Source organism: Theobroma cacao, chromosome 3 (genome assembly GCF_000208745.1).
Source record: "Theobroma cacao cultivar B97-61/B2 chromosome 3, Criollo_cocoa_genome_V2, whole genome shotgun sequence".
Taxonomy (NCBI): Eukaryota; Viridiplantae; Streptophyta; class Magnoliopsida; order Malvales; family Malvaceae; genus Theobroma; species Theobroma cacao.
Genome location: NC_030852.1, coordinates 21,165,175 through 21,235,881, shown reverse-complemented (window position 1 = coordinate 21,235,881; position 70,707 = coordinate 21,165,175). Strand labels below are relative to the sequence as shown.

At 33.9% G+C, this 70,707-nt stretch overlaps 8 protein-coding genes across 16 annotated transcripts; 7 read left to right on the top strand and 1 right to left on the bottom strand.

Moving 5' to 3' along the window:
- LOC18604657 (transcription factor TCP14) lies at positions 2,781–4,883 on the top strand. Its single transcript, XM_007037249.2, has one exon. The coding sequence runs from the start codon at positions 3,235–3,237 to the stop codon at positions 4,432–4,434; it is 1,200 nt and encodes a 399-aa protein (XP_007037311.2). The 5' UTR covers positions 2,781–3,234; the 3' UTR covers positions 4,435–4,883.
- Positions 10,725–16,161, top strand: LOC18604656. Of its 4 annotated transcripts, none has more exons than XM_007037246.2 (10): positions 10,725–10,803; positions 11,804–11,970; positions 12,054–12,118; positions 12,570–12,610; positions 12,809–12,897; positions 12,987–13,100; positions 13,201–13,278; positions 13,505–13,570; positions 14,408–14,488; positions 15,843–16,161. In XM_007037246.2, exons 2-10 carry the CDS (start codon positions 11,839–11,841, stop codon positions 15,942–15,944), a joined length of 768 nt encoding a protein of 255 aa, XP_007037308.2. In that variant the 5' UTR covers positions 10,725–10,803; positions 11,804–11,838; the 3' UTR covers positions 15,945–16,161. The 4 variants fall into 4 exon arrangements, with proteins under 4 accessions (XP_007037308.2, XP_007037307.2, XP_007037306.2 ...); XM_007037244.2 differs by having other exon boundaries at positions 10,732–11,158; XM_007037245.2 differs by lacking the exon at positions 14,408–14,488 and having other exon boundaries at positions 10,728–11,158.
- On the top strand, positions 20,035–22,614 carry LOC18604655 (transcription factor bHLH47). 2 transcript variants are annotated; one of them, XM_007037242.2, is made up of 5 exons: positions 20,035–20,186; positions 20,800–20,902; positions 21,500–21,615; positions 21,810–21,937; positions 22,049–22,614. In XM_007037242.2, the coding sequence occupies exons 2-5, from the start codon at positions 20,835–20,837 to the stop codon at positions 22,487–22,489; spliced, it is 753 nt and encodes a 250-aa protein (XP_007037304.1). In that variant the 5' UTR covers positions 20,035–20,186; positions 20,800–20,834; the 3' UTR covers positions 22,490–22,614. The 2 variants fall into 2 exon arrangements, with proteins under 2 accessions (XP_007037304.1, XP_007037305.1); XM_007037243.2 differs by having other exon boundaries at positions 20,785–20,902.
- On the top strand, positions 22,798–25,572 carry LOC18604654 (HVA22-like protein a). Its single transcript, XM_007037241.2, has 5 exons — positions 22,798–23,313; positions 23,658–23,684; positions 23,811–23,933; positions 24,713–24,956; positions 25,171–25,572. Exons 1-5 carry the CDS (start codon positions 23,252–23,254, stop codon positions 25,225–25,227), a joined length of 513 nt encoding a protein of 170 aa, XP_007037303.1. The 5' UTR covers positions 22,798–23,251; the 3' UTR covers positions 25,228–25,572.
- On the top strand, positions 26,245–36,679 carry LOC18604653. Of its 5 annotated transcripts, none has more exons than XR_001927287.1 (10): positions 26,245–26,361; positions 26,574–26,899; positions 27,458–27,544; positions 28,820–28,909; positions 30,240–30,320; positions 31,118–31,306; positions 31,388–33,454; positions 34,179–34,325; positions 35,580–35,786; positions 36,355–36,679. XR_001927287.1 is itself a non-coding variant. In XM_018118507.1 (9 exons), the coding sequence occupies exons 2-9, from the start codon at positions 26,852–26,854 to the stop codon at positions 35,606–35,608; spliced, it is 2,823 nt and encodes a 940-aa protein (XP_017973996.1). In that variant the 5' UTR covers positions 26,245–26,361; positions 26,574–26,851; the 3' UTR covers positions 35,609–35,914. The 5 variants fall into 5 exon arrangements, 2 of the variants coding, with proteins under 2 accessions (XP_017973996.1, XP_017973998.1); XR_001927286.1 differs by having other exon boundaries at positions 35,495–35,786; positions 36,362–36,679; XR_001927285.1 differs by having other exon boundaries at positions 35,495–35,786.
- LOC18604651 (microtubule-associated protein RP/EB family member 1A) lies at positions 43,797–48,017 on the bottom strand. The gene is made up of 8 exons (XM_007037234.2): positions 47,560–48,017; positions 46,718–46,786; positions 46,531–46,617; positions 45,777–45,883; positions 45,510–45,652; positions 45,337–45,401; positions 44,855–44,968; positions 43,797–44,234 (listed from the first exon to the last, which is right to left on the bottom strand). The coding sequence occupies exons 1-8, from the start codon at positions 47,665–47,667 to the stop codon at positions 44,121–44,123; spliced, it is 807 nt and encodes a 268-aa protein (XP_007037296.2). The 5' UTR covers positions 47,668–48,017; the 3' UTR covers positions 43,797–44,120.
- LOC18604650 (40S ribosomal protein S9-2) lies at positions 63,874–65,937 on the top strand. Its single transcript, XM_007037233.2, has 3 exons — positions 63,874–64,076; positions 64,543–64,924; positions 65,530–65,937. The coding sequence occupies exons 1-3, from the start codon at positions 64,049–64,051 to the stop codon at positions 65,711–65,713; spliced, it is 594 nt and encodes a 197-aa protein (XP_007037295.1). The 5' UTR covers positions 63,874–64,048; the 3' UTR covers positions 65,714–65,937.
- On the top strand, positions 66,035–67,384 carry LOC18604649 (pectinesterase 3). The gene has a single exon (XM_007037232.2). It carries the CDS (start codon positions 66,210–66,212, stop codon positions 67,155–67,157), a length of 948 nt encoding a protein of 315 aa, XP_007037294.2. The 5' UTR covers positions 66,035–66,209; the 3' UTR covers positions 67,158–67,384.

Below are 70,707 nucleotides of genomic sequence, written 5' to 3'. Positions count from 1 at the left end.
TATTCATGAACTTAAGCTTGGCATGTGTCTATTACAATTTATCAATGTTAAACCTATCTACTAATTTATATATATATATATATATATATATATGATAAAGTCTATAGAGAAAGAAAAGCTATGATTTGTTTGTATTTAGAATGTTAATTTCTAGTAAATCCCATGCACTTATGTAAGATTAATCAAAATATACCCACTAGCATAATTAAGGGCAAAGTTATTTACTAATTGTACCTAGGGTCGAATTCGTATTTCATTACACATATAAGGATTGAGAGAATTATCTCATATTATATGTAACCAAATTATCAGGAGAGATTAGAAGAAAAGATTCATTAAAGATTAGGCAATTAAAACACAAATTCTTTATATCCTCAAGTAAAATTTAATTGAAGGACTATGCTCTAAGTTATATATATATATATATAGCATTTTACTATAATGGCAGTGTTGTTGGTAAAAGCAACAAAACAAAACTGGCTTTGGCACTCCTTTTGGGAAAATTGGATTATCCGACCAACAAACCAAAAGGCGAGAATTAGTCGAATTTTATTGAAAGAAGATGTGTGCTTTTGGAATTACCAAAAGAAAGAAAATAAAAGAATGAATTAATTTCAATGCACAACCAGAAACGAGAAAATGTAAAGCAGAGGTTGATCCCTTGAGCTTGAGCACACAAAGAGAAAGAGGCCTTTTGAGTTGATTCCGCACAATGACAGGAGCAAAAACTTTTGGTCTGGTTTTGCAGCCAGGCATTGGCATAGGCATAGGCTCGGCTAAACGCTTTGCTTTTCTTCACTTAAAATAAAGCTGCAATCCAAAACTCTCTTGGAAGTCGAAAAAACAACTAACAAAAGGAAGAGGCCCCCCCTTTTTGTAAAGCATAATCTCAACTGTATTGTATATGTCCAATCTGCTATCTTGTACTAGAGCAAACCCCTAGTGTTACATCAAATTATTTTTATTTATACTAAAGCGAGGTATCTAATATGGACACTAAATGGGGCAAAGACATTGCCTGGTGAAAATCTTATTACCTACAAATTGTCCGGCTTGCTAAATGAAGTAGAGGAGAAGACAACTTTCAACCACAAATAGGGTCGTGCAGGTAACGGCTTTGGAAATAATGGCAAGGGACAGGCCTACATTTAAAGAAATAAAACCAGTCCACTCTCGAGACGACCACGCTAGTACCGGGTTTCGGGTACTCAGTATATATCCAATGTATATGTATTTTACAGCATATATGCTACGTACGTTCAGTCTCCATGTGGATGGTCTAATAATTAATTAAGAATTGAAAGAACAGAAGCATGCTAGCTAGCTAGGTCCTTGTACGTTTTTTATATCAAGTTATATGTCCAAGTGTTGAATATCTGTAGAGTATGTAGATAGAAAAAATGAACAAAACCTAACGAATTAAAAGTAGCGATGTTGAAATTAAATAGTTTACCTGGGTTCTCTACCTGCAGCAATAATGATCATGCAAAAGCCAAGTTTTAACCTGCCAACAAGTACAGAAAGGAAAGGGATAAAAACCAAAAAGGAGGGCTTTTTCTTATCGATCTTGTTTCAAATGAATGAAAGAGAGGAGCAGAGAGGGGCTTAAAGGAGTTCCAACTAATTAAAATGATTTAGCTAGATTTAGGCTCCAGAAAAAGCCTAGCTGCCTGCTTACATGCATGCAGCAGGATCATCATTGCATATTTATTTATCTCAGGTTTAATTTTCTGGAAAAAAGAAAACACAAGATTGAATCCATTGCCATGTATCAGCTTCGATGTTTATGGGAATAACACCAATGTTTACACAGGCCTTTTACATTTGGGGTTGAGAGTAAATCCAAACTCTCAATTCCCTCAATGTGTTAATTAAGATAAAAAAAATTAAACTAAATATATATATATATATATATATATATATATATATANAAAATAATATATATATATATATATATATATATATATAGTAATGTTTCTTTTTCAGAGGCTTCTGCTTAATTCTGGTTGTGCCAGCTCCGTGTATGGGTTGCTGCAAGTTTTTAAGTTGGTTACTGTGCGGGAGCAGTAGTTGATCCAAATGATGAACAAGAGAAATTTCGAGGGTGGAATTTTATTGTTTGGTAATTGTATATTTTTCTTTCATATATATATATATATACCTATATATGTGAATAATAAATATTTTGGACGTGTGCTCCTGTCCTCGAGAAAAGCACTATGTAAGTCAAGGAAATAGGAATTGGCAATGATTAAAGGGGGAAGATTGATATTCCCTCCATTAGAGTCCAAGTTAATCAATGTTGTTAATATAAAAAGCCCTAGTCTCCACAATAAAACTTGTTCACATGGATCAGATAAATCCAAGGATTAATAATCCAAAGTAAAAATAATGTGAATCCAAGAATTAATGGAAGTTGTTTGGAAATCCTAAACCCTAACTGAGACGACCGAACCCTAAGCAAAAGGAGAAGGCCCAACAAGGGGAAGGGGAAGGGGAAGGCAGGGGAACTTGAGGAATCCCAAAGTTCCCCAGCAAAGGTGCAGAACAAAGGCAAAGGCCAAAGGCAAAATGAAATGATTACTTGAATGAGATGGGTCCCATCTGATAATCTTTCCTTTCTAAGTCCCTCAATTTTTTGACTTGGGATCGGGGCCCACCTCGGCCACCATTGTCTTTATGGATTGAATGATAAAAAGAGCACCTCACGTGGAGTCTGAACCAAAGGGGCTGTCCAACCACAATAAAAAGGAGCCCCAGATTCACATAATATTAAAATGAAAATGAAATCAAATTTTTCAAAATTAAATATTTATTTATTTTCGAAAAATAAGAAATGAACACCCTCCCAAGACTTCAACAAAGCCTCTTCTTTTCTAAAAAATTTTGCTTTTTAACGCTCACCCATATAATTCCCACTCATTATCTTTGTTGCTTAAAGCTTGCCCTCTTCCCTTATCCTCTCTCCCAAAGCACATCAATTCTCAAAGGAATTCCAGGCAATCCCAACCCCAACCCAAAAAAAAGAGATTTTCATGAAAGAAAGCATAATCAAAAGACTCCCTTCCCCTCTCAACATTTAGTCTACACACTCACACAAAGAAAAAGATCAAAAGACCCACCAAAAGATTAAATTAAAAGACTCCCCATCACTCATCTCCACCGCTACTACTCCCTCCTCAACAAAAACAAAAGCAAGCCATTAGAGAAACAACCTACTACTTTCATGCCATCATGGAAGGAGGAGGTAGTGATGATCATCACCTCCACCACCACCACCACCTCCATCATCACCACCGCCCTAATTTCCCATTCCAATTACTCGAAAAGAAAGAAGAAGATAACCAACCTTGTTCCTCCTCTTCCTCCCCCCCTTTCCCTTCCCTCCCAGCCTCTTCCTCCAACGATCAACCCAACACAACTCGTCCCATTTCAAGCCTCCAAATCTCCCCTGAACCTTCCAAAAAACCACCCCCTAAACGGACTTCAACCAAAGACCGACACACCAAGGTCGATGGACGTGGTCGTAGAATCCGCATGCCAGCTCTTTGCGCAGCTAGGGTTTTTCAACTCACTCGTGAACTAGGCCACAAATCCGATGGTGAAACAATCGAGTGGCTGCTCCAACAAGCTGAACCAGCGGTGATCGCCGCCACGGGTACTGGCACTATCCCCGCAAACTTCACTTCCCTCAACATCTCCCTCCGTAGCTCAGGCTCAAGCATGTCAGTTCCTTCTCAGTTACGATCCTCAGGTTTCAACTCCAACTTCTCTATGCAACAACGTAGAAGTTTGTTCCCCGGAATTGGACTAGAAACAACCCCAGCATTCCTTAACTTCCAATCTAGTAGTAACTTGAATTCCATGTTCCAAGCTAAGCAAGAGTTGCGTGACAATAGTACTTCGTTGGAAATATCAGAAACTGAAGAAGGTACGCTAGGAAGGAAAAGAAGACCCGAACCAGATTTATCTTCACAACATCAAATGGGGAGTTACTTGTTGCAGTCAAGCACAGGAGCAATCCCAGCAAGTCACGGTCAGATTCCAGCTAATTTTTGGATGGTAACTAATTCTAATAACCAAGTTATGAGTGGTGACCCGATATGGACATTTCCTTCGGTTAATAACAGTGCTTTATATAGGGGCACTATGTCTAGTGGGTTACATTTCATGAACTTTCCAGCTCCAATGGCCTTGTTGCCAGGCCAGCAATTGGGTTCAAGCAGTGTTACTAGTGGTGGTGGGAGCGGTGGAAGTAGTGGTATAAGTGAAGGACATTTAAACATGTTAGCCGGATTGAATCCTTATCGGCAAGTCTCCGGCATCGGCGTATCGGAATCACAAGCGAGTGGGTCTCATTCACACCACGGCGGGGGTGGTGGTGGTGGAGGCTGCGGTGATGACCGACATGATACAACTAGTCATCACTCATAGGAGATGATCATCACCATGCATCATCCTTGCTTCTTTTGATCCGTTGTGTAGTTTGATGTGTAACACACGTGAGGTTTGATTGCTCTTTCTTTTAAAAAGAAAAAAGAAAAAAAAAGAAGGAAGAATTGAGTTTTTATTATTCCCAAAAAGAAGAAGGAATTTTTTTTAGTGTGATTAATATGGGGTTCTTTTAGGGTTTGAGAGAGTAAGAGACAGAGAAGAAGACACTATTTTTAACATTGGTATTGGCTGGTTTGGCAGAAAAAAGTCTCAATTTTTTTTGGGCTTCTTTCTTATTATTATTATATTTATTATTTCACTATACAATATCAATTGCATTGCATCACTTGTTTGTGCAATTTTTTTTGTGGGGAGAGGCCAAAAATGCACTGTTTATGTAATTTCTATGGAGAAAGAAAATGGAGTAGTTATATGCTCTATGGTAAGTCTCCTACCTAACCAGCAATTGAATTTTCTTCTCTTTCCCTTTTCCCATCTCTCACTTTATTTCTTTTCTCCCTGTGGCGGTGAAAAGGCCACAAAGTTTGTGTAGGAGTTGCATAGGCAGTGAAAGTGATGAAACAGTGTTTACGGGCCTTTCTAGCAACTCTATTATCATTTTCACAACAACAGCAACTTTTCCTTTTGTTTTTTCCCTCTGGTCTCGTATCTCTCCCATGAATCTCAAGGTTTTACTGCATCAATGATTAAGATTTTCGGAGGAACGGGGAGGAAAGAAAAAAGAGTGGAGGGAAGGGAAGGGAAGGGAAGCGGGGGTAATAGGACCGTGGGGCCCACACCTTATCAGTTCCAGGTGTTGGCTCAGGTGGTGGGTCCCAGCTGCTGCTCATTGCCCGAACCAATGTACATTGTCACTGACAAACAGGTGGATCATTCCCCCCCCTCTTTTTTATGAGAGAAAAGAGAAAAAAGGAAAGGAAAGGAAAGGAAAGGAAAGGAAAAATAAAAGAAGAGAGGTTTTTTGCTGGCACCATAGAGATCGGTGGTGGGTGTTACTGACCCTACCGGGGACAGTGGAAGGGGGTCCCATCAGAGAAAACTCATTACTCTCGACCGTTCGATTTTGGTCTTGGTTGTGGGGCATTCCCATTTTGATGGGCAGCGTTGAATGATTGGGTCTGATGAGTAATAGTTTGAAGATAAAAATGTGGAATCTGGAGTTTCTCCCATCTGCCTAAGACTATTCCCTCTTCTCCCCCATCTTGTTGCTGTCTTCTAAATTGCTTCAAAACACTTTCTCTTCCCAGTTGCCAAATGGAGCATTCTTTCTCAGAGTATATACACTAACAGTGTCTTAGATGCCATTGCCCCCCACACTGGCCCCAACCCCATCAGCCTCTTAGTCTTCAGATTAGGAAAAGGAGAAGAAGAAGAAAAAAAACCTTTCCTTCAATTCTTTCAAATTATTACTACTTTTTAGTTACATATATTTTTTTTTCCCTTTTGACAGCAACAAACAACAATCTGTATGTGTGTTGATGTCATGATATGAGATGAGGTGTGGAGTGGGAGTGAGAGTGAGAGCAATCAGATTATGAAAAGATGGGAGCACCTCTCTCTCTATAATATATCTTCATAGACGACCGACACCCATCATACAAACAAAATATCTCATGCTAATGCCATGATCATTTGGAAACTAAGGAAAAAAAAAAGGAGAAAAAGTAGACATAAGAAATATATGGTATTTATCAATTATTGAAAGCAAATGTAAGGTTTGAATTTGGTCCTTGATGAGTTGAGTAAAGCCAAACTTCTACTTGACATGGTTTTAATTTTTACTGGTTTTGTCGTGATGCATTAATGCATAGGCTCAACAAACTCAAATCCAAAATCAATAAAGCTACTGCTATAATCAACCCACCACTTTGTGAAGAGATTAATCAAATCATTAGGCCTTTGGGTTATTATTAGGGAAGAAAAAGGAAAAGATAAAGAAAGTTATAACATATATATCTATCTATCTATCTCTTTATATATATATCTCCATCAAGTCTACAGGTAAGATAGAAAAAGAGAGGGAGAAAGCATATAGGTCAAGTTGCGAATAATCTGTGCTATTTCAATCATTGCATGCAATACAAAGAAATAATTAAGATTACATCACTTCCGAAAGTCATCAAAAATAATATTTTCCATGTATACCACTGCCATAGCCCTATCTATTTGTTCCAATGCTCGGGCCAAAATAACTAATAAACTAATCTCGTGAATAATGTAATTACACAGTACTGAGAAATGAATACCAATTTGTTCAAATCTGAGATTAAATGTTTGTTTTTATATTAGTTTGTACTATTTACACTAACACACTTATTACATTACTATACTTTTAATTAATACTAAATGCATCGACATCTTTGTTTATTCTAAAAAAAAACACGAAATTTAGCTAACCCTAATTAAAGAACATTAAACAAAGCTTGTATAAGTGGTTTAGACTTAATGTAAGTGGAGAATTGTTGAGATGAGATTTGAGTAAAAATTATTATAAGGTGAAATTGCAACTTGCCTCCTTATTAAGATGAGATATGGATCATGCATGACTGATTTTGTCATAACACCTCAAAGCAAAGACCTCATAATTAACTTCAACTTCAACATTATAATATTATTCAGTATCAATTGCATCAGATAGATACAATATATAGCAGAGTGTGCAAAGAAATTTTCGATTTTATTAGGATTTGATGTGTGGTTGCTTGAGCAATTGGGGTTGGATAACCAAATCAAAAGAGAAATGAAACAAAAAATATTACTTGTATGTATGTATATACATACATTAGGTATGGGGTTACTCTACATTTACTAGATGATGATGCATGCATGGTAAAAGTAAAGGGCTTAGAGGGGAGCATTGAAAATGTTGATCCAATTTAATACAAGCACATGTTTTGGCATTTATTAAGCAATGGGTGTAGGGAAATGGTGTCAAAAACCATGATCGAGTAATGGAAGCGGTCTGGATCGTACGCAAATGGAGCACATGGAGATGAACCCCATTTGGTACAATCACAAGAAGAATGGCCCCGCCACCAAAATCTTGTATCCCCAAAATGGTATGATTAGACCATCTCAACCCCTCTTGGAGGTCTCAATAACAGCTAGTCGGCAAGCATTTTGGCATTGCAAATTTCTCTCTAGTGTTGCTTAGCAGTTGATAACAATCATCAGAGATTATGCTTTTAAATTTTGGCCCAGGATATCCCTTAATGCCAGTTTTTGAATGCCTTAGTTGGCCCCAGCAGATCTCTTCCTCCCTCCTCCATCATTTGGTGATGATGCTGATTTTTTCTGCATACCTTACTGCTTGGATCACCTCTACCTACTGCCAATTTGGCCTGCAGCAGGTTTGTGGTTAGCACGTAGAGGCAAATTTGTCGAGACCCACCCACCAACAAATTAATCAACCAAACTTAATTGTTGTGTGAGTTTGAGACCCCTTTTTTTTTATTTTTTTTCCCCATCAGCTACAGGTTCGGTAAAACCAAAACAAAAAGATTTAAGACATTAATTTGAACAGAAAGAAATTAAAAATTTAAAGGAATATAATTCGACCTGACAGCATTCAAAACACAGCAAGAGCTAGCAGCTTTAATTCATCTGCTGTTTTGTTGTCTGACAATATAATAGATGGCCTTGACAGTGGTCTCATGGTAGGGACGTTGGCTTTAGCTCCTACATTTGGCACTTTAGAAATTGGAGCTCCAAAAAACACTGGTTGATAGCACTGTTTCATCATACAACTTGTTAATGACTGCATCTTTTTAACCCCAAACATCATACCCTGACAATAATTAAATTTTTGAGAAACCACAAAACCAAAGGGTACAAGAATTGAATAAGTTTCACTGCTTTTTGCAATACAATGGTTGGCAAGTGAAATCTGATCCTTTGTAACTTTGCCAAATTTACGTGTGTGAATCATGAAGTCTTTACTAACTGAAAACAAGTAGATCCAAGACAAAAGTTATTGCTGTAAATCTTAGTGTAGAGTCTATATATAAAATCTCCAAACAAAAAGAAAGGAGAAGACATTTCACGTGATATAAAGTAGTAGTAATGAAAAGGGGAAGCTGGCAAAAAGTGAAGCCTAGCTAATTTGAGTTTGCATGTGTTATGTTCGCATGGTGATGCCCTGTTGCCCCCCTAACCCAATATTGAAGATCTGATCATGGTACCCTTGTTTTGCCAGAGAATACGTGCGGAAGGATGTTTTAATGTGTTTATAAAATTCTGTGTGTAAAAACAGGTATGTGGTTGATAGGTCTTAATTAAAGAGGTGGCTGCAACCATTTTCTGCGCAATCTCTACTGCTAACTAGCACCTACATGTAATTAACAACCAATAAGTAGTTCTAACAGTAGCACGGAGGATTTTAAGAAGCCGGAGGTTTTCATACTTTTTGGATCTGTGCCTTCCAACACATTCTACTTTGCCAAAATTTCATGTGCACGTTTTACATTAATAAGAGATGAGATAAATTTTGAATTTATAAATAAAGATACAAATTCCATATCAGTAAATCCTGAGCATATAAATATGAACTTTTTATCACTTATCTTTTAAGTTGGAAACACACCCGTGACAAGTGATATCAAAATAAATTCAAACTTTCACTAATGTCAAAAGCCTTGATTTTATAAATATGGGTTTCTTACTATTTATCAAGTCATGAAAATCATGAGAAATACAATGAAAAATACAAAGAATCGAAAGTAAATCTAAACTAGTGTAAAGATCCCTCCTACGCTTTTTTTGCGTGTAATTGGCAATAAAGGGTGTAACTCTATGCTTTTCTTGGGTTGCAGGCCAAACGCAAAAACACAGGGACATATGCTTCTATGTATGTTTGGGCCATAGCCTGAAAAGCACGTATTTGGTTTTACACAGCAACTTAAAACTTAAATCAATTTAACACAATTCTTTTAACTTAAAAAAAAAACAATTGAGGGATATTATTTAATTAAACTTTAATTGTAAACATAATATTTGTTTAATTAATGAAATCATATTATGTGTTAATATTAATGTTAGGGTAAACAAATGGCATGATTTTGATAGAAAAATTTACTTAAAATGTCATCACAACAAATACAATTATTTACCAATTTTAATTAAAAATTCATTTCAAATTTGATGAAAGTGCTCATGCAATCTCCTTGTCCCCTCGTCAACACTAAAAGCTTAAGGTAATTTTTGTATCACAAATCTCACATTGATAAGTAAAAACTTTCCTCTACTTAATAAATATATCTTTTGGATCGAAAATGTGAATTTATAACAAGTGATATTCGAGTCCACTCCTAACTCTTCACTAATGTAGAGTCGTTTATGAAAGATATTAGGTTAAGGTAGATCAAAGCGAGTCTTGCTTTTCTTATAGATTTTTTTATGGGTGAAAGAATCAGTGCAACAAAAATATGTTATAGTTAATTGAATGAAATAGAATGTCATGGATCTCATTTTAGCAAGAAATGAGATAATCTTAGTCTTATGAGTAAAAATTTTCTTATATTTTTTTTTATTGAAAGGGAGAAATTCTAATAATTTAAACAGATTCTCAACATGTCATTGGACAAAATAAGAAATACGAGTGTGTAACAATTGCACATTGATTTCCAATAATAAGTAAACTCTTGGAGTATTTAAATTGTGAGATAAGAAAGATTACAAACATTATTATAATCGAATTTTTCTTCAAAAAATAAAAACATTGTAATTTAAATTGTAAAATGTTTGACCTTTTTATTTATTTGTCATGTGGCATAGTAACGATTAGACAGAATGAAAGAGAAGGAAAAAACAAAAGTAAAGTAGAATCCGATGACACCAGACATGGTTAAACGTACAGACTTGGATTTTCCACAGTCCTATTTATGTCTCAACCATGAACCAAATTATGACACAAAAATATTTTTTGTTTTATATAAATCCCATTTTGATATAATAATACACTTACTGAAAAGATTATTAATTTTTTTATTTTTAATTTCCAACCACCATTTGTTTCTGGTACAAAGCAGGTCAGTGAGCCATGGTATTGTTAAGACCTTTGAAAAAGATTATTCATTATTCAATCATTTTGTGTTCTATTTCTATAGACTATTATTTTAAGCATTTTTAGACTTAACTAGCATTGTGTGTGTGTGTGTGTGTGTGTTTTTTCTTCTTCGGAGACTCAAGTGAAAAGTGAAAAAGTGCCACAAAATTAATCCACTTCCTTATTACAGAGAGACGTACTTGTTTTATGGGATGTTGTGACAATTAACCAACCAACAAATGCTCTACAGGGAGAATGAACAGTTTGTGAGTCCCTGCGACCAAGACAAGACAAGGGAAAGAAATGTAAGTGTAGCCCGTAGGCATCCTAGTGAAAAGCTAAGTTAAGGGCTCAAAAGTCCATGTGAAAGACCTGGCCTTGTTTCGTGATTCTTTTTCAGTTTTTTTTGTTCACCCCTTACTAGAACTTCAACATAGAAATAGTCAAAAAGTACCCAGGTTCTGGTCCCTTCTCCAGTAATGGCATCATCCATTCATTGGGTGCAAATTTAAGAAACAAAAGGAAAAGAAATGGTGATGGGTAGAGTTAGAAATTGGTGGAACCATTCAAAAACTGTTGCTTTTATCTGGTTCTTCTCTCTCGCTTTGTTTTACTCTCTCTTCCAAATGGCCCTCCAGAATTCCACTTCCCCTTCTTCAGGTATTCTCTGCCACTTCTTTCTGTCTCTGGGAAGTTATTAATTTCTTATTGCATATTCATTTCTATGATTTCTCAGTAGTTAAAGGTGATGAAAAGAAAAATTGACAACTTTTGAGATCTTGTAGCGACCAGTGATTGTTATTGGCAGTTTAGTTTACTATAATCGATGAAAAGCTTCATTCTTTATCATGAGATCCTCATTATATTTTCCATATAAGCTACTAATTTATCCTTGTTGCTGCTGGGTTTGATGAAAACTGTAAATGTTGTGTTTTTAATTGATTGAGAAGGGAAACACAAGATCTTTTTTCCCTCGTTCCTTGTACTTCTCGACAGTGCTTTTATACTTTGCACTGAACTTTTAGAATGTGTATTTCAGTAACCTTGATGCCACGTTCTTTTGACGATTTTAAGTCTGAAATCCATTGAACATCATTGCCAATTGATGGGATCAATTCATCATGTTAGCCCATAGCTCAAAGAACCCTAATTTTATAAGATTTCTATCAGACTCCTGATCGAAAATTATTACCACTATGTTTTCTAACCAGAGCTTTGCATGATTTAGGCAAGAGTATTTCTAAGAGTTACTTGAAACATATTCTAGACTCGAATATGCTAACTTTATTAGGGATAATGTATCAGATTCTGGTATTTCAAATAACCAACGAAGATCAATCATGTATGATAAAATGGCAAGGGATTTGGATGAGCGTGGAGCAGCTTTTCTGAAACACGGTGAAACTTCTCAATCATTGTCACTTTCAGATCTCTTTACTTTGAAAGATGGATCTGTAAGACCTGTACTTAAGGTGATATATGCATCAACTGAGCTGTAGTCAATCATATTGTTGATGATTTGAGCTGTGAATAATGGCTTTTCTCCTTGTTGCAGGCAGTAAATCCTCCTGTACGAGCCAACGTTTTGTATATGAGCACAGAATACTCAGTGCCCATCTCGTAAGAATTTTGTTTCCTTTTGGAAAGTGTTCTTAATTTGGTATTTTATTAAATTTGTGGTCTAGTTGTTTCTTGAGAAAACATAGAGCTCAGAACTGAAATTCCCATACAAATAATTTTTATCTGATCTTGCTTCTGTGTGATTGCCCATCATGCCACATTAGCATAAGATAAACTAAAACACCTACAATTAGTAGGCCCATGGAAGAGGTCAGTTTAATGGCTTGATGAGCTCAGCTTTCTTATATGGATACCTTTTAAGACATGCTGAAAGGCTTTCTATAAAATATAGGCCTTCAAGATAATTGACGGGAACTTCTGTTTAGCATCTATCTTTTATGCTTACCTTTTTTGGTTGGGTTGGGAAAGAAGGGGAAGGGGGCGTGGGGGGGTTTAGTCCTTCTTTAGAGTTTGATGCTTATGTCATACATGCATGCTTTGCTTGTCTCAGGGAGGCTGTAAAACAAGTATTTGATCCATACTTTGATAAAGGTAAGATGTTGTGAAGAAATATATATCTACACAGATATTTCTTCCTTAATTTTCTGTTATCTTTTTAATTTATTTGATTTTTTCTTAATAACAAGAACACTTAAGGTCCATTTATCTGCTTATTCCTTTAGTTATTTGACAATTTTTTGTTTTCTGTTTATTCTCATGTGTTTGCATGCTTACATATATTTTGGTTAGCGATCTGGTTTCAGAACTCTAGTTTGTACCATTTCAGCATGTTCCATGCCTCGCATCATATTGCACCTGTCCCTGCCTCTGAAGTTGAGGTAAATTGCCTGTTGGAGTTATTTTCTGCCTCTTTGTACTGCTTGTTAGATGTGGGGTTTACATTTTGAACCCTCGTATCTTTTGTCAGATTGAAGCTGAAGCAGCTGCTGTTAGAGCTGTTGCAGAGGGGCTATGCCCTTTAGAAATTGTCTTAGACAGGGTAATTTTAACTTCAACTGGTGTGCTTCTTGGTTGCTGGCAGGTTCTCCTTCAACTTATACCCTCCTTTTCTCCTTCAAGATCCCTCCAAAAAAAAGATGTTGTAGTGCACAAATTAACACTTATTTATTCTTTTTCTGTAGGTAATCTCTGGAACAGATCCCATAAGCATTCGTGCTATGTTGAGAACTGCACTTCCACGAGCACCAGGGAAGCAACTGGTAAGATCCTTGTGAAGATCTTAATTTCTGTTAAACTAGCGAATATAAATGGCAATATTGTGGATTTCAGGGCTATACATTTTATGGAAATATCTTGGTTTCCTAATCTTAATTGATGGTTTTGGCATCATTGCTAAGTTCTGTCAATGAGAAGAAAATAATGAACATGTGGTTGCCTATAAAAAAGATGGCTTTTATTTTAACACTTATCTGCTAATTGTTGCAGTATGATGCTGCTATTCTTCACACATCTTTTGCACGGCTTCTGGGTCATCCTAAAGCTTCACTCATGGTATTGTTTTGGAAGTTACATTTTGTTACATTAATACATCTTCTTTGTTTCATCTTTTGGTTGTTTTCTTGAGTTTAACAGCTGACTTTAAAATAAGCCTGCTGAATAACATAACAATTTATGCTTCAGAGAATTAAATGCCTTTCTTTTTTTTTTTTTTTTTGCATGAATATTAAAAGTTCCTCAAGGTCCCTGTATTGCAAGTCTTATATAGGATCTTTTGTTATAATTACTTATATTGCACCAAAATTTCTTGACTCCTAAGTTATTGTTTCTATTCTTGGGATAGCTGTCAATGTCCATTTTGAGAGTTTCTCTGTGTTGTAGTTTGATTCTTGTCCAGAAGTCACTATCTTCTGAGCCATGCAATCATGCTCTGCAGTTTCTTTTTTTTTTTTTTTTTTGACGGATTTTGCAACTTGTCTGTAATCTGCCAATTTTATTCAACAACAGCTAGGTAAACATGGGTATTTTCATGCCTTTTCAAAATGCCATGATAGTTGAACCATGAAATGATGAAATGGTAACTTATTTAATTATTTGGGGGAAAGCCATTTGTATTGGTATGGCACAATGCAGTTTGGTGGATGGATGATTGCCTCTTCGGAAAATATGCTGTGACTTAATGGACTTGAGCATCATAAGGTTCTTGTTGACTCTTCTATGAGTAAACTGTGACTTTATGCCACATTACCCGGCACGTAAATTTCTGGCAAAACTGGTTATATTTAATGTCCTTGGTCTAGATCAAATGGCAAATAGAAGTTTTCATGAATCATCTGATGGATTTCAAGTACCTATTCTTACATATATGTATACCATTCATGTTTTATGCAGGACCCTGATAATACTTCAAAGCAGCTTGAACTCTTCCATAAACTAGTCACTCAACTAAACAATAAAATCCATGGATTTAAGGCAAGTTGGTATACTTTGTATCATTACTTGTCATGTGCATTTTCATGTGTTTGACTAGCTGCATGTGCAGGAAATCATCACATGCTACTGTTCATGATCCAACACATTTAGAGGCACCTTTAACTTGACCGTCATGGTGGTTCTTCTGAGTGTTGACAATCAACCCTACTGGCTTTCTCAAAATCTCAGTTTTACCTTTCAAGTTTTCCCCATTTTGTAGTTAATTCGACCCCACTAATTTCTTAGAAATCACAATTTGACACTTAAAAGTTTTTTACTTTTGTTTATTGCTATAATTGCTCCCCATAACTTTTGCATTAATTGTAATTAGTATCGAAGCTTTTCAAATTTTTCACTAAATTCTTGAATATTCCTAAATCCAAAAGGCAAAAAAAAAAAAAATCTTGAGTACTTTCAATTTTTTCCATGTATAAATATTTTACTTTTCCCAAAATTCTTTTTCCTAATTAGTCTAATTGATTTCTCAAATATAAGTTTTTCAAAATTAATTATTTCCATGGTTTGCCCGTTATTATTTTAATACAAATTTTTGCTTCTTAGTTACAACTTTTGCAATGAGGAAATAGAATCCAAATTTCCATGTTGAGAAAATCGTGTGCTAACCATTGTGTCAAACACCCCAAAGCAGCAACTTTCGTACTTTTCATATTAAGGCTCATTGTTGAGTTTTTAACTGAGTAGGGTGAGAATATAAATGGATTTTAATTCTTGGTTTTCTCCAAAAGTCAATTGGAGCTCCTTGGTGGTATTTGGATGTTTTGGTAGGAAAGTAATCTAATGGTAACTAAAATTGTTTAGAAGTCAATATAAAGCATATATATGATGGAAACACAGCATGATTTGTTTCTTCCTCTGGAACATGATGTAAATTTGTTTGTAAAACTGAAGACGAAATTGTTTTTATCGGGAATGCGAGGTCCTTGTTCCATGGCACTTGGCTGCCTTGGGAATGAACCTTTTTAACTTTTCCCAAAGTGAGGCAATGCCTGCTTTGTCAAGGACATTCAAATAAATTGTGTTCTGTTCCTGCATGTCTAAGCACTTAGATATTAAGCTGTGGCAACTGGACGGCACAGTAGGCCTTTTACAGTTAATTTCTGGAAGAATGCAAAGAGAATTCTTTTCCCCTCTTTTGTTTAGTCAGCATGTGATTCATTTCTCTTAGGAACTAGCTGTGAAATATATTGTGGAGGAACATAAATGAAGCATGCACAAATCATGATGTTGTAAGCATAGCAGTAGGGTACCTGGATTGTATGCAAACACATGCTTGTGTTTCTGTGCACATGTACATATATGATGTGTATGCGTTTGACGTGGCGATATGATTCAGGCGGTGGTGTCTCAACTGTGGTATGTGGAGGAATACGATGTATTGGCCCTTGCCTTGAATGGAAGGATGAAGGTGCGTAGGTTCCAGCTGGGTTGCTCATGAGCCTCAGCCCTGAGGTTCCAAGTTCAGATGCACATTTCTTCTTTGACAGTAATTTAATTTGCGCTATACTTACTATGTATAAACTTGAAAGGCAACCCTCCCTATAGTTGTAGTGTCTATAGATATTGGCAGATACCAGACTCCATTTGTACAATTCATGGTTTTGAGTGATGTTGCACTCTGCCACAAGATTTAATCATAATTTCAAATCTCTCAACGTCTGAAATCTGGTCTTCTACAAACGGGTTCACAATATTTTCATTCGTCTATTTTATTATAATTATTTAAATAAAACTATTAATAAATTAACACGATTATTAAGTGAAAACAAATTTTCTTTTGTGAAGCTTAAAAACTTTTGTTTTATTTTATTTTTATCTTCTCTAGGGATGAGTATTCCAACAGTTTGATATTAAAATTTCAAAAATTGAATTAACCAAACTCTCTTAAAAATAATAAGAACCGTTCAAATTATAATAAAAAATATTATCTCGATTGGTTTGATTAACTTGGTTGGTCCGTTCAATTTTATTATCTATATTTTAAAATATTAATATGACATAATGTTTAAAAAAGCTTATGAATTATTCAAGAAAATTTTTAATTTTTTATTTTATTCAATTAAGTCTTTATATTTTTATTTTTGATCAAATAAACTTTTATAATTAATAGTTGAGTAATTGCAATTAATCAAAAGGTGAAAAATGTCACATTATCATTTCAAATTAGCATATTATCAATTACGATATATCAACATAACATATTATTAGCAATTAGGATATATTAGTAATATGTTATGTGATATAAAATGACAAATGATATTTTGATTAAGTAAATCATTAATCATAACAGTTTATTTGGTTCAAAACAAAAGCACAAGGGTTTATTTGAATTTTTTTAAATAATTTAAAGACTTTTTTAGATATTATGCTTTATTAATAAAATATATGGTAATAATATTTATGTATGTAATGTAAAAGATGAGTTTTTGGATTTATTAAATCAGAAATTTTGAATATAAAAAATGAATTGAAATAAGAGAATGAATCACACACATCTGAATCAATTAATATCGATATCAAAATAAAAAGATCAAAATTGAATTGATTTTGATGATTATTTGGATTTGAATTCATGATTAGTCACTCTTAATGTTGTGTACAAGTATATATTTTTCCCAACTGAGGAATGAAATCACATCCGGGCGAATGGAAGACTTTGTCAAATTCCATGAACCAAAGATTTGTGGTCAACATTAAAGAAAGGTGAAGCTAGCTCGTGGAGGCACACGCCTCTTCACTAAAACAGACCTAGTCTTTTTCAATCCTTCACCCACGTCTACTTTCTTATGCCCGCCACGCGCTTCTCCATTTCCAAACTTAGAAACCCTTACTGTATCACAATTTCTCATTTTTATTAATACTCTATTTAATACATTAATATAATAATATAATAATATATATATATATATTAAATTATACGGATAGTCATATTTGTAGAGTTTATAAACTCTATCAACCATTCATAAAATATTAGTCCTTTACTTTTTATCATACAATTATATTTTAGATTTTGTCAAAATTCTTTCCCATTTTTCACAACATTAAATCAAAAATGCTTTTTCTTTGTTTTCTTTTAGCAATTTATGCTTTATGTTTATGAGACGAGATCACTCTTTTGTGTATAAAAGGTAAAATTGGTCATCACAAGCTATTTGTCTAATGTAAGTTAATTATTATCTTTTACAATTTGAATAAAAAGATTGAGATTGAATTTTGAGTTAATTATCTTGTATACTTCCATGAAAAATGAATAAATTAAGTGATTTTATAAGAATAAAAAATATATATAAAATAAATGAAGTGTTTTCGTAAGTGAATGTGCCACACCAAACACTTCAAAGGAAATACACCACATGTTTCAATCCCCCGATGAATAAGTAAAAAGATCTTCAAAAATCTGTTAGCGTGAATGCCATATACCCCAACAAGTTAGCCTTTTGAGGAGAGCTAATGGCTCCATGACAAATGATTTTAGAACGGACTTGACCTAAACCTACGCCAAGCACCTCCGCATGCAGACAAGTAGGTGACTATTGTTGACAGGAGCACCATTGAATTGGGGTGGGAAAGATTGTTGTTCTGTCAAGTGTTTCACAAGAACTAGAAAAGGTGTTTCAATTCTATATCAAGCGGGGAAGAGATCTTGAATCAAGAAAAGGTAATAATTTCATGACATATGCACCTAATTTAAAAAGATAGAAACAATCTAATCCATAATTATTTGAATCGGACTAGACAACAATTCATTGACTACTTTAAGTCATCAGGTTAATAGTTCAATCATTGGATTATTCAGGTCAATATTGGATTAATAAGAATATTTTAAAATATTATGAATAATATTATATATTATGCAAATATTCTACATCACTATATAAATGATAATTTTGATATAAAAATTAAAAATATTGATTATCATTAAAAAATTACAAAGAAAGTTAAGCTTATAAATATTATTTTTACTTCTTTAGTTTTGTATAATACATTTTCATTTTTTTAATGAAAATGATGAAAAAATAATAATTAATATACAAAAATTAAGTTAAGAATAATTTTTAAAAGTTATTTTAAAAAGTCAATTTTAATTTATCTGAATTTATAAAATCTTATAAGATTACTTATTTTTTCATAAACTTGTCGAGTTAGTGTGAACTCTTTTGAGTCAATTGCACAAATATTCCAATTACAAATTGACCTACATCAAGGATCAAATCATCGGATTGATCGATCGAGTCAAATTGGTTTCTGATAACATTATCTAATCATTTTTACTAACTTTAAAATCCTACAATACAAAAAGAATTTATTTCATTAAAAACATTGAAAAAAAAGAAGAAAATGATAAAAGTCATCAATTAGTAAAAAGTATTAATGTAGTAATTGTATGCCACACTTCAAAGGAAGTTTTTGTATGTTTGTTGAATTGAATTGAATTCTAGTGAAATGAAATAGAAATTGTTTTCCTTTTCCTTATGAGAAAAACAAATTCTTTCTTTGCAATAAATTATTAGATTAGTGTATTCTAACGCATAAATGGTAGTAAGTTTGGTTGGATGGAGAATATAACATGTGTTTCCACAACATGCATAAGTAGCGTAGCACTTCTCATTAATTTAACGAAGTTATTATGTAATCAAACATACTAATATGGACAAAATTTTATTATATAATCTATAATTAACGTTATAATCGGACTTTATATCACAACTCATCCTTCTAATAATATTTTTATATGCATAATAATATAAGAAATATAAAAAATATATATGGGTAAAATACCCTTATTTTTTAAGTTTTGATCGAAATTAAATGGAGATCCATTAGTTTTCAAAATAAATACTTCGCTCAAAAAAATATTTTTTATTAGACATATAAGTTTAGCTGTTAATCAATTGTTAATATTTCTGTCAACTTGCTGATGTGATAAAAATAAAAAATAATTTTACCCTTAATTATTGTTTATAATTACTATTATATTTTTTTTATTTTTTATTAATTAAAAAAAAAGCTCTCCATGTGGGAGCACCGGAGTTCCCCTGGGAAGCCCGATCGGGGCTCCCAAGTGCTCCCAGATGAGGATCTTGATGTTCCCCTTTCTTGATGAGTTAGGGAGTACTGATTGATGCTCCCTATTTTTTTATTTTTTTAAAAATATAATAATAATTTTTTAAATTAATAAAAAAATATTTTAATTTTTTGATAATTTTTGATAATGGTATTTATATTCTTGAAATAAAATGTTTATTTTAAAAATTAGTATATTTTTATGTAATTTTATTCAAAACTTAAAAAGTAAAAGCATTTTAACATATATATATATATATATATATATTACTAAATTGCATTTATTTTTCTTAAATCTCCTCTAAAATAGGAAGCTGAGGTGTGAAGACTGTGATAAGTAAATGGCATGGCACACAGCATAAAGGAACAAGACAAAAGTGAAAGGGAGAAGGGCACGTGTCAAGCCCACGTGTCTTGGTTTAATGCATCATTTGTCAGTTGCTGGCCACGCGTTTCCCTGTGTACTCTTTTCTCCCGCCACACACTCTCTCTCCCCTAAGAAATACTTTTACAAGAGCTTTCCTCATTAACCCCAAAATTTCCTCTCTTTTACACCTTGTCTTAGCAGCTATGTCTCTTTTGGGTCTCTAACAAGTTGCTCTTGAAGTGGGTTTTGGTGGGTCTTTATACTTCTTCTGTTTTTTTTTTTGGTCTTAAATCTTTTATGGCTTTGGTTTTGATCTGGGGTCATTGTTGTTCTTGTTTTATTATTTACTGAGATGGATGATTTTGTGATTCTAAAGTTGCCCTTTTTGATTGATAACAAAATGTTGAAACTCTGTATGAAGCTTATCTGTTTGCTTGATCAAGCTTTTTCCGGTAAATTAGATGGAATTTGAGCCTTTTTATTCTCTTTTTTTTTTTGGGGGGGGGTGGGGGGCGTAAATCAACTTGACTTATGAAGAAAACGGTTTAATTGGGCTGCAAATCAAATGTGTTTGGGTGGGAAAATGCTTCAAGTGGTTAGTTGTGATGTTCTAGGAAACACTTTTTTCGAAAGAGAAGGCAAAATAAAAAAAGAAAAGCAAAGAAATTGTATGGTTTCTGCTAAAAGTTAACTCTTTGATTTGACTACTATTCAAACTCAACTTGCTTGGTTGCAAAGTAATACCCAATTTCTGTAATGCAAACATTTTTTTCCCCTTTCTAATCGGTGGTTGATTTGGTTTCATAAATCATCAATAAAGGGATAAAGAACTTATGAATTGTTATAGTCTTGGTGTTTTTAGGGAATTTCTGGTGGTGTTCAATTTATTGAAATAACATGGGTTCTGAGGCTCCAGCTCCGTTGGTTGAGAAGACAATTGCAGCAGTGGAGACATCTGTAGGCAGGTTAGTCTTTGAAGATCTTAGGAGCTTTGCTTACCTGTCTTCTGTAATTGCTGGATTGTGTCTAAATTTATGGCTTACATTTTCAAACCATATGCTTCAATGTTGTGAGCCCTAACTCATAATGATCATATGCTTAGTCAGTTTAAAAGGGGACAATAGAGAAATGACTGATCGTAGTTTTGAGGCTTTGAACTTATTTAGCAAATTAATACATCAGTGTCTGATATGATTTTCCAGCTGATTTCTGAGTTATTAATCTTTATTTATATTTTAGTTTCAAACCTTTTGATGCTTTTTAGTTGTGCAACTTGCTGCTTGCCCATGCGCCATTCTCTGATGTATGGGATGCGTCAATTCCTTCGCTAAGTGAGCCTTGTGTAGCTAATCTTCCATAATTGTTCTGCATAACTGCATATTTTATTTGGAATAATATTAGATTATCTTGATTTTCTAAGTTTATAGTTTGTTGATGACATATTTATTTAAGCATTTCCAGAAGCATCTGCTTCTGGCTGCAATTAAAATGTGCATATTGAGTGCCTGAATTGTCGAAGAGAGCAGCAAGTTTTTCTTGTCTGAAAACTGTTTTTGATGCAGGTCTTGTGCTCCAAAGACCAAGGGAAAGGTTCCCAGAAGAATTCACAAGGCTGAGAGGGAGAAGCTCAAGCGTGAGCATTTGAATGAGCTCTTCCTTGACCTTGCAAATGCTCTTGGTAACTTAATTTATGCTCCTATTAATTTCCTGTTTCAGCTTATCCGTCTTTAAGACTTAATAGAACTTTGCTTCGATGCTATCAAAGAAGTGATTATCATTAATGATTAGCATTGGTTTTGATTTGTAGGATCAGTCCTTTTTTGAGGTGTTCAGAGATTGTATTATTTCTAACTTAAGGAAATTTCTGTGCAGATCCAAACCAGCCGAACAATGGGAAGGCCTCTATTCTGTGTGAAGCAACTCGACTATTAAAGGACTTGTTTGGTCAAATTGAGACCCTCAAAAAGGAGAATGCTTGTCTATTATCGGAATCTCACTATGTAACACCCCTAAACTTGTCATCGATAATTTTGCTGAATGTAGAAAAAGGGTCCCCTATCTTACTGATGCATGTTTTTGTACAACCACCTGGTCATTGGAAATGTGGACAGGTGAGCATTGAGAAGAATGAGCTGAAGGAGGAGAATTCCACCCTGGAAACTCAAATTCAGAAACTGCAAAGTGAGATAGGGACAAGGGTGGCGCAATCTAAACCTGACTTGAACGAACCTCCTCTTGGCTTTCAGCAATCAGAATTGTCATCGCATTTTCGTGGAGATCGTCCTGGTTTGCCTGCTGTGGAACCTGCTTTGCAACAAGCATCTGCTCTCCTTGTTGTTCCCATTCATCCAGATATCCAGGCCTATCCTGTGCCTGATTCCATGCAACCTACGGCTAACACTAACTCCATTGTTAGCAAACCACATGCTCGGTATCCCACTCCGGCAGATTCATGGCCTTCTCAACTTCTTGGGAAGCAGTCGGCAATTAGGAATGAGTTTGGACTTGATGACATTAGCAGAAGTGGGGATAGAGGCGCAGCTAACTTGTAAATTTTACTTGATGCAAAATTTCCACACCTTTGCGTTGGGTTAAACTAGGATTGCGCCCCTTTGGAAAGCTTGTACATGTGAATGAATTTTGATCAGTCAAATAGTATTTTATCTATGCCATGCGACCCCATAAACTTACAAAAGTAACATTTTCAAGGCATTGAAATAACTGAACATGAAAGAGTTAATGTGACAAATGCTGACTCAAATGTGAAAGTGAGAGTAGTTAATCTGACAACAAAATCAATTACTACCTTTTAGGTGTAACAAAACTGTTTCTGTTTGGCCAAAAATTGAATCAAGGTTAGGTCACCCCTGTGGGCAAAGCCTCACTGAATTCCAAGGCTTTCTGGCTTTTGCTTTCAGAACTTGCCAGACAAGGTAGGGGGAAGTGCCAACTCTGTGATTCCAATTAAAGGAAGTCCCTTGATTGTAATTTCCCTTGGGGGTAGAAAGGGAGAAACGTCAGCCGTCCGTTTTATTCACTGTGAAATATGCTCCGGAAGATCATTACACCACACCGGCATTCTACGCGGAGCAGAGAATAATTATCTTACAACCGGCTACTTCTTTTTATAAGCTTGTCCCCACTTCTCCCTCTGTTTCCTCTGTAATCTGCTTTGTTACACAAAAAACACAAAGGACTTGCACACTCTTGTCACTTCCAAAAACAAAAACACAGCCAAACCCTACTCTTTGTTTAGTTTGAGATCAGACAGCACAAGGAACAAACAAACAAAAAAAGGGCATTGGAGATCACTCATGGGATCTGGGGCTGCAAGTTTTCTTAAGGTTCTTCTCAAGAACTTTGATGTTCTTGCTGGGTAATTCCTCTTTGCTCTTCTTTTTCTCTCTCATCAACTTTACTTTTTTTTTTATTTTTTATTTTTGCTTCAACAAAGAATAAAACACCTAATGGGCAAAGAAGCATCGAAACTTTACCCTTAGTCTCCAGCCATTGTATTTTGTTTCCCTTTTGGGTATGTATTTTGCTATTGCTTTAAGAATATTAAAGGAAACTTATAAATTTAATCAATGAACTAAGTGAAAATCAGATTTTGAGGCTTGGTGTCTACTTTCAATTAATTTGACACATCCAAATTTGTATCTTTAATTTATGATTTTTTTAATATTGTTTGCTAATTTCGTTTTTGGTTTGATTTTTCAGGCCAGTTATTAGTCTTCTGTATCCTCTGTAAGTGTTTTTCATTATTTTTTTTTGGGTTTAATTTGTTTTTGCTTAATGTATTTCAGTAGTTGCCTGAATTTGAGATTTTCTTGGATTGATTTAATTACTCTGTGGTGTTAAATTCGTAAACAGATATGCCTCCGTTAGGGCAATCGAGTCGGAGTCTCGTGCCGATGACAGACAATGGCTTACATATTGGGTTCTCTATTCCATGATTACATTGCTGGAGCTCACCTTTGCCAAAGTTATTGAATGGTAAATTTATTTGCAAATTAATGATCCAGGTTATATCTGCTTTTAGATAGAAAATCTGTGGCTCTAAGACTATCCCTTGTTTTTTTTTTTTGTTTCTTTTTCCGGAATCTGAGTTACTTTCTCCTTTTGTTTTGGGGTGAGAGAGAGAGAGAGAGAGATTGGGGGTAGTGGGGGGGGGGGAGCCTGAATGTTTCATTTCGATTTAAAAACTGTTGTTCTAGTTGGCCAACTCAAAACAATTTGGTTATTAAGCTTATACAATTGGCAGTTTAGGTGACCAGACTTGTTGTATTCTTCAAATTGCTTCTCATCCACCAGAAGAGGCGCTCATTGTTTAATGTAGCTGTTATAGCTTAGCAAGAGTTCAACCGGCTTTCTAACAGGAAACTGATTCCATAGAAAAAGTGGGAACCCATTGTGAAACTAAACGAGATTTTTGTTTTTGAGTACAGAGTCAAGCAAGAAACTAAATCAGACTTGGGTATTTTGAATTTGAAGTTACTCCAAGGTGTTAAATGTTTCTGTCTATTCTTTTTCCTGGTTTAGTTATTCTGGTAGTTCTGCAAGAACCTCCTGATTATTTTATTTCTTTGATGAAGGGATGGCTAATTTATAGGTAAATATGATAGTCTCATGCTTTAATCATGTCAAGGACTCTAAAGAGCATGGAACCTAAACATTTTACAAATACATTTGCACACTAAAGCCTTGATTTGATCTTTATGCACAGATATAGAACCTACTATACTGTGCTGAAACTTTCTAAAACTTCACTGCAGGATTCCCATATGGTCATACACAAAGCTGATTTTTACCTGTTGGCTGGTTATCCCATACTTCAGTGGTGCTGCCTATGTTTATGAGCATTATCTGAGACCTTTCTTTATCAACCCACAACAGACAATTAACATCTGGTATATTCCAAGGAAGAAGGACTTCAGTAAGCCAGACGACATTTTAACTGCTGCGGAGAGATACATTGAAGAGAATGGAACTGAAGCATTTGAGAAGCTCATTCATAGGGTATAGCATCAACCATGATTGGTTCTACTCTGTCATGTACATGCATTTGAGGCTGTCATGTTTGCTCATAGAAGTTTGATTTAGTAGTATCCTTATTTTCAGATTGGACAGTCATTCTTGTTTTATTGATAAGGAAGCAGGCAAGTAACTAATAATAGCTCTTGAAAAATTTTGACAATTGTTTAAGCCTTTTTATTCCTCCCTTGTTTTGCAGGCTGACAAGTCCAGGAGTAGCGGTTACATATATGATGATGATGGCTACCGACATTGATCCTTTATAGCTCCAGTATGTATGTTTTGCTGTGTGTGGAAGAGAAAGTCGCATGTGGTGGTATCATCCGAAAGAGACTTTTGGTTCTTGGGAAGAACTCTGGATGGCTGTGTAATGTTATGTAATTATCTTAGGTTGCTTCTGGAACTTTGTTACGGTGGAGAGTGCAAGTTCCTAAACACTTTTTCATATTTGGCATAGCTTCTGTTGATTCTGGTCGCCCTGCTAGTTTTGACGCTTGTTTTTGCTAGAGTTGCTGGTTTAGTTAACTGTTTGGGATTTGGCAATGCTTTGTGATATCATGGTCACATGAGTTTATTGAAAGATGAAAGTATAGTTTAAAGATGTATTAAGGAAACATATTTATTAATATTTTAGTCGCTAAAGTTTGGGGAAAGTTAGAGCAAAGGAAATGATTAGGCTAAAGCACAATAGAGAAGTGATACCAGTTCAGGAAACAAAGAATTATTGAAGCATTAATCAATTACCCCTTCATAGTTTGGATTTATTCCATGCGGAGGCCTCCTATCCTTCAATTGATCCCCTCTTAATCTCTTCCTTCTCGCTTATGAATATTTATTCATTATTAAAGTTAACAGAATTTTGATTTTTTTTTGTGAAATTTTAAAAAATACCATCAAATTAAAAAAAATATTTTTTAATAAAAAAGCTAAAAAAATTATTTTTTTTTTTTTTTAAATGAAAATATAAAAATGGAAAGGTAAGGTAGGCTTGGTTTTCATAAATTTGGTGGAACAAAAGGACAAAAACGCAGGGAAGCATCCCACGGTGCCTTCCAACGGATTCATTAGCTGACGTGGGTATAAGGAATCAGAATCTTCCAATTGAAACAAAAGAAAAAAAGTGTATTTATTTTATTTGTCAAAGAAATACAAAAAGCAGTTAAACTCGGAGGAGGGAAAATATAGAGAAAACAAAGAGAGAAGCTCGCGCTAATTCCCTTCAATTCTTTTACATTTTCATGTATATTATATATATATATATATATATATTTAATTTTCCAAAAAATTCAAAGTTGTTAATGCCATTTGATCCGTTTCTGATCCTGAATTTTAAAGTTGAATCGAATCCTGTTGGGCAAAAATTTGGCCTTCTAATTGCCTACTTATTCAGGTAAAATATTTTTCATTTGTATGCTAGAATTTTGTTAAGGCTTAATCAATGATCTAATATTGTATGGTAATTGAGCGAAAAATAGAATGGAAAAAAAGAAAAAAAGAGAAGCAATTTTGGATGGTTGATTTCCAAATGATTCAAAATTTTTAGGGTTGAATTTGTTTCTTGTTTATTCATTTGGTTTGTTATCGTAATTGCTTCAAATGCAGCTAAGCCTGATGGAATAGGTGCTGTGGTGTGGAATATCGGGAAATTCTACAATTTAGTTTTGATATTATGTTATCGGAAACTCATAGCAATTTGAGATAGGACATTCTCATGCGGATACATTCATATCAGGCTTTCTCATAATGGAATAGTATGAAGTGCATTCTGGTAATAGATTTACGGAAAGGTTTTATATGGGGCGGATGCGGGGATTCTTCCATCATTTTCTAGAAGTTTGCTGTCGTTCTATGCAAGGGTTGGACTGGATATTGCTAGCTGAATGGCTGACTTCAACAGGCAGATTCTTTCCGATAGGGATTATGAGCAGGTATTCCTCCTTTTTTTTTTCGTTTCTCTATACTTGACTGTCATTCTGGTTTTTTTTTTAAATGAATCTATGTTACTGGCGCAATTTGTTCCGAGTAATGAACTTTTCTAGCTGTGACTGTTGCAAGGAAATTGAGTTAGATTATTCCAGCAGCATGCGATCTACAGCATTGACGGCATTGCCTTTCAATGTAGAATATTTTCTCTGCCAAGAATGAGTTTATACATGTCATAGGCTGAGTTACATGTCTTTATGTGACCTTCTTTACATGTCACTGTCTTCTTTTCTTTTAATTTAAGAAGGTTGTCTCTTCAGGCTACTTTGTTCCCTTTATTCAGTTTGATAAAAGTTGCACCCTTACGCATGCCTAAATGGTTCTATCAACCTCTCAGGATTCAAGATTATTGCTCCTTTCCTCAAATTTGTGTTTTTTTTTTTCTTTTTTCATTAGATTTTCTTTTCAAAAGGTAATTTGGTGCTGCAAATGGGTCAATGTCTTTAGGTCTTCCATTTTCCTCAAATATAAGTATATGTCTTACTTTTGCCTTTTTTTCGCAGGCCATAACAACCCTTAAGAAAGGGATGTATCTTCTGAAGTATGGACGACGGGGAAAGCCTAAATTTTGTCCATTCAGTCTTTCAAACGTATGTTGCCTTGAATCTGCCTCCGTATGAACTATTAGTACTTTTCTTTCTTTAAATGTTTTCCTCACCGAAATTGCATTAGATATCATGTTACCCTGAGAAGTCTTAATATTCCCTCTCTTACTTTATTTTAAAAAAGAATGTAATACATGTAAGCAATGAATTAGTGATCATCAAGCAGTAAAAAGATTGTCATCTAAACTGATGTAGCCTGCTTTGAAGTACCCTTCTATCAAAGGCTTTTATCATGGATTGTGATCAGTTCATCTCCAACCCAAAAATTTACACTCTCATTTTTCTTTTTAGTTTTACTTTAAGAGTTAAGCTCTTTTCAAAATGATAGGTCAAAAACAGCTTTTGGTCCTATCATGGCTGGATGTCATACGGGTGATCTAAGTATGGCTTTCTCCTTAGAATTCTCTGCTAAAGTGGCTGCTCTGGAGTCTGACCTGTGCACATCCGCATGAATTTGGTGCTCTTGTGCTTCGTTAAGCCTTAAACCGTCTACATCCATAAACATAACCTCTTTTGTGTACATATAAGAAAGGAAAAAAAAACCAAAAATATCTTTTTAAAAGGGGATCAAGGAAGATAGCTGCATCAGTTTTTTATGAAACAAGCTTAACCTGATTAATTGCCATATCTGGCAACATTCTAGTAGTGTACTCTTAATCCCTGGAGCCTCGGCAAGATATATGCTTTGTTCTGTGTCTCTCAATACTAACTTGTTATCATGTAAATATTATTTAAAATGCTTTCCCATTTCATGACACTTGTGAGTTGTCATGTTCAACCTTTTTATTAAGCTAATGTATTGTATTTCAGTTTGTATCATGAAAAATTTAAGGATTATTTAGAGAACTGACAAGGGGTTCAATTTTTGTTAAGTTCAAAGGTTGGCAGAGAATCTAACTTTGTGTGCAATTCATTTGTGTTCTAGTTGGGATGGCTTTTGCACTCGATAATGTGGAACTGGACTCTATTAGAAGTAATTGGAGCCAAAGACCTTTTAAATATTATCAAATTTTAAATATATCAGTTAAGCCAGATTGTAAGAATGTCCTTAAAAGAACATTAGAACAATAATTGATAGCAGTTTTTTTATTTCTCTATGGGGTTTTCCACCACCTTGTCTTTCTGTAAAGCATATATTGCTATGTGAATTGGACAAGCTGTGCAAAATCCAACAAACCTTGTGTACAAGATTACAAATTATTATGCATGATTCTGTTAGGGGTTATTATGGTGATTTAAGACATTTTTTCTACATGCCAGGATGAGAAATCGCTGATCTGGTACTCTGATAAAGAAAAGAAACAACTCGAACTAAGCCATGTTTCAAGGATTGTACCTGGACAGCGTACTGTAAGTTTGTACCACCCTTCACATAACATAGTAAAAGTTGCTGATATTGTCAGTATTTGCCTCCATTAATCAGGGTATGTGTGGGGCTGGATTCCCATATTCTGGTCATCTTACATATACACATAAGTTTAATTTATTGTAATGCATGCATTCTGGTATTGTGTGACATAAAACTTGGTTTTATCTAACTGCATGTAGAATACAGTGCATAAAAATATGCAAATCTCTTCTATTCCTAGATGGGTTTAATTAATGATCAGTTAATCAGCTTAATGGTACTCTAAGACAAATGTGCCAGTTTATAAGGGAATTAGTTATTTTCGTTCAGATTTTGGTGATTTTGTTTTGTATTGTGAGCTCTATGGAAGTTGAAGATACCATGTTTTGAATGCAAAAAATTAGGAATGACTACACACTGTTTTAATAAAAGATGAAGGCTGAAGCTGTATGCTAACTTTGTCTATCAACCATTCAAATCTCCTTTAATATTCAGCTTCATTTAGGTCTACATTCATCACCATTTAGGGGTTTGCTACACAGTCTGTATCCTTCAATAGTCAAAGTGGAAGTGGTTCATAAGGAGCTGAATGACAAAAGTTAATCTGTTGTTAGCCAACAAAAGATCAGATGCAACCATTAATTTGTGGCTTCAGCTTGATAAGGATTTATATTTCATGTCATGCATGTTTAAAGTAGACATCGGTCAGCATTGACCTAATCTTAACAGTGTTAATATATTTATGCACCAAAGAAAAAGGAGTTTTAGCATAGTCTTAATATCAAACCAACATTTATGGACAAACTAAGTTTGACAATTGAAGCTACTGACCGGAATTGGATTCTCAGCATTGACCTAATCTTGAAAGTGTTAATATATTTATGCACCAAAGAAAAAAAAGTTTTAGTATAGTCTTAATATCAAAGCAACATTTATGGACAAAACTAGGTTTGACAATTGAAGCTACTGCCTTTAGGAGCATCTAATCAATCTAACATTTTCTATTAAGTAATGTCTTCTGCTGTTGATCCATACTTTTTTGTAGTTGCTTCTAGTCATATGACCTGATTTTTACAGTGTTAATATGTATCCAAAAAAAAGTGTCAACATATTTTTTAATATCAAACCAACATTCTTGGACAAAACAAAGTTTGACAATTGAAGCTGCTGACAATTTAGGAGCTCCTAACCAATCCTATAATTTCTATGAACTGTTACAATATCAGAAAAATCTGAAACATGTGCCTGATCTTCCTGAAATGCATTTGTTAAGACTAGAGCAGGCTCAACTGGAGGCAAAAGTAACAAAAATTTTCTTGCGTGGTTTTGCAGGCAATATTCCAGCGTTACCCTCAGCCTGATAAAGAACATCAGTCATTTTCTCTTATTTACAGCAACAGATCCTTGGATTTGGTTTGTGTCCTCTCTTGCTTTTGACCTGGCAATAGCCTCCTTTTAAATTACATTGACCATGATTGCACTGTCTGTCAACTTTCAGTTTCAACTGTACTGCTTAATACATGCATTACAGACGTGCATCTTCATCCCATTCAACACAGTCCAGGATTAATATTAAACTAGTTTTGAACCTATGAATGTTCTCTTATTATTATTTTTATTACTATTATTGTTTTTGAGTGTTTGAAATTTGCAGTTTCAGTCCTGAGCAGTTTAATGTCGTTAGTGGCATTGAAGCAAGAGTCCTTATGTGTGTAGAAAAGTCTACCATTTTTGTATTTTGGTTCTCAGCCCTCTTTCCCTGAAGCAATCATTTGGATTTTGTATAAAGGAGAATTTAGTTTCTTGCTTTTATTCTTTTCCTTACCTTTTGTCTCAGCCCTCGTTCCCCAAGCAATGATCAGGATTGTGTAGAAAGGAGAATTTAGTTTGTTGCTTTTTATTCTTTTCCTTACCTTTTTTGCTCATAAGGAACAGAAGAAAAGTTTTGCTGTATTTTGCTGGTGGTTGGTGAATTTTTATACTTTGTTACTCTTAGATTTGTGAATGGTCATTAGTTCTTTTCCTTTTGCATTCTTTTTTATGGTTGGGAGAATATATGAAGAAACTTCTCATGTACATTGGTTTACAACTCACATTTTCCAATTTTTTCCTTTTAATATAACATAATATTTTGATTTTGAACATTGAGTTTATCATAACCTTGATCATAACACATAACAACTGCCTCTAATTACTGATACTGTTGATAGATATGCAAGGACAGGGATGAAGCTGAGATCTGGTTTACTGCTCTTAAAGTCTTAATTTGGGGAGGTGACAATCGCAGGCCAAAAAGTGATGCAATAAGTGATAATGCGTCATCAGAAAGTCCATGTACCTATACACAAAGAAATTGTCTATCAAATGTGTCATCTACAGGCTGTGACATCATCTCTAAGGTTTCCCTCTATGAATTGCGAGAAAATCCAATCATTTGCTATTTTCTTTTATTCTATCTTTTGATGTCTTGCTTATTATAGGATCCCAAAGATATCCAAACTGCTTCAGTCCCATATGAGAGCTCTCAACAGTGTAGGTTGGGAAAAGCTTTTTCTGAGGTTTTAACATACACTTCTATAACAAAGGCCTTGACTCATACTGACTCAGTTGCCAAGGATTTCAGTTCTTTATCACTGGGGGGGTTAGATAACCCACATGGATGCTCCTCTGTTATTGATTCATTTCGAAGTAGTTTATCCAGTGCAGTAAGTTCATCCAGCCGGGGAACTTCTTTTGAGGATTTTGATGCATTAGGCGATGTTTTTATCTGGGGAGAAGGAACTGGTAACGGACCGCTTGGTGGCAGTGTGCACAGAACTCAAACTAATTCTGTTACCAGAGTAGATTCACTTTCACCAAAGGCTCTCGAATCAAATGTACTCCTTGATGCTCACAATATCTCTTGTGGGAATAAGCATGCTGTTTTAGTCACAAGACAGGGGCGGATCTTTAGTTGGGGTGAGGGAAGTGGTGGCAGGCTTGGGCATGGAGTTGAAGCTGATGTTTCTCAACCAATGCTCATTGGTGCTCTCAGTTGGTCAACTATTGGATTAGTTGCCTGTGGGGAATTTCATACTTGTGCTGTAACACTTTCAGGGGACCTTTATACTTGGGGTGATGGTTCTTACAATCTTGGTCTATTAGGGCACGGTACTGAAGCAAGTAAGTGGACTCCTAAAAGGGTAAGCGGTGAGATGGAAGGTATGCATGTATCATATATCTCTTGTGGGGCTTGGCATACAGCTGCTGTTACATCAACAGGTAAATTATTTACATTTGGAGATGGTACTTTTGGAGCTCTAGGCCATGGGGACCGTAGTAGCACAAATATGCCTAGAGAAGTTGATGCTCTTAGGGGGCTACGAACATTGAGGGCATCTTGTGGAGTTTGGCACACCGCTGCCATTGTTGAAGTGCCTACTGAGACTTCTGGTGCGTTTTCATCTGGAAAGCTGTTCACATGGGGGGATGGGGAGAAAGGCCAGCTTGGACATGGTGACAAAGAACCCAGATTAGTTCCTTTTTTGGTAGCACTGTCAGACACTATAAGCTTTTCTCAAGTGGCTTGTGGCCACAGTATCACTGTTGCTCTAGCTGACACAGGGAAAGTGTATTCCATGGGGAGTGTTGGTCCTGGACAACTTGGGAGCTCTGGAAGTAGCAAGCTTCCAACTTGTGTCAAAGGAAATATCAAAAACAGCCGAATTGAAGAGATAGCATGTGGTTCTCATCATATTGTGGTCCGCAGTTCAGATGCTAAGGTTTACACCTGGGGAAAGGGTGCAAATGGTCAATTAGGTCATGGAGACAATGCAGACAGGAATGTTCCTACACTTGTTGATGCTTTGCAAAACAAACGAGTAAAGAGAGTGGTATGTGGCTCCAACTTTACTGCTGCAATTTGTCTCCATGACTGGGCACTAGGTGCTGATCATTTTAATTGTTTTGGTTGTCGGAATCCATTTAGTTTCATCAGAAAGCGTCATAACTGTTACAACTGCGGGCTAGTCTTTTGTAAAGCTTGCAGCTGTAAGAAATCTCTAAAAGCTGCTTTGGCTCCTAACATGAACAAGCCTTATCGGGTCTGTGATGATTGTTTTACCAAATTAAATAGGAAAAAGGAGTCTAGATCAACTCCTGAATTCGTTAAGAATTCAAGGGAAAGCTTAAATCAGAATAGCAATGAGTTACCAGAGAAAGATACTCTGAATTCAAAATCTCTTCGTAAGCTTGCCAGGCTTGCCTCCTTTGATTCATTCAGACAGACCAGGAGCCAAAATTCCAAACATGATAGGAGAGTATTAAATGAAAATTCTCAATGGGAATCAACCTCTTTATTTGGAAATTCTACGAGAATATCAGCTTCTTCTTCTGGTTCAAGAATGGTTTCTCGAGGTTCATCTCCTCCCTCAAGGAAGTCGAGTCCAGCTTATTATATTACAAGAACTTCAATTCATACTAATCTTACAAATCCAGAACTCCTTTTCAATGGCTCAAAGCACTCAGTTGAGAGCCTCACCCAAGAGATAGGTATATTAAGAGCACAGGTGAATATCCGTGGCTTCTCATGTATCAGCAATATGCTTTAGTAAATAGTGAAGAAAGAATAACGATACGAAATACATTCTTATTTGTTATGTTCGATAAATGATAACCAATGAATAAAGAAAAGTACCATGATAGCTTACAACATTTTATGTCACTCACTTGCATACCATGTGACTATCGATAACCAAAGCTGATATGGTGATTATGACTGCTTAGGCATGAAGAAATTTTGATTTACTTTTGTAGATGTGTACATGAATTTATTTTGCATTTATCAGTCTCTCACCTTTAGGGTTATCATTTCTATCTTTGGTTTTTTTTTATTCTATAATTTATTCCATAAAGTAATTTGTTGACAAATATTTTAAACATGCTCTCCTTTTCCCATTTCTGATACTTAACTTAGCAGGATAGAGGCTATTCTAAAGTCATTGTTGCTCCTGTACTTTTTAAACAACTTAAAATCTTCATCAGTTACTGAAAAGGATTATATTGTCAAAGAAGGGAAAAAAAATGAACCATGGTACTTTCATATTAATAATCAATAGACACCCTGCACTGGCTGCAGATGTTCCTATGAGCCAATAGTATGACTTGATTCATATGAGCCAAGAATTGTCACTAGTGCATGTCTTGCAATTTATGTCAAGACGCCCTTCCATTTTCCATGGCAGGAAACTATGCCATAGCTGCATTGAATTATGATGGTAATACGGCTTGCAGGTTGAGGATCTTACTGTCAAATCCCAAGTCCTAGAAGAAAAACTTGAAAGAACATCAAGGCAGTTGAAGGAGGCAGTGGGTACAGCACATGAGGAAGCTGAAAAGAACAAGGCTTCAAAGGAAGTAATCAGATCTCTAACAGTGCAGGTACAAAAAAAGAATCTGGGTTCTACCATTGCATGAGTTTAAACTGGAAGTAAGCTTATATTGTTATACCCATTCATGAATTTAATTGAACTTGTTCTTTAATATCATTTTGAAAGGCATAGTTTGTTCATGGTTGGGATTAGATATATGGAGGAAAGTATCTGGAGAAACAGTACCTGAAAGGATTACAAATTACAAGAACTCGTACAGGCTGTCTTAGTCTCTTAAATGTTCTTTCTGAACCATGCGTGGAAATTTACATGCACACACCATACTAGTCTTTGCTTGTAGAGATGTGGATTGCATGCTGCCTTTTCTAACCCTCAAACCAGAAGCTTTTATGGTAGTAAATACAGTTGGACACTTGACTCAATGCATTTATAACACTAAACATGCTTTCTTTGGGGAGGTTTCAATGAAAAAGCATATATGAGATGCACTAAGAATAGGAGGAGCAGGGAGACCTCCACATATGGTTCTTTGGACCTTGTAGACCTTGCACCTGTCACTTCTACCAATGAACTATTCTGCCTTGTATTTATGGGGTGACAGGGTGTTGCATTCCAATCTAGAAAAGTAATGACTATTATTTTGGAGAAAATGAAAAAAAAAATTACATTAATAATTTTATTGTTTGGTTTTTGAGCAAAAAAAAAATTATTGTCTGGTTACTCAAATATATGAACCCAGCCTCAAAACGGGGCAAACATGGAAATAGGTACTCAAAAAATGGTTGGCGAAATTTTGTTCTTCCTCAAAGAGAAGATATTTCTTTCAATTCATAAAACATACCTGATAAAAATAGATAAAATTTTAGAAAGGCACGTACAGACAGACCAAATATATTCCATTGTGAAAGTTTAGATGGCACTGATTTTTATCCTGTTTACTTTATTGAATGAGTGTGCATACAAACAGGTTTATCAACACATAAGCAGAGGTCTTGACTTCAACTATGCCAATCCAATGCATGTTGGTGATGGCAAGTCGGATATTATTTAATGATTCTTAAATGTCATCAAGGCCCGATTAGATTTTTAGTGTAAATGACTTGAGCTAAGAGGAGAATTATGAAATACAATCATTATGAGATGCTTTTATTTAATATTTTGGCATTATGTTTGTTCAGTACAACATAACAGATATTTATTAATGCTATCATTTGACAGTTGAAGAAAATGGCTGGAAGAGCACCTGACAATCAACTGCATCTTGGAACTGAATTTCACTCACTGAACTCACATTCTTGTTCAGAGTTGAAGATATCTCAGAGGCATGACTAGCCCAAATAGAACGAAAAGCCTTTTGACATGCCCAACGTCTTGAGTAAGGATCTAATGGCAAAGTAAACAGCACTGAGAGATACGATGGCAAATAGTGGATAGTATATTGCAAACAGGGCGCATATAAAAATGCTTCCCCTTACTCAGAAGTGAACTATATGAGACCTTCTCCACTCAGGTACAAGCATCGTCTTTTTATTTAAACCATTTTATTTGATATATGTCTGAACTGGAAAGGCTATGACTCACAAACTTGTCTTGCTTTAAGAATTCAAATATAGCATAAAACCTAGTTTTCTTTTCAAATACAAATACTTAAACATTCTTTTTCATTTTGAAAAGTTTTCAGTCTAAGCAGTAAAATTTAGCATTTTGAGGAAATTATTTATGTATTATTATGCATGGGCCTATATAAGGAAAAAAAACCCCACTACTTTTGCACCTGCACTAGATCTTTTGTCATATCCCTGTGACCTGTTGCATAAGCTTATGCTTACCAATGTGAACTTCAAATTTCTAGTATTACTTGGAAGTTAAACCGAGATGTGCTGAAAATATTTGTACCAATATTGGCTTGTCATCATGAGACAAGAATTCATCGGAGTGTAGTGGCACCATAATGATGATGTATCAATTATTCAGGCATCCCTTTTAACTATATTTTGCTGGTAACCCTAGGAATAGAATCAGATATTTCTCATAACAGGGATGTCATTGATAAAATCTAAAATTTGCTCTCATTGTAGAGTGAAGTCGTATCTGATAACGAGTTGGCCAGTTCTTATGGGTAACCTGTTTCACAATCACCAATTTCTGTTTGGATGAATGGTGTTCCTCAAGGCTTTTCTACAGTGAGAATCATAGGGAGAACAATCAAGGAAGGTATTTGAGCACTGCTTGTAAGGGAAGAATAAATTCTGTCTGCCAATGTCAATATAAAAGGAGGGATAGTAAGATTCCATTCTCCCACAATGTTCCACCTGAAAATGTATTGTAGTTTCTTCATTTGTTTTTGTGGGTTTGCGGTATTATACAAGTACAAGCCTTAAAGAAAGAATTGTCTTCATAAGATATAACACACGCAGGTAGGATGAGAATTCTAGAAACACAGACACAGTCAATAGGAAAGAAATTTGATATGTTTTCATTTTTCTGCTACAAGTCTTTTTGTGTTGGTGGGGGTATAGGTCGGGGGAGGGAGGTTAGCTCCTGGTAATGGTGCCAAAACACTTGGCGGTGGCAGAAGGGTGGTTGGAACTTGGTATTGTTTTAAGTCTGAGTTTAGAATTTCTGTGGCTGTCTCCTTGGGTTTATAGATGGAGTATGCATATATTTTTGACTTGAAAAGATTGATAAGTGGGCACAACGCAGCGGCAGTGAGAAAGCATGCAAATTATTTTCAGCCTTGTAGAGTTTAGCATACAAATCATGTTCTCGTAGAGTTTAGCAAATTATTTCTGTTTCCTGATAAACCAAAGAGAATTATTGGCCACACTTAGGACTTAGTTCGGCTTTAGTTGCAGATTCTGTAACAAGTATTATTTTGAGTAAAATTGTTTTAAAAGTAGTAGTCTAAATAAATTAAAATAGCTTTTAACAACTTTACTTTCAAATAAAAAAGGTTTTGTATTTTTTTTTCTTTTGCAAACTTAATGCAAAATTAACGTTAAAATTATTGGATACTATTTTAATTTATTTTTAATAAATAAAAATAATTAAAAAAATGAACAGATTAAATCATAAATTTAAGAAAAACAGGAATAAAATAAAATAATTTTGTATTAGTTAAAAATAATAATATAAAATTAAATGAATAGAAAATGATTAAACTAAACTAAAAAAAAAAAAGAAAAACAAAGATGAATGTGAAAAAAACTCAATTGTGTTCTAATTTTATGAATTATTGAAAGGTAAGATGAGAAGATAGAAAAATCTCATTAAATATTTGTAACTAACTGTATATTAATACTTTTGAAAGAACATTTGATTGGTAAGTGAAATAGATTTTGTGCATAAACAAAATTTTAGAACCTAGATTAATTGTTTGTAACCATTGTTTCTCAAAATGTCTCTACCTAAATCTCTTAATTACGACTACCATTTCAAATGAAAACATAGGTGTAAGTTTATTTTGAATTTTATATGATGTGTAATTAATCCATCTATCAACACAATTAAATGGATCCTTTTATTAGAACCTAGATTATTTTTACCACACAAAAGAAGATGATGATAGTTTGTCATTCACAGTTTCTATGCATGCACCTTTGATTTTGAGGTTGTTAACATTTTCCAACACAATGACAACTCCAGATACATATAACCAGAAATGGCAATTAATGTTGGATCAGTTAGCTCCTCCGTATCCACTAGGATCAGCATTAATCAGTCCAAAACGAAATAATTAATTAAAACTGAATGAATTTGATTAATTCCATTTAATTTTTCTTTTTTTTTCCCGATATTAATTAGTTAGGAGAGACGCTTTATTCAACTATTTCAGTTTACAATCTAATTGATAGAATAACTGACCATTAATAATATATTTTTTAAAATATATTATATGTATAAATATTATTAATAGTTTTAAAATACATGTTTAAACTAAAGGTATTTAATTTTTTTATTAGGGAAAAATAATAAAGAAACCTTATTACACCATTCTAAGTCATAATATGCTTAAACCGTCTGCATTTAAACAAGAGTAAATATTAATCGGAGGAGAATCGAAAATATGTAATCCCAAAGATAGGCTATCAAGATGTGTAGTCATCCAATGATTAGCTTTACGATGTACATGAGAAATTGAGCAATCTCAATCTTGTCGAAGCGACTCTTTTATAGCTCTCAACAACTAGGCATTCGGATCCAACAAGGAAACTTGACTAGAAACTCTTTGTAATGCTACCAGTGAGTCAGTCTTCACTTGGATTTTCCTAAAACCCCTGGTCCATGGGCGGACTTATGCTAAGGTTAGTGGCGTCAGATGACACCATTCATTTACCAAATTTTTTTACTTTATACACTACTTATCTAGAGTTTTATATAGTTAATGATACTAATAAATCCACTAATTTTTTTTTTTGTAATTTTGTAGAGAGTGGGGTAAAAGACTTCAAGTGTAAATTTATCAAAAAGTAATTTATATATTAATATTTAAAGATTACATTCTTTCTATAATTTAAGATTTTATTAAAAAAGTGAAAACCTAAACTACTCTCTCTCTAAAAATTCAAGTCATATTCTTGAGACTCGTAATGACAGTGATTCCAAATATAGATACCACATTTGTGTTTCGAGGAAGGTCAAGATGTAAAGTTTCATAAGTATCAAATTTTCATCATTATCATTTTGATATAACAAAGGAAGTTTTAAATTTGCAACTTGAGAAGCTTAATAATTGTTTCATTGAATTGGACATAAAGCTACTTCATTGTATTCTGTGCTTACATATTTACAATTCATTTTTTACCTTCAACAAAGAAAGATTGATTCGTATGGCTCAATTGTATCCTTTTGATTTTTCAGCAGTCGATTTAGTAGCACTTGAAAATCAACTTGAAAACTACATTGCATCATGTGTTTGGATAGGGAGTTTTTTGAAGTCAATGGAATTGGTGAGACGGTCGAGACAAATAGAAATACTTTGTATCTTTTGGTTTATTTACCGGTAAAACTTGCATTAATCTTATCAGTTATAACAATGTTAATTGAAAAAACTTTGTTAACAATGAAATTTGTAAAGCACAGACTACGCAATTGAATGAGTGATGAATGAATGAGTGATTGTTTAGTGACGTATATTGAAAAAGATGTATTTGATAGTGTTTCTATGATGTTATTATACATCGTTTTCAAAATATGAAAATTCGTTGTGGATAATTATAATTATTTTAGATATTTTTACATTGAAGTATTAAATGAATATAATAAATTTATATTTTTTTAATTTAATGTTAAAACATCTAGTTTATGAATTTTAGCATATTTATATATTTTTAATTATTATTATTATTATTATTTTAATTATGACATCATTAAAAAAAAATTTAGATCCGCCCTGGTCCAACATAGTTTCAAACAATGGTATACGCCCCATAACTCAGCTGTCAAGGAAAAAGAAAAAGGCAGTGCCCATTTTATGACTGAAACTCACAATCCAATTTCCATAGTCATCACTAATCACACCACCAATGCCTCCATTCCTAGTTACCTTTTCGTGCTGCCATCAACATTCAGTTTGACGTAACCCTTCTTAGGCTTCTCCCAGGCTATCAGAAATTTCTGCTTAATTCGATGATTTTCTCTGCCCAGTATATCCCATGCCTCCTTCGCTTTAGTTCAAATCTATTGCTGCAATTTTAGAGGCCAAGGGAAAGAGTCATCAAATAGCTCCATGGAATATTATGAAAGGACATTTTATTCGCTATATATATATTTTCAGCACCCACTGTTTCAGATCTTCATCGAAGAAATCATCTGTATATTATTAATCTGGGAGGATTTGAAGCCACAAATTCCTTGACTTGTTGCAATCCCTCATGGTATGCACTAAAGGCTCAACTGTAGCATCACAACGAGGACATGACACAGACGGTCTGATTCAAAAATCACTTCGATGTAGATAACGCCTCATACAAGAAGTGCCAAATAAATAATACCAACCTCTCCGGAACTGGTTAAACCCCAAACTTGTTTCCAATGACTTGCTTTAAGAAAAGAATTTTCCAATTGTACCTCATAAGCCATGTATCCAACCAAGATTTTGTGGTATGTCCATTGCTCACATGCATTCCCTCCCACTCCCTTGGAGAGTGCATCCTGACTTTTCAAAATACTTGTCTGCACATGTGAATCTGATGATTTTGCCCTAGCAAACATAAAATCTTGAGATCTGAGGTCATTTTTTTTCAACAGTTGCGTTCACAAACAATACTTACGTTTCCATAAGTTCGACCCAATTTTTGTAAGCAAGGCCAAATAAAATTTTCTAGGGTCTCGGATTTGTAAACCGCCTCCATCCTCTGGTGAACAAATTCTTTCCCAGTTCAAAGCATGAATCTTTCGTGAACCTCCTACATGGCCCCAAATAAAACTCCTGTTTAAACAATGGATCTCCTTGATAACATTTTAAGGAGGAAAGTTGTTTGCATTGGATACGTCGCCGTTGTGCTAGTCACTGATTGCACTAATGATATCCTCCCTGCCACTGATAAGTATTTATTGCTCCAGCTTTCCATTCTCAGCTTGACCTCATTAATCAGTTCTGAATAGGTGGTTTGAGTTATCCTTTCATTTGTCGTTGGGGCTCCATGATACTTTCCGAAGTCTTTTGTCAAGGTGGTCTTGGCTATGCTACTTAGATTTTTAGCCTTTACAGGGGATACTTTTGAAGAAACAAATAACCTCCACTTGGAAAAAGACCAACCTTTTGACCTGAAACCAAGTAGAATCTGTCAAGGGTCTTCATCATAACTTGAACTTGTTTTGTCGAAGCCACTCGAAATAACACTAAATCGTCAGCATAACAAACATGAGCTAAGAAAGGGCCATTCCTTGTCAAAAGTAGTGGCCTCCAATTTCCCAACCATACCTTATTGTCAATCAATTGAGACAATTTTTCTAGGCAAAGAACAAACAGATAAGGAGATAATGGGTCTCCTTGTCTAATTCCCCTTGTGCGAGAAAAAGTATTCGTACGAGTCCCATTCCAAATGATAGAAAAGGTTGGAGTTCTCACCATAAACGTAATCAAATTAACCTAGGCAGAAGGAATTCCGACCTCTGCCAACACATCTTACAAGAAACTCCATTTCACACAATCATACGTTTTTTCTAAGTCGATTTTGATGGCAAGGGCCCCCTCTCTTCTCTTCATATTCCTCATGGTATGAATCGCCTCTTCGACAGTAATGATGATAATATCCGTTGCTTGCCTACTCGGAATGAAATTGCATAGAGTCTTCTCAGTCAATTCTTTTAAAAAATAGTCTCAAACGGTCTATAAGAACTTTGCTAATCAACTTCAATGAGACAGAACACAAACTAATTGGACGAAATTGTGAATTTTTTTTCAGGTCCTTCAATATTTGGTATTAGAGTGATCAAAGTATGATTCAATTCTACCGGGGAATAACCCATGTTATATACTTCTTGCACAAACCTTACAACGTCCGAACCTATGCTCATCCAATTTCTTTGGAAGAATCCTGCTGGGAACCCATCAAACCCAGGGCTTTTATTAGGATTCATGCTAATAAAGCATCCTTCACTTCTTGGTATTAGCCATCTCCTCCACCGCATCTGCATTTATTATCCATTGATCATTCCTTGGCAAAGACTCCACAATGCCATTATCTGCATATAATTGTTCATAGAACTGAATCACCATTCTCTCCAATTGGGTTTGATCATTGCACTAGGACCCATCATCTCTTTTAAGTGCAGAGATCTTTTTCGTCCTTTCTCTCCCTTTAACTAAAATTTTGTATTACCATCCTCGTTTTTTAGCCAATCCATTATGATCTTTTGCCGCACATCAAATCTTCTTTTTTTTTTCAAAAAAGTTCAGAAGTCCATTAGAAATAGAGGGAACAATTGTTCCACCTCTGAAAGGAGCTTCAGATTTTGTCCTGTTAGACTTCCACTCAAGTACAACAACCAAAATCTACTCAAAAATCATAACACTTTCCCCATATACATTTTAGCACTCATCAATCCCCTAATTACCTAAGTCAAAAACCCAGAAGCCTCAGAACACACGAGGCCATGGCCAAAAGAACAAAAAACAGAGGGTTAATATCATCCCAGCTATACATTAATCACAACCCTTCCCTGTACGTCCCATATCCAAAATGACAAGAACATCACATGCACAACTATCCGGAATCATTCACAGCCATAAGCATATTGAAGTAATACCTGGTTGCACACTGTAACATGCTTTTCACCAGCCTTCCCAGCATCCCTACACTGAGGACGTAGCCACACACGCAAGGGGCAATTGCTTACTCGAAAGCACTAACAAGATCTCCTCGTCTTTGGACACCTTCTTTAGCTAAGTTGTCAGCCAGCTAGTTGTTCTACCTACATACATGCTTGATCTCCCACCTTTTTATCTCCTTCTTCAGTCTTTCGATGTGAAGTACCCACTTCCTTATCCTCCATGAGGCGTCGCTCGGTTTGCTTGTCCATTTAGCCGCATTTCTTGAGTCGCTCTCAACAATTAGCTTGTGAGAATGGCTCCATTTGGAAGCAGCAAAAAGAAAGAATGCTTCTCTAGTAGCTTTAGTTTCTGCCACACTTGAATCCTTCACCCTGATAGCTTTGGAAAAGAAAATTTTTATTAGGCCATTCTCATACCTCATAACACCCCCTATACTAACCTTTTCAGGGCACACTTGAGCTTGAATTTCATTATCTTGCTTGGTGGTTTCCTCCACTGTTCTTCCCTTTTACATTTTTTTCAACCCTCTCAGAACCGTATCCATGGTAGGAAATCCATATGTATCCAGCATTGCCCCATAATCTGAGGGCCAATTTGCTTTCGCCCGTATACCAACTCGGAGCTTATTCATTTCAAAGACCTGTTCAGCATTCCACACCACTCCGCGAAATACCGTCTCGTTCCTAACCACATCAAATCTTCTTGATACAAGACCAAATTAAATTCCTCCACCTCAGGAAAGAGTCAAACCGCCACTTATTCAAAGCTGCAGCAAGCAAGATTACTCAACGTGGCAGTAATATTTGTTCCTTCTAGGCTTCAGTTGTCTTTAATAAACTCTGCAAAGTCTAGGTGCGCTATCCATGCTTCCTCAAATCGAAATTACAATCAGGTTGCATTTTTGGGGCTACTTGTTGACAACGAACAAACAAGGGTTGATGGTCTGAATGCATGCGAGGTAAGTTGACAACTTTAAGGCTGCATTTACTAAAGCTCTATCCAACCTTACCCCTTGTGTAAGTCAAACCCTCTCGTTTATTGCACCAAGTATATTTTGGACCAGAAGCGCCCAAATCAAACAGATTACAATAGACCCATCACATTGATCGAAATCGAACAGTTTCAGTTATTCTCTTTTTTTGTATGATTCGTTCAAATGTTTATCGTTACAATCAACAATTGTTGCCATTCATCCATCACTCCATCGACAGCCAAAATTGCAGCCCCAACATTAATTATTAATAATAACAAAAAAAGGGTACAGATGCATTTTGTAGCAGAGGAAATGTTAACAAGGATTAAATAACTATCAAGTCAGATGGATTATACATATAAAAGCTAACAAGGAGCACGAAAGCCTCCAAACAGCTGTTTTCTTACCACTATTCACTAGTAAGTTATTCATAATCATCCAGCACATATGAGACAGCAGAAATTGCTACGTTCTTTTGTCTTAGGGTACACTTTCACAGTTCCCTTGTCTAGCATTTCATAATCAACACAAGGACTATTGCGGTTTCTTCACTTCCAACACCTCCTTTTGTTAGTCAAAGCTCATTTGTCCTTTCACTCTTCTGTTTCACCCGATTCAGCAGATCGGCTAATATACTCCTGAGCTTCTTCAAGTGCAGATTCTTTTGCATCCGCAGCATACAGTATTTTCTTTATTGCTACCGCCATCTGCAATTTTTCAATAAGCTTGCAAATCAGAAAAATGGGTTTAAAGGAAATACTTTGACCCACTCACTACAACTTCACTTCGATTATCATGACAAACAATATACATCATATCCATGACACAAAACACAAGACTATAATAAAAACAATTATGCTGTATTTCTGACTTTTACCTCAACATCCTTCCACATCATCATACTGAGAGAGGATGCCTACTTGGATGAGTAATAAGGAAAATGTAAATATTGAAAATCAAAACAGCGCCCAAAGTCCCATAAAATATCAATAACAGAGCAACTCCTAACATCACAGGGTGCAAAGGGTTGACATAGTTGGCCAGCGTATAAACTATACTATGGATTGTCAAACATCATATTAATACATTAAAATATATGAAACTGCCGACGGCCTTGTAGAATAATAGCACCTCTCTTCTTGTCCAGGGTTTGAACACAAGCAACTAGAGCTAGGCAAAAATCCACCACTGGGTAACTCAGCCAACGGACATGCTATGTGAGCTTAAGATGGTAGTGGTAAAAGCATCCATAATGAATACACAGGTATGCATGCATGTATGTGCATGGTTCAGAAAATGTGAAGAAGGGCTTAAAAGGAACTGTTACCGGGAGATTCTCGACTTCAGGAGTCTGACAAAGTATCTCAATATCACGTAATTTAGCAAAGTAAAAATCTCTTTCCTTCTCCAAAAGGTCAACAGAGAGCTTAAGATCAGCAATCTGTACAAGAGAAACATGCAGGCATTAAATCTCAGCACATGACAAAATTACAACAGAATATCATTTCCTTGTTCACTCAGTGAATTACTCAACTTTCCTAACAGCAACATGCATACATGACCTAAGAGAAGAGGGGAAAAGCATCCAAGAGATTAAAAAATGTTTATAACAATAGCTCAGAGTCAACCCATGGCAAATTTACTGAGTGCAATGCACCTAATCACCAAGCGATTATGAAAGGGGGGAACAAACCAAAATTTGAGTCAGAGAGCCATCATAAGCACAAAAAGCATGGGATGTCAAGCTTAAACGTTAAGAAAATTAAACAAATGACAAAAGAACCTAAAGTAGAGCTTAAATGCTATTACCTCCTTGGACAAAGCCGGGACGTCCCCTGAAGTTGCTGCTACACCTGTCTTCCCTTGCTTGGAAACTAACACAATAAGAAGCAAACAACCATTAGGAGAGTCAGTGGTAAGCATGAACAATCATGAGTAGAATGCACAAAAAATGCAAAAGAAATTGCATTGCACAAGCAGACCAGAGTTTTTATTAATGCCGGCTATATCTCCAGAAGCAGAGTTATGGAGATTGTTTGCTTGCAAAGATTTTGAGCTCTTATGAGAACCCTTTGAGTTCCGCTCCTTTCCACCTTTAACTCTTCGTTCAACAGGATTATAATTCCTAGGAGAACACAAGAAAATGTGATATCACAAAAGAGATGAAACAATTCACCTATAACATACTAATATGTTAAGTTCTAGAGGAGGGGTAGGAGATGTATATAATGACAGGAAAAATAGCTTACTCGTTCATAATTCCACCATTCACAGAATCACAATACCGTTTCAACCATTGTAAGAACTCCAAATTGTCCAAAGGTCTGCCTTTAACAAGCCTATTGACTTCAATATGCTGCATATGACAAAATTATAGGTGACTCATTTGAAATAACTTTTATCTACATAATGGAATAAAACTACCAAATGAGTATTACTTTATGTTCAAGTTTAAGATTCAGAAAAACCACTGACAAACTAATTTATAGACCTATTCATGTGCTGGCATATACTCAATTGCTCATGGCAGGGAACAACACAGGGACTGAGATCAAATCTTAATTCATTTGAAGTTTAACCTTCACTTCCTAGAAAAGCACCTAAACATATGGCACAATCCATTGTTATGCCAATAAGCAAGTGAGGCCAAAAGCAAAGTGCTGGTTCTCATTAAAAATCCCCCCTATGGCATCATACCTCTTGCTCTACTTTCTATTAGCATTCAGCCACAATTGCATTTTGGCCTACGAACCAAAAGAACTGCAACTCACATGTGAGCTTATCAGATGAAATGTCATTGAATTTTCTAAATGCCATTAATTAACTCAACTTTATGCTTGCTTTATTAGGTTTTCAATGACACATATACAACCACATGGGATGAAGCATCCACATGGTTTTTCTTCTTTTATTCTTTTAAAATGTGTGCAGTAAATGAAGGGATGAAAACTCATACGTTAGACACTGGAAAAGAAAATGTACTGTAAATAGAGAGGAAATTACCTTTTCAATTTTCAACTTGTTGAATACTTCTTGCAGAACCTTGTAATTTTGAATCATATCATATTCTGTCTTTGCATCAAAATTCACCTGCATTTTAATTAAAATCAGGAAAATCATTTCATGACGAAAACTGATTGAGCAAAAGACACAAGGAAGATGAAATGAAGACAAGTCGGCTAATTCAAACCTTGTGCATTGGGACAACTCCAGGATAGGTCATATCTATCATCTGACACTGCACAGCACCAGATGCAGCCTGGCAACAAGTAGTTAAAGTGAAGAAAAATAATGATCATCAATATTTTAGAGAATAAACTTAAAAGCATAGTGCAATTATATCAGCGAATGACAATGACTGCACCAGTGTTAAACCAGCCATTTTTCAGTTGAGAAAAAATTGGAAACAAAGGAATAAAGCTGAAGCAAAAGTCCTCACATGAATATTACACATCTCCAATAGAATATATGAAAGCCAAACAACCATAGACTACTTCACTAAACCAACCAATCTCCTAGGGCCATTATTGCGGATGAAAAACTGCAAACGCTTTTGAGTCCCAAGAGTGGCCACATTAAAGTTTAAAAAATACTAGGATAGCACAATGTCACAATCAAAACCTTACCAGGGACAAGGAGGCTGAGCACAACGGATTGAAATATTAAAAATATGCAAATTATCACCCCCTTTTGGTCCTAATTTGTATTCCATGTGCACCCCATGTTACCCTTATTATGATCCCATCCAGCAGGACAGAGTAAATCTTTCACAATAGACATAGCAAAACGGTTCTCTCCCCTCAAAATTACCCTTATCTACAATAGCGAGCCTAGGAAGAATGTCTCTGAAAATAAATCAGTGGAATCACTGGGTAACACATTAAGTGTCCATCCATATTGATGGATAATGTCTCAAATCACATGAAGAAATGGGATGCATTATATAGGAACAAAAGAATCAACAATGAAGTTGAAAAATGAAATTATTAAAATACAAACAGTAACATTTATCTGTCAATGGCAAAAAATTACTTCTTCAATGCGAGAGAGATTAAGCTGAAGCCTGTTGTTGATCCACGTTAAAATCTCATTCCTTCCAACAAAGTAGGCACTGTCCATCATTCCTATATTGGATGCCATTTTTTTTTCTTTTCTTCTTCGTTTTTCTTTATTTTTATGATTATGCTTCTCAAATACAAAAATATCTCTGTAATAACAAACAAAGAAGCGAAGAAACCCAAAAGGGGAGGAGAGAAAGAGAGGATGAATGTGGGTATTAGGAGGAAAGATTAAGGCGTAATCCAGGGAAGGGTTTTCGAAAATGACTTTCAATTTTGGATTTTGAATTTATTATATCTTTAGAACTGAAAAAACTGAATGGAATGGATGGCTGAATTCTGAGGAAGAAAAGGAAACCGAGAGAATGAGGGCTGGCCGTCTGGCTGGCACCGACCCTTATACTGTTGTAATTTTTTTCTCTTTTTATCAATAATCTAATTTACAAATTAATTCAGTTTTAATAATAACATAATCCTTGACTTTTCTTTGGTTTTTTTCCCTCGACTTTTTCCTCTTTCTTTCTTTCTTTCTTTTATTTTTTTGTTTTTAATATTTTAGGGAAAAAAATGAAATATAAGCATGCATTTTGAAATAAAACATATAAAATCATATGTTTATTTTGAAAAAAAATAAAAATATTTAAAATTTAAAATTTGAATAACAGATCAAATAGTTTTATGATGATAATTTTATTTGATTTTTCAATTTATAAAATAATGCTTTTAATTCAAATTTTTTAAATTTATACTTTACATAAAAATTATTCGAGACGAATGTTCGGTTGACAACTGTTCGGGATATTAGATTTATTGTTCTTTTGTCTCTTGTTTGTTACATTAATATTAAATAAGAAGAAAAAAGTAAATTAAAATTTCAAATTTCAAATATTGAAGAAAAAAAATAAGATGTTTATGAGATTTTCATTTTTATTTTCTCAAAAAAACGTAATTTTCTTGTATTGTAGCAATGCTAGGAGTGGTGAAGAAGTGGGAGCAAAGAGAGTTGTGATGAGTAGGAGTGTCTTTTGTTGGGATGTATTGATTGATTGGCTACCATTACTTCGCATTTCAAAACACATTAGATTGATTAGATAGAGAGGGATGAGACCAAAGACCTTGGTGGTTTGGTGGCCCAACCTTGCCCCAACCTTCTTCGTATGTTCAATCATGCCCTTTTCTAATCAAAAGATTCCACCACCATTATCCCTTCTAATTAACAGTTTCTTACTATGAGTGTTCATTAAATAAATAACTCAAACATTTTATGTATTTAACAGTCCTTTTTAATTTTTTTTTAATTTTGTATGGTGAAAACTTAAAAATATTAAATGGTTGATATTCGTAATCCTGTTGTTGCAAAGATAAGTTATGAACGGTAAAAAAAACAGTTTTGGATTCGGAATTAAAAGGATTTTATTAATATAATTTTTTATTATTTTTTTACTAACGTAATATAGATTTTAACTTTACAAAAGTTTGGAAAACTTCTATCAATTTTTGTGGTATTTGAGCTTAACCAATGTAATAAATTAAGGTTGTATCAGATTAAGATAAAGATTTTAGATTGAAATTGTGATACCAAAAAAAGCCTTCATAGACCTATTTGTATTTGGTCCTTTTGATTTATTTGAATTGAGAAAGGAGGAAAGAGAGAAAGAGTGGTTAAGATGTGTTATATTTATTCCAAATGTTAAGTACGCATGAGGCAAGCACATCAATCATAATTTTATAACACATAATATAATTTAAAAAATCAATATAATTACAATTTTAGACAGCCATTAAATTTTTATTTCCATGTTAAATTGGTAATGTGATTACAAATCTACAGAGAATGAGTTGTATAGTATAGTGTAATAACTTATAATGAGTTGTATATTATAATGTAATAACTAATTGGTATAGTTGATCAATAATCACTCTAGAAAAGGGTTGTCCAAAACACAAGCCGGCAGTTTAATTGATTTGTAAACAAACATCCCTATTTATATAATTATGTGTTCTCAACAAATTAAACAAATATTAAAATTTGTAGTTTGTATCATATTTGTTCAAAATGTTTTGTTTAAAGTTATATTTTATGTGAATGCATTCTTAACATTATTTTTTTGAAGAGTCATTCTTAAAATTATTTATTTAACAAACAAAAGTCTCAGTCCCAAGCATGTGTGTTACCAAATTGACTCATATTTGTTTTAAGCAAGTAGATTTAATTAGGATGGATATAATATTAAACTAAATTCAACTCAATTTGAGAAGATATTCAATCTCATCTTGATTCAACATACACACACACAACATATAAATACAAATATAAGGAGAGATGAAGTTATATTGGTGTACTTATAACTATTGGAATGTTTTTCAAAATAAAAGTGAAAGAAAGTAATAAAAGATTAATTGATTAAATTTCATAAGTCAATTGATTAAGTTGAAAATTATGAAGGATAGTCCACTAAAACTTTGTCTTAGTCGACCAAGCGATGAAAAGCCAAATTTGAAAAACTCCAAGACCAAGTTAGTTAGTCGATTAAAGATTTTGAAAGTCGATTAACAACAAATCTCAAAATATGTGTTATTCGATTAACAAGACAACGTTAATTAATGTCTGTTTGGCTTGATTTTTTTAGTTTATTTATTTTTTAAAAGTAAAAATTAGGTCAAATAAGATTTTGTAATAAGCTCTTAAAAAAGTATTTTTTAAGAACAAAATCTTAAAAAAAGAGGCTTCAAGAAAAGCTCCAAGAGGAGCTTTTTTTTTTAATTAAGAAAACAAGCCAACTTCTCAAGATTTTTATTCTTTTTCGAAAAAAATCTTCTCTAAAAAAATACCCCCCTCCTTCTCTCCTCATCGATCTCCTTCTCCTTTTCCTTTCTTTACAAATCATCCTTCTAGGATTGTTTTTTTTTTTTTGTTCTTACAAAGATTAAAAGAAAAGAAGAGCTAAAATTCAAAATTGCATTTAAGTATTATTTTTTCTTTTTTTGTTTTATTTTTTTATTTTTTTTGGAGACTTTGAAAACTCTCTTTATTATTTAATATTTCTCAGTTTATTGGTTGATATAATAATTATATGATGTTTATTTGTTCTTAACTTCTTTCAGCTATATATAATATTTGCTGATTATAATTAAAATGGTTAACCAAATAGGTAAATAGTTGTTGAAATAAATTAGATGAAAATTGAGAAGTCAATATTTATGTTCGTTTATGGTAACTCAATTCTGGGAAAAATTTTCTTTTAGGCATAACAATAGGCTACACTACAAGAAAATTGAAATATGCCCCTATGAGAAACTTAGACCCTTATTTGTTCCACACCCCCTATTCAAAGGATGGTCCTTCATGTCAAACCTTTCCTTTTTGTTTTCTTTGCTTCACCATTGATTTTTCTGCAAGCAAAGCTTGCAAGTTGTTGAAAGATGGCAGAAACAAAAGAAAAAACATTAATATAAACATATAATGTTCAAGACTAAAATCTATGATTATGAGTTATGTTGTGAAATGGGATTTTGGCGTTTGGCGATTCAAATTTCTAAGCATGGGCAGTTGCATGTGGTTAAGTTAAGGTGTTAGTGATCATGCTTGGGATTCCAAGACTAATTGTGAAGTTAGCAACGTGCTTTTGCCTTCAAAATATGTTGTCCGAAGGGGGCCTCGAGATTAGAATGGTGCAAAGTCTTCTAACAGTTTAGGTAGTAACCTAGGTTTGAATGATGATGCTTACTATTTTTTCCCTTTTAGCCCTTTGGTTTTATCCTTTGTAGCTATTTTAGCAATTTAGACTTATTCCGCCATATTCAAACTTGAAATTTGCATAATGGATTATTGTATGACATAGGCCTTATTGGCTTGAACTAATTATAAGCTTTCTCCAAGATCTTCTCTTGTTAACTGAAAATCCTAGTTCAAGCTAGACAGCTAAAACAAGGGGCCAATTTAAGTAAGAGAAAGGGAAGAAAACCAAAGCCAAGTCTGTCACACTCACATCAATAAAAGAAACCACTCAATTCAAACAAAGAGGATACAACCCAAAAATAAAAAACCCCATGTGATGGCATTATTATAAATATCCAAAAACTCTAAGTTCTCTTACAATTATTTCCAATAGTAAAAATTGTAGACACAACACCCCAAAAAAAAGAACTACTTTTTTTTAGCAGAACTTCCACTATTGGAGTTTACTGAGGAAGTAGAATCACCTGTAAGGATGTAAACATAGATAACAATTCTGTTGATGAATGATTCAAGTTAAATTTTGTTTGAGATTGCATCATAAATTTGGGTGCCTTTTTGTTTGAGTGATGACACAAGATTTATTGATTTATATGTCTTGTTGTAGTTTATGGCTAGCCAAGAAAGGCCTCCACCTAATTTTGAAAATTCAGATAAACCAAAACATAATGTAAAGTGGGATTTGGTCACTACCAAAATCTTACTTCAAGTTTGTACGGATGATATTCGCAAGTGTTAAAAATCGGGAATTTCATTCAGAATTAAAAGATGGGAAGTTGTAATAGAGGAATTTAATATTCGTGCTAATAAAAACTATACCCAAACGTAATTGAAAAATAGAATGAATAGTTTAAGGAATAAATGGACTTTTTTCAAACAATTGAAGGGTAAAGAAATAGGTTTGGTTAAGAACCATGATACGAGAACCATCGAAGCTGAAACAACATGGTAGGAAGCCAAAATAAAAGTAAGTATTTTAAATTTTACATGTTTCATCTAATGTAAATTATTTTACATATGCTTGTCGTTTAAAAGTTTTTTCATCTTTGATGTTTGTGTAGGCCAATTCAAAATATGCCAAATTTCGGTATCACAAGTTAGAGTATGCTGATGAATTGGAATTTTTATTTGAGGATACAATAACCACCTATCAAAATGCATGAACATTAGCGATGCGTGTACCAATTGAAGATACTTTCAAATCTGTAAATCTAACTCCGTTACAAGACAATGTTAAATTTGATGCTAAAGAAATCAATTGTGATGAATATGACAACCCTATGGTAAACACCAAATCAAGAGAAAAAATATGGTGCTAAAAGAAATGGGAAAAAAAGTAGCAAAGGATGAGGCAAAAATTGGGACTGTAGCAAGCTTGCAAAGAACATTGGAACGATTGTGTGAAGCAGTAGAAAGTCATAATGCATTGAAAGTGCTAAAATTTCAATGTTATCGCAAGCCACAAGACAATATAGTATTCCAGAGTGCGTTTGAGCAATGAAATCTCTACAAAATGAGGGGAGATTGAGTATAGATGAATTTAATTTTGCATTACAATTGATTAAAAAGGAGGAAAATAAACTCATTTTTATTTCTTTGTCAAATTTAAGTGATAAACTAAATTGGATTCAATATGCGCGTAATTTATCAAAAAACTGTGGTGGGAGTAGTTGATTAATTTAGGATTTGAGTTGTTTATTTTAGATTGATGTTAAACTTTAAACCATTTTCTCTTTGTATTTGTGTTACTTGTTATGTATAATTGAATTAGTGTTTGAAAGAATTTACCATTATCCATATTATATTTATTTTAATTGCTATTTGTACTATTTGATTTTGAAATAATATTTATTTTTTTAATTGATATATTTGGATTTCTACTTATGTATTTTGATATTGTCAAACAAATGTCTTTTAATAAAGTCAAAACATCAGTACAAGTTATAAAAAGAAAAAAATGTGCAAGGTTTTATCAAAACATGTATGAAGGAGCTACTACTACAATTGTATATCACATGAAATATTTAATAAAATAAGGAAACAGATTCAATTATTCTTATGGGTGGAATTAGGTATGTGAAACGTTACAAACTCCGGTGAAAGTTATAGAATATTTAAGATGGAATCATATGATACATTGCAACTTACAGATACATTAATGAATAAGAGATGATTACATTCATCTAAAGACATGATAACATTGGAGACGGTCGCTATGTTTCTTTAGACTTGTGCACACAATGAAACAAATTATAATGTCAAAATAAATTTGAAAAATCGAGAGAAATTGTAAGTAGGAAGTTCGGTGAAGTGTTGATAGTTTATGTTTATTAGCCAATATAATTGTCAAGGCTCTAGATTTTCAATTTGTATAAGTTCCATCCAAAATTAAAAATGATAGCAGATATTGGTCTTATTTTCAAGGGTGCATTGGTGTTATCGATGGTCACATGTTCTTGCTATTCCTTCTGTAAATGATTGAATTTGTTTTATTAGTTGAAAGGGTTATCCAACACATAATGTCATTTTAGTATGTAATTTTGACATGTTATTCACTGTTGTGGTTGTTGGTTGACCTGGCACTAAACATGTTACCCGTATCCTTTCAACTATGCTTGAAAAAATGAAAAGTGTATTCCCTCACCCTCAGGATGGTACAACTTATAATTTTTATGATATAAAGTTTGCCATTCTATATATTTATCTCTTGAATTTTTTTTAATGAACTAACACTGAAACTTTTAACTTTTTTCTTAAATAAATATTATATAATGGATGCTGGTTATCATAATATGAAAAGGTATCTAGCACCTTAAAAAGGTGAAAGATATCACATTCCTAATTTTAGAGGGTGTAGTAAACCCGAAAGTGTAAAAGAAACATTCAACCATGCACATTCTTCATTAAGAAGTGTCATTGAACAAACAATTAGAATTTGGCAGAATAGGTGGCATATATTTATGCAATATGAAGCCTTTTTTGTTAATAAAACATGAAAAGATTATTGTTGTAACAACGCACTTTAAAACTATATTAGACAGTGCGATGTCATAGATGAGGAGTTTGACAATATGATTGTAATCTTAATTATATTCCTGAGAGTTAAGAAAAAAGAAGTAATGATGAAGAAATGGATTCATAAACTTATAGAAGAGCATTGGATGATAGTTACATGGGTAGCGTTCATAATCAAATAACTACTGCATTGATGGTAAATAGAAATAGTTGATTTATGTGTTACTTATAAATTATTTGTGAAACTTTTTTTTTATGATTTATTATTAATTATAAACTTTATGTTATATAAAAATGCTTTTTATAATTTCAAATTTTTTTTAAATAAGCAAAAAAATAAAGTTCACTTTTTTTCATTTTGAACAAAGAAATTCGTGATTAATAGAAAGTTATTATTAAATACCCTTTATGGTAATTTTAACCAAAATTAGAGTGCTTATAAGTTGTTTTGCCAAACAGCTTATATATATAAAATAGAGCTTATAACAAGTAAATTTACTAAACAATTTTAGCTTAATTTTAAAAATTATTATTTTTTGTAAGAGTTTCATAATAGCTTAATTTTAAAAGTTTTTATTTTTTGTAAGAGCTTCATAATAGCTTTTAAACTAAAAAAAATCAAGCCAAACAAGCTCTTAATCGACTAATCATTTGTGTTATTCAATTAATGTAAAAAAATCTAGACGTCAAAATTTGCAACTACTAGTTTTGCTTCATAAGTGTTTAAGTATTTCAAAAGGTCATTTTTTTCATAAAAGCAACATCAATTACATCTATTTAGATCAAAAGAAAATTCTTCAACAATTACAATTTGAAAAGTCAAATTGATTGATTTAATAGATATTAGTCAAGAAATGTGTCTCTTGCTGAAAATTGTTATAAATATCTAAGATGCTAATCATTCCAACACACAAAAAAAAAAAAAACCTAGATAACTATCCTCTCTTTGATATAGATCAAGTTTATACATCTTTTATTGTAGAAAATCTTTTATAAGAAAGATAATTTTGCCTCTTATCAAGAATTGTTCTGTGGTTTTGATTTCGCTAAAGCAAAGTGCAGTTAAACACGACTTCATTATATTCTAAAGTTATTCAACGTAACTTGTTGTGCGAATAATTGGTGTGCACAAAATAAGCCTAAAGGAAAGTGGTATATCCTGCATACCTTGAAGCCATTTCTTTCATATTCTGACTTTCCATACACTTATCCAAGAACAAATCTTTATACTTTATTTCTAGTTTTATGAAAATGATGGCAAGTCAAAGTTCTTTAAGAGAGATTGCTACAGATTTCTAAAAATTAAAACACTTTTGTGGATGCAACTTTTTACGATGGCAAAGGAAGATGCACACTCTCCTTGCCACATTAAAGATTTTCTATGCTCTAACTCCTCCAAGGGTAGAAGAGAAACATGATCAAATTGTCAATGGAACTTGTGAAAGGCAAAAGTGCGACAATGATGATTACTTTTCCAGAGGATGCATCTTGAATGGTATGTGCTAATAACTATTGCTAAAGAGTTATGTGATAAATTGGAAGTAAAGTATATGAAAGAGGATGCAATTAGGAAAGCGTTTCTTGTGACAAGGTGGAACATGTATAAGATGATTGTTAACAAATTTATCATGCAACTCAAATGGAAAACATCTTTAATAAATTCATGCAATATAAATTAGATATGGATGAGCCTATTATTGTGTCATAAATTAGTAGACCTGTCAATATGGGTTGGCCCGACCTAGTCCACTATGGGTTGAAAAAATATGGACTGGGTTGGGCCAGCCCATTTTTTAAATGGATTGTTAAAATCCCAACCCAACCCACCCATTGCCAGCCCATGGGTTGGGCGAGGTCAACCCATGGGTTGGGTTAGGCCAACTCACTTTTTTTTTTCAAAAAAAAATTATTTTTACAAATTTACCTAACAAACTCCCTATCAATAAAATTGTTTCATAATTTAATCCATAAATTTAATAATAAAAACATGTTAAAACAAAAAAATTACACCAAACATAAATAATAAAATAAATTGTACTAAATGTAAATAAAGTTTCAATCATTAATATAAACTACAATCCCATCAATATAAGTACATAACCAAATAAATAGAAACTTTAAGACTCATTTATCTCCTCTTCAATCCTCATCTTCAAGCAAAACATTTGAATCTTGTTTAGATAGCAATAATGTCTCAAGGTTTGAATTATTATCATCTAACATTCATTATTATAAAAGAAAAAGAAATAGTGAGTTTCAATCTTAACTAAAATTATTAATTTGACAAGAAAAAATTAAAGACATTAAAATATATAAAATAAATAATACCATTGGTAGCTAAAGAAAAGCCATGCAACCAATTTTTCATGCAAACAAGTATTTGAACATTTTCATGGCCGAGGGAACTTTTAAACTTGGTGCGAACATGGCCACTAATACTAAAAGCAGACTCTGATGCTACCGTAGTGATTGAAATGCTCAATACATCCTGTGCATAATAGAAAGATTAGGAAAGCATGTAGTAATGTCCTTCTAATAACTAAGCACATCCAAGTCTTCAAACACTTCATAATCAAGCTTTGTCTCATCTAAATAAATATATAACTCAGACTTTCTAGCAATATAAATTGTTCATTTTGAAACATTTTGAACTTCTACAATTTTCATATACATAGACAAAAAAAAAGTAATTATCAAAACATAAGTAAAGTAACATAAATTCTCATGCAATAAAATGTTAGAAAGATATAAAACTTGCATTAAAGATCTTTGATCCTTTAGGTTTAGTTCCCTTTCCAGTTTGCGTAGGTAAATTACTCATTGAGTGAGAAGAAATACTTGATGATGCACAAGTGTTGCTTGCGTATTCTTCAAAGAGCTTGTACAACTTTATCTTCACATTTTCTAACTTTCCATGACAAGTAGAAGTGTCAATCTTAGAATAACAAAATTTTAAGAAATCAAGCTTCAACATTAGGTCAAGAATAAAAAAAAAAAAACCTTAGGTCAAGAATAAAAAAAAAAAAACCTTGGGTCAAGAATAGCTCCAAATGCAAGCACTACACTATAATCCTTTCAATACTTATCAAATTTTATTTTCATTCTTTGAGACATATCTTTGATAACCTCATCTTCACTATGCAAATTCTCATTTAAAATGGATTCAATTTTCCAAACTTGCATGAAATACAAGTTGGAAGTTGGATAAGATGAACTGGATATCAAGTTTGTGGTCTCATAAAAGGGCTCTAAGAATTTACAAATTATCATTGCTCTTCCTTATTCCTCATCAGATAGATTATATTTATAAGTTCTATTAACAAATTGGAGACTAGCAAAAGCTTTTTGATATTTGATTGCACTTTCAAGCATCAAATATGTTGAATTCCATCTTGACACATCTAAACGTAACCCAACACCTACATCAATGCCAACTTGTTGAACACATTCTTGAAACTTTTTCATCCTCCCATCCAATGCCTTTACATATTTCACACACTCTCTAATTTTAAATAATGCTTCATTGACTGCTTTCAAGCTTTCTTGAATAATAAGATTTAATATATGAGCACAACAACGAACATGAAAAAATTCACCATCACAAATCAAGCTATTTTGTAAATGAAGGTGACCTTTCAAGACAGCTTGCATGTTATCATTAGCAGAAGCATTATCTAAAGGAAGAGAGAAAACTTTTTTATCAATTCCCCATCCTTTCAAACAATCAAACACAGTGGCAGCTAATTCAACTCCAATGTGTAGAGAAGGCATACGACAAAAATTAAGTAACTTGATACATAACTTCCAATTTTCATTGACAAAGTAAGCAGTTAAACAAATATAATCCTTAGAAGTAAATGTTGTCCATACATAAGAAGTTAAACAAATTCTATTAGGTACCTTGACCATAGCTTGTTTAAGTTTCTCTCTCTCTCTCAAATGAATCCTCCGAACATCAGATACAGTAGTGTTTCTAGAATGCATCACCACATTTGGATTTACATACTTAGCCCAAACTTTAATCTTATCATATTTAACAAAAGCATAAGGCAAGTCATGCTTAATTATAGCTTCAGCAAACATGTCATGTGAAATCTTAAGATCAAATTTTCTAGCCCTTACTTTCCTCTCATGATCCATAAGCATTTGATGTGGATTAAAATATGAAATAAATTTACAAGTTTTAATGTGACAATGCAAATGTCAAGTGTCATAATTAGAGCCACCGGGTTTATGACCAACCTTATACTCCGTTTTACAACTGTTACAAGTTGCCATTTCTACTCCATCTTGCTTTTTACCTATTTTAGTGAAAAAACTCCAACCATTCGAAGTTTTTTTTTTTGCTCTTTTACTCAATTGTTCAGATTCAAATATATGGGATTGGGAGGGAATTGCACCCTCATTCAAAATTTTCACATCATCATCCAAATTTACACAATTTTCAACTAATTGATCCATCATCATTACCTTTAAATAACATAAACATGAATAATAAATATTAAAAATTTACATCAACGAACAACAATATTTATTTATATATGATTAAATAAAATTTAAATAAAATAAACAAGGAGAGAAAAAAAGTAGTAATTAAAAGTGGATCCAAATATTTATGGGTTGAGAAGCCTAAATCAAAACAAAGCATCTCCCCCTCTCTAAATTTATGGGTTGGGACAAGTTGTGAAAGAAATAAAAAAGATTACAAAAACCCTACAATTCAAGTGGGAATTAAATGTGGAAACAAAAGGAGCAACAAATAATGACAAATATTTCATGTACTAAAACATGTGAAATAATCTTACTAAAAAATATTTCATGTACTAAAAAAGATGATAGGTGCTTGTTTAAGGAAGAGGGTATACTTACTAAAACAAATGCTGGGAGGGAGGATTGACATTTACAATATTTTTACTACGTGGCCTTGTGTTAAATGTAAATAGCTAGAGATGATTTTAGTAGTGATTTGTACATATAATTACAGGTAAATTAAGGCTTTTTTTTTCCTATTTTCCATGGAAAAAGAAATAGTAGAAAAAAATTATTCAACAAAAATTACATTTGTTATTTAGATACAGGTTAGTTTGCTTTTCCAGTTAAATTTCTTTCCCTTTGCTCGAATGCAACACGATGTTGCCTTGATTCCTATATTTAATTTAAATATAATTATTAATTTATCTTTAAAAAAAAACATGTGAAATAATGATACTATACAATAAATTCCAATAGGTAATTAGAATTTCTTTTGAAAGGCAGCTAATTAGAACAATTAATCATCACTTTCCTAGATCTATATCAACAAACTTCCTCAGAACAATCCCAAACCAATCATCAATTACCTAGAAAAAAAAAGAAGAAAAGTAAAAGTAGCAATAGTCAACAGATAAAGCATATCTAAAGGAGAAAATAAAAAAAATACTGAATCATAAACAGAGAGAGAGAGAGAGAGAGAGAGAGAGAGAGAGAGAGAGAGAANATAAACAGAGAGAGAGAGAGAGAGAGAGGAAGAGAGAGAGAGAGAGAGAAACATGCATCAAAATATAACGTTTTTGGCAAAGAAATCAAAGAGAGGAACAGATCATTTAAGATCTGAAAGTATTGACCTAAAAAATGCAACAGATAGATAAATAAAAAGAAAGAAACAAAAAGAAGGAAAAAAGAGAGAGAAGAGAAGTGAGATGCAGACATGCAGTCATGAAGAATTGAAGATGGTAGCAAACTAGTAGAGTAACAATAGAGTGAAAGAAGAAAAAGGGAAAAATGGGGCGATAGAGTGAGTTGGGTCAGTTGGCAAAGCAAAAAAAAGAAAGGGAGCTAGACCAGTTAGTGGACTTGGCCATTTAAAAGATTTTTTTTTCTTTTGGCTTGTTGGGTTGGCCCATCCTAGCTCGAGATGGCCCAATATTTAGATGGGTTGGCCCATCTAGACTCGATTTTAATATGGGCTTGAAAAATTGAAGCCCAACCCATCCCATTTTCAATAAAAAATAAATTGACCTAATAGGCCAGGGCCATTTGGACAAGTCTATAAATTAGTGATAAACTCCAATCAATATAAAAAACCTTCAAGAGAACTTTGAAATATAAAAAGGATGATAAATCTCTTGAAGAGCTCATGTGTCCTCTTCGAATGATTATTTTTTCAGAGGGTACATCTTGAATGACATGTGTTAATAACTATTTCTAAAGAGTTATGAGATAAATTGGAAGTAAGGTATATGAAAAAGGATGCAATTAACAAATTGTTTCTTGTGACAAGGTAGAACATGTATAACATGATTGTTAACAAATTTGTCATGCAACGCAAATTGAAAACATCCTTAATAAATTCAAGCAATATAAAATGGATATAGATGAGTCTATTATTGTGTCCTAAATTAGTGATAAACTCTAATCAATATAAAAAGACTTCAAGAGAACTTTGAAATATAAAAAGGAAGATAAATCTCTTGAAGAGCTTATGAGTCTTCTTCGAATTAAAGAAAAATATTGTAAAGAATATGATAAAAAAAAATGAGGCTTTTATGCTAAAAGTTCATGTAATGGAGGAAGCAAACTCCAACAAAATACAATGAGGAAATAACTTTTTGCCAATTAATGCCCATAAATTTAGGAAGAAAAATGGTGCATGTTTCATTATGGAAAATAAAAACACTTCAAGAAAGATAATTACTTCTTCAAGAAGAAGAAAGGTGCACCAACAATAACAAAGGGTAACATTGTTATGGTAATTATTGAGATCAATGTCATGGAAGACAATAAAGCATGATAGATTGATTCAGGTGCTACAGTACATGTTTCCACAACAAAACTTTCTTTAGAACATTCCAACAGGAAGAGAAAGGAAATGTGCAATAAATAGAGAATTCCTTTACAATTAAAGTCAATGGCAAAGGTACCATAGATTGGGAATTTACTTATGAAAAAACTCTTACTCTTACTCTTACTAATGTAATTATGTTTCATAAATTAGGAAGGATATTGTACTTGCTAGTTTGCTTAATAAGGTTGCCTTCAAGTTATTTGAGCTAGGCAAGTTTATTCTATCTAAGAACGGAATATTTGTAGGAAAGCTTTATATCAATGAGGGCATGTTCAAATTCAATGTTACCTTTGATAGTATAAGATGATTGATTTTGCTCATATAATTCATTCATTTTATTTATGATATTATCGTTTAGGGCATGTTTATTACTATAGAATGCTTGCAATGTCTAAATTAGAATTATGTCCTACTCTTGATAAAAAAAGGAAAAAGTTATAAAATTTGCATGCTTACTAAGATTTATCTCTTAAAGTTAAAAGATATTCTAAAATGCTTAAATTGGTGCATAGGGTTGTATGTGATTTACATAGCATACCTTCAATAGGGGAAAAGAAATACTACGTGACATTCATTGATGATTATTCAAGAATTTGGTATGTTTATTTGATGCATTGAAAAGATCTAATCTTTAGGTAAGTTTAACATGCATAAAACATAAAATTGAATTATATTCTAATACTAAAATCAAATGTTTAAGAAGTAATAGAATAGATGAATATTATACTCGAAATTATTTTGAATCCATTGGAATTGTTCATGAAACAACAACGCCATATTTTCCCCAACCAAATGGTGTGGCTGAACCTAAAAATAGATTATTAATCGAAATGGTTAATGCCATGTTGTCTAATGCTAGCTTAGGACAAGGATTTTGAGGTGAAGCAATGTTGAAAGCATGTCATTTTCGAAATATATATCATCACAAAAGGAACAAAGTTACTTTATATGAGTTATGAAAAAAAAGAAAAAGAAAAGAAAACCCAACTTAAGTGCTCAAAAGGTTTGGGGTTGTAGAGCAATTGTATAAGTTCCAGAATCTAAAAGAAATAAATTGAGAAAAATAGGAATGGAGTGCATATTCATTGGCTATGAACAAAATAGCAAGGCATATAAATTCTTAGTTATTGAACTTATTGATTTAATTGCAATTAATAGGGTCATCAAATAAAGATATACCATCTTTAAAAAAATAAATTTAAACTAATTCTTCAATCCAACGAAACTATTCAAGGAAGTTCATATAAAATAGAAACGAATTTTGCAAAAATTGAAGAGAATAAAGACCTTGTACTAAAAGAAGTAAAAGGTTAAAAAAGCAAAAACATATGGTTCAAGTTTCTTTATCTTTCTTATTGAAAGAACAAAGGAGGTTGCATATAAACTTATAGAATACTGCTTCAATATGGAATCTAATCATACTATCTTTGATGAGGTAATGAAATCTCAAGATTTTGCATTTTGGAAAGAAGCTATAAGATATGAAATGGACTCAATCATGAGTATAAATTTTGCATTCTAGTAGGCTTGTCTCCAAGTTCCGAGTGGATATTCCAAAGGAAAATGAAAGTTGATAGAAATATAAACAAGTTCAAGGCTAGACTCGTTGTCAAGGGATTTACATGAATACATTGGAATCAATTATTTTGATAAATATACACTAGTAGTAAGAATTGATGCAATTATTAAAATGCTTATAGCATTAGCTTCAATATATAAATTAGTAATTCACTAAATGTATGTGAAAATCGTATTTTTAAATAGTTAATTAGATGAAAAGGTGCACATGAACAACCTGAAGTGTTTGTGATTCCAGGGCAAAAAAATGAATGTGTAAATTAATCAAGTCCCTCATATGGACTTAAGCTAGCTCCTTCGCAATGGCATAAAAAAATTGATGTAGTTCTAGCAAATGGTTACAAGATTAATAAATCTGATAAATTTGTCTATAGTAAGTTCAACAATAGAAAAATAAGTCATTATTAGCTTATATATAAATAACATGTTAATTTCTTGTACCAATCTAGAACAAGTTGAAAATACCAAAAGGTTCTTGTCTAGCAACTTCACTATGAAAAATATGAATGTTGTGGATGTGATTTTGGAAATAAAAATATAATGGGTCAATGATAAATTAACTCTTTTTAATATCAGTATAATGAAAAGATCCTAAAAAGAATTAACTTTATAAACAATTAATACTTTAACAAACCAACGTTAGATCTGATCATCCACTTGTAACTAATTGTCATGCATGTAAAGTTTCAAATTAATATAATATTTATGTCAAATCGATTAATAATATTTTTTTTTAATATGTACCTATATATTTAATGGTTAAAATTTTATTGTTATCAAATAAATATTTAAAAAATTTCAATTAATTTAAATTTTGACATGTATAATTTATGTGAGTAAAGCATGAAATCTGAAAATTAGATCAACAAAATAATAATCATATGAAAAAACCTTCTCATATATATATATATATTAGGTACACGTAATATAATTTGATGTATAATGATAATCATAAAAGAATTGTTTTTGTTTTTAAGTTAATTTGATAAAAAAATCAAATAAGAAAAACAAATTAGGACCCAAAAAATGTAACATTGGGAAGTCGAAGGAAACCCACCTGAGATACGGATACTAAGATTGGGCTTTGGACTTCATTTAGGTTTGTTTTTGGGCTAGGCCTAAAGAAAAATGACTCTCAATTCAAAAAAAATCGGCGTGTTTGGCAACAGCAAGTTTTGAGTTTCCAGGATTAGGGTTTTGCATTTTTAGGGTTGCCTTATAAGCTCGCCATTGCCTCATTTGCTGCCTTACTTGGCCGACGACAGCACCTGAGCCAGTGTTGAAGAGACAAGGCGCCTCCGCGCAACAACCATGGTTCACGTCTCCTTTTACCGCAACTGTGAGCTCTCTCTCTCTTTCTCTCGTTAAAAAATCTTTCTTTGAACTTTGATCTGCCTCAGATGTTTTGTATAGATCTTATATTATCTTTTGTCTTGTCTGTGTTTCAATTTTTTGGCCTAATAGCTTGTTGGCTTTTGTTGTTTGCGGGGAAAAGAATTTGGTTTTATTTTATTTGTGATTTCAGTTTAGATTTGCTTAGTAAATGGAGAGCTGATTAGGGGAGGGTAAAGGGGTTTCTTGGGTAGCTGATAAGCCAGACGGTAAAAGTAAAAAAAAAATGGAAATATGGGTATTAGTATATTTATTTTATTTTATTGATCATGAAAAACAAAAGGTGTTGCCTTTGTCCTAACAAAATCGACTCATTGAGTGTTCAGAGCTGAAGTGTGTACGTGCGTTTGGTAAATGGTTTGTTGGTTTATGATTTTTTCCCTCATTGTATGTAAAATCATGAATGATAACAGATGGGAAGACATTTAAGAAGCCTCGTCGTCCTTATGAAAAGGAGCGATTGGATGCTGAGCTGAGGCTAGTGGGAGAGTACGGGCTGCGATGCAAGAGGGAACTCTGGAGAGTTCAGTATGCTCTAAGCCGCATTCGAAATGCTGCAAGAGACCTTCTGACCCTTGATGAGAAGAACCCACGTCGGATCTTTGAGGGTGAGGCTCTTCTTCGCAGGATGAACCGATATGGGCTTTTGGATGAGAGCCAGAACAAGCTTGATTATGTCTTGGCCTTGACTGTGGAGAACTTCCTTGAGCGGCGCCTTCAAACTCTTGTGTTCAAGGCTGGAATGGCTAAGTCTATCCACCATGCCCGAGTGCTTATCAGGCAGAGGCATGTTAGGTGAGCTTATATAGTGTTTTGATGCAAGTGGAACATGATTGCTATTGATTTCAACTGTTGACCATTATGTTTCTGATGTATTCTTTTTTCTGGATAATTAGCTTTATAAGTTGCTTTTGCTCGATCCTGTATGACTACTAACTGGTTAAACTGTAAAATAAAGAAGATTTGGTAGTAAAATATGGGTTAGTATATCTTTTGATATAGGAAGTACACAAGACAAATTGCTCACTTTTTCTTTTGAAGGGGGGACAATTTTTTGCCTCTATTACTTGAATATTGGATAATATTGGGGCAATCTCCTGTGTTTTATTGCTTCTAGTTCTGCATACTGCAATAAGATTGTAGCTCTATTGTATCAACTTATTTTTAATGATCAAGGTGTGGACATTAGAAAGCTTTAGCTCTATTTTCTTGATGGATTACTCAATCCTATTAAACTTTTGTATGTACGAACACATATATTTTTGTTTTTATTTGATGTGTTATCTAGTTGGTTTATCCAATTTTGTTAAATTCTTTTCAGTTGTGATTCTATTGCAGTATAATTATCATTTGTCCATCAATAATTCAATAGTCTGCTCAAATTTTTTCTGGCTGTACAGGGTTGGCAGGCAGGTAGTCAACATTCCTTCTTTTATGGTGAGGGTTGATTCACAAAAGCACATTGATTTCTCTCTCACTAGTCCATTTGGTGGTGGGCGTCCTGGAAGAGTAAAGAGAAGGAATCAGAGGGCAGCTGCCAAGAAGGCTGCTGGTGGAGATGGAGATGAAGAAGATGAAGAATGAGTAATGGGGTTTGATCTTTTTGCGGATAGTTATAGTAGGACTATCTCATCAAAGCTAGTTTTACATGACTTGAAAAGTGATGTCTTGGTGTTTATTTGGATGAAATTTTGATTGCTATATTTTGGACATCGTGTTTTACTGAATTTTGTTTTAGCTTCCAAGATAATGTTTTTCCGTTTTTTTCTTACTTGCATACAGATTATCCTTCCCTAGCTTGAAGAATATGAATATGGTGTTAAATTGTAGTTTCTCTCCAAGTGGGGCAAATATTAGTTTTAGAGCTAGGGAATTTTCCAAGATGAAAATGTTATTTATCAGCCAATTGAGATTTCCCCAAACTGAGTATGATGCAGTAGCAGGGAGGCATATGATGTTGTACGTTGAGTTGTGAATTGATGATGACTCTGTTTACCTAGCTTATCGATTTTGGGATTGAAGTAGCCAAAGTATACAGTTGCAATTCTGTATCACAAAATGTCAAAAAATAAAAATTCCCATGGCTGGCTGGCTGGTTTGGAATTTGTCTCTGCACACAGCTTTTGTTGACCTGCAGCTGCCCGCTGGACTAAAACTCCGCGTAAATACCAAATGGAAAACTCTGGTCAAATCATATTTGCCCACATCATCATTTCCTTCAATCAACAGATCCATTGCCATTCAACCCCCAAGACACGCAGCTGCCTTTATGTCCCGACCCTATCATCCGAACAAAGCAAGACCGAAGAAACTCACCATGGATCCCGTTAACTTCTTCAGAGGCTATGACAAAGTAAGCCACCTCGAAAACCAAAACCCATCCCAAAAACCTGTCTCGACCGCCATAGCCATCTTTGCCATCCTCATCTTCACCTTGGTCGTCGGCTTAACACTTGCCGCGGTGATGCTGGAACCCATCAAAGAACCAGCTGACACAGCCTCACCCTCACTTTCTTCTAACTCGGATGAGTCTATCAGGACGATCTGCAACGTGACTCGGTTCCCTGAGTCCTGTTTCACCACTCTATCTTCTCTCAGCGCCTCTACCAAACCTGACCCAGAAAGCATCCTTCAGCTCTCTCTCCAAGTGGCCATCAATCATCTCTCAAACCTCTCTTCATCACTCAAATCCCTCAATGATCTCCACTCTCAGCCTGCTTTAAAGGACTGCGTGACCCTGTTTGATGATGCACTGAGTCGACTCAATGACTCAGTGTCGGCAATGCAGGTGGGTTCCGGGAAGGAGCTAGTTTTGACTAAGGAGAAGATTAGCGATATCCAAACTTGGATTAGTGCTGCAATGTCTGATCAGGAAACGTGTAATGACGGGTTGCAAGAGATGGGATCGACGGTTGCTGATAAAGTCAAATCTCAAGTTCGAAGCTCTAAAGAGTCTATTAGTAATAGCTTGGCTATTGTTTCTAATATGCACAACCTCCTACAGAAGTTTGGTCTCACCATGCACTGAGTTTTTGGGTTAATCTTTTTTTTTTTGCCTTATTATGTTGGGTTGGGTTGTTTTGCTATAAGTTTATTTGTCATAATATGTGGGGTTATTGTTTTGCATTTGTAAGGTGATGCAAATATAATTGTGCAAATTTTACTGCTATAAAGATTTTTGCTATCCAAAATTGTGTTTTGAAATTTATTTTAAATTGTTGCTCATCTAATGAATTTTAGTGGGTCTTAGAACTTTGATGCTGTTTCCTTTGAGTTTCCTATAACATCACACTGCTAATCATAGAGATGCTCTTCTGTCTCAAATTTGCTAATGATATTGCCATAAGCATGTTGGGATGTCCCACTGATGATAGAAACTGGAATTGCTTAGGAAATTTCCTGATTGATTGACAAAAATTCTTTCTTTGGCTTGCTCCTCACATTGTTTTGACTACACTTGTGATTTATGTCTTGATAGTTGATAGTTCTGAAGATGCCCAGAATGTCTTGAGGGGTAGTACTCTAGCCCTGCCTGTCTGGTCTTCTCTTGGTGACTGTCTAGTGCCATTATTCTTTGGACTAATGACTCTTTTTGCTTGGCTTGAATCAGATTGTAGTTGCACTACTGTCTCATCTTCTTGGAATCTGATTTGAATTTCTTGCTGGTACTACCTTTGGAAAGCAGGAAACATGAGCCTTTTTGAAGGAAAACTGCTTCATGCTATAAGCATTCTTAAGTCCTGTCTTAATATTGCTGGAAATCTAGAAAAAGGATGGTCTTCCTACAAATTTGCTAAATGAAATCAGATGGCTCTTCTTCAAGTAGTCCGGAGCTTGCAGGTTCTGGAGGAATAATCAGAGATGCTTTTGGGGAGATGATAACGGGTTATCACATGAGGCTTGGGATTAGCACGTAGTCTACCAGCTGGGTTATGACTATGGGGTTAAGCAATGGGCTTTCCATGGCCGAAGGTCTTTGCATCACTTTACTGAAAGTGGAAGTGGATGGGACGTTAATTGCAGTCATAGAATTGCTTTAAAATCCTAAAGTGTAATCCTATATCCCTTTTAGGGAATTATCACTTCCAAAAAGAAGATATTAATGTGGACACTAGCCCCTTTTAAATTATAATTGGTTATTGTAGATGCTTCAATTTTCAATTACAGAGCACATAGCCACTTCTTTATAGAAGAAATGAGATCTTCGAGCCAGAACAGAAAACCAGTTAATTTCACGAAGTTCCCTTTTAAGGCAAAATTGGTTAACATAAATCAATTCTAAACTATTGTTAATGTCAAGCGAGTATTGTGTGAAGGTGGCGGAATTAGGGTCTTGTTCAGGTCGGTTGCTTCCATTCCTATTAGATAATGCTGACGTCTATCAGGCAGACATATCTAGTTGATCTATGACTACGGCAATTATAAATCTTGGTCTGAGCATTGATTTTGGGGCCCAACTGGCCAAATCCAATAGATTTTTCATAAATATACAAAAAAAAGAGGGGTTAATTTGATCAAAAAGTTCAAGGCAGCAGCAGCAACTATTTGAGCGAAAAATGGAGAAGAAATAGGGTCTTGTTCAGATGTGTTGCTTCTCTTTCTATTAGAAATTTTTTAGAATTTTAACGCCAAGTGTATGTAGTGGATCTTCTCCAATCATCATTACTAACCTCGACTTTAATTTTAAGTTTCTGATAAGGCTTCAGAAGTCACCACTGAGAAAAGGGAACTACATCCCACATTGATGTTTTATGAAAACACCTATTTGTTTATATACAGCATAAGAAGCATCCCAGTACGCCGAACTTAGCTGCGCAAGTTTATAACCCAAGCGGGGGCATTATAGTGATGGGATATTGGGTCAGCTTACTGAGTTGGATTCTTAGTGGTCTAATATCTGACTTGTCCGTTCCAAGCGAGGAGTTGAGTCACAACATTTGAGCGAAAGCTCTGGGTCTCATGGCTCCTAGAGTGGAGGGCACCGCGTGAGGCTGGCTTCACAGAGCAGCGAAGACTTCCCGCTCTTGGCAGTGGAAGGATAACAGGCCGGTGCCGCTTGGTTCCAAAATGGCTCTGTGGGCTGATCCTAATTGAACCATCACCTTTTTTCTTGATAATTTTTAGCTCTATTTTAGTCAAATTTTTGCTTTTGCTTTTGCTGTTCGCATGCCTTGACAATGTGACTGGATGGAATCTATCACATTTATGGCCTGTACTTGGCCATTTGTGCATAATCAAATATCAATGAAAGATGGTCCGTCACTTGAGGGCAATGCGAGTGGATGCTTCACTCGTATGGTGATATATATATTGTTATGCAAAATGGATCAATTTATTTGGTGGCCTTTGTTAGAAATGTTTGAGAAGAAAGAAGAGAATGATTTTGAGGACATGAATTAATATTTTCTTTAAAGTATTTTCTTAATTTCTAAGATACAATAAAGTCCTTAACACACTTATCAAATTAATGAAAATGCATATATATAATAAGCCAACATATATGTCTTTTAATGAAAAAACTTGTTTCCTTTTATAATACAATTATTTAAAAGCTATATCTAATAACATTTCATAGTACAACTATTAAAAAGTTATATTAATGAGGTAATTATTTAAAACTCTTTAGTCATAACTTTTCGTTAATAAGACCAACATTAACTAACTATCTAACAATCTTTCACTGGTTTGAAATGTTGGTTTTTTAATAAAATATATTTATTTATTTATTTTTGCTTTTCACACAAACGAATATTACGCATACAAGAAGGTATTTCTCTATTTGAACCATCGATTAACGAATGCATCTCAAAACCTTAATGAAGTAGATGGTGTTCGCAGATTGAACCTTGACTCCTAGTGTTAGAATTGAAGATATATCACACATAATATTCATTTATATTTTTGGAAATGGTCGTTTACTTTTAGCACCATAACGACAATGTGCTTATCTTGTTCATAACAAACATTTACAAGACAATTTCTCAAATTCTTCTTATGGAATTTTCATTAATGTCCCCATTACTCTAGACATTTTTTTTTTGCATAATTTAATATTCAAACTCCATTAAGAGTATAAACTCAACCTCTATACTCAATGGATTGCACTATTTTCAAACAGGATTTTGAGGAATGGGTTATAATAATGCATTACAAACACTTTACAATAACTTGGTTTTATTCATTGCACTTTGTAACTAGAGATTACTAATTCAAAGTTGGGTTCCTTCTATTGGTGTCTAATAGGAGTCTTAAATCCATTCCTTTTGTAATATTACTTACCAAATAAACTTTTTGTTAGAGGATTTGCCAAATTACTTGCAGATTTAACATATGTTGTGGTAATTACCCACTAAATATTAATTCTATAATATAATTATGTCTTAAACTAATATGTCTAGATTTTTCATTATAAACATCACTATATACTCTAGATGTTGTATGTCACGACCCGGAACTCCTATCGGGCCAGTGACAACCGTTACGACGTCCCGATAGACACTCATGACCCCGAATGCCGATCAAAACCCCGCAAGGCTTAGCATCAGCTTCTGCATCTCCCCGGTGAGCGACAGTTATTA

Coding starts and splice junctions, on each gene's coding strand:
- LOC18604656 (XM_007037244.2), top strand. CDS start 11,029: ATGGTGATGGGTAGAGTTAGAAATTGGTGGAACCATTCAAAAACTGTT. Junction 13,101..13,200: donor TGCTTCTTGGTTGCTGGCAG/GTTCTCCTTCAA, acceptor CTTTTTCTGTAG/GTAATCTCTGGAACAGATCC. Junction 14,489..15,842: donor ATAAAATCCATGGATTTAAG/GCAAGTTGGTAT, acceptor GATATGATTCAG/GCGGTGGTGTCTCAACTGTG.
- LOC18604649 (XM_007037232.2), top strand. CDS start 66,210: ATGGCTGGCTGGCTGGTTTGGAATTTGTCTCTGCACACAGCTTTTGTT.
- LOC18604651 (XM_007037234.2), bottom strand. CDS start 47,667: ATGGCATCCAATATAGGAATGATGGACAGTGCCTACTTTGTTGGAAGG. Junction 45,653..45,776: donor AATGGTGGAATTATGAACGA/GTAAGCTATTTT, acceptor GTGTTCTCCTAG/GAATTATAATCCTGTTGAAC. Junction 44,235..44,854: donor CTGAAGTCGAGAATCTCCCG/GTAACAGTTCCT, acceptor GAAAAATTGCAG/ATGGCGGTAGCAATAAAGAA.
- LOC18604654 (XM_007037241.2), top strand. CDS start 23,252: ATGGGATCTGGGGCTGCAAGTTTTCTTAAGGTTCTTCTCAAGAACTTT. Junction 23,685..23,810: donor ATTAGTCTTCTGTATCCTCT/GTAAGTGTTTTT, acceptor ATTCGTAAACAG/ATATGCCTCCGTTAGGGCAA. Junction 24,957..25,170: donor TTGAGAAGCTCATTCATAGG/GTATAGCATCAA, acceptor CTTGTTTTGCAG/GCTGACAAGTCCAGGAGTAG.
- LOC18604650 (XM_007037233.2), top strand. CDS start 64,049: ATGGTTCACGTCTCCTTTTACCGCAACT. Junction 64,077..64,542: donor CGTCTCCTTTTACCGCAACT/GTGAGCTCTCTC, acceptor GAATGATAACAG/ATGGGAAGACATTTAAGAAG. Junction 64,925..65,529: donor ATCAGGCAGAGGCATGTTAG/GTGAGCTTATAT, acceptor CTGGCTGTACAG/GGTTGGCAGGCAGGTAGTCA.
- LOC18604653 (XM_018118507.1), top strand. CDS start 26,852: ATGGCTGACTTCAACAGGCAGATTCTTTCCGATAGGGATTATGAGCAG. Junction 33,455..34,178: donor TAGGTATATTAAGAGCACAG/GTGAATATCCGT, acceptor TACGGCTTGCAG/GTTGAGGATCTTACTGTCAA. Junction 34,326..35,494: donor TCAGATCTCTAACAGTGCAG/GTACAAAAAAAG, acceptor ATCATTTGACAG/TTGAAGAAAATGGCTGGAAG.
- LOC18604657 (XM_007037249.2), top strand. CDS start 3,235: ATGGAAGGAGGAGGTAGTGATGATCATCACCTCCACCACCACCACCAC.
- LOC18604655 (XM_007037242.2), top strand. CDS start 20,835: ATGGGTTCTGAGGCTCCAGCTCCGTTGGTTGAGAAGACAATTGCAGCA. Junction 21,616..21,809: donor TGACCTTGCAAATGCTCTTG/GTAACTTAATTT, acceptor ATTTCTGTGCAG/ATCCAAACCAGCCGAACAAT. Junction 21,938..22,048: donor TATTATCGGAATCTCACTAT/GTAACACCCCTA, acceptor AAATGTGGACAG/GTGAGCATTGAGAAGAATGA.